We start from the raw sequence: 72,089 nt of genomic DNA, 5'->3' as shown, positions 1-72,089 counted from the left end.
CATGATTCTTAAAACGCAGGGATAGGAAAAACACCGGAATAGGATAGGAAAATCACATGGTAAACAGAGCATTTGTAAACACAGGATCTCTATCAACTTGGGTGTTTGGTTTACACGAATTGGAAGAGCAGAGGAATGCAAAGAAACATGGCCAAAATAAAGTGAAACCATATGAAAGCGTGTATAGTTAGAATATTATTCTGGCACTAATGCACTTGGTCTTGTTTTCATGCATAGGATTTTAAAAAGTAGGTCCAGTTGGATGGTTTTCTTCATTCCTTTCAACAAAATGCATGAATAATTGAATAGTAGAGTGCCATTGGAAAATTCCCTATTGCTATGTTTTTCCGTTGAACCAAAATAGCCCTAATGGATCGACATGAATGTATAGTAATAAGTGATGCAACAAGTGTACAACCTCTTTGTCGTAGCCGTGTCGACCTCAGCATCATTGGGTTGGTCGCTGAAGCAGTTGAGGTAGAGGTGGCTGTCAGAGGTGTGGAGGAAGATCTGAGGAATCTGTAGACGACGTCCAGGGCACTGCTCTATTGTGATTGATCATTCTGTCGTTGGAGCAGCTCCGGTGAGCCGTAAGACGTTAAGGTTGAAGCAGCACAAGACAGACATTGTCAATCTCAAGTGGGATTCTAATAGCATCTCCAATAGATGATGTAAGATGGATGTAAAATTAACATCACCAAAAACCACCTGACTACAACAGATGACGTAAAAACTGTTGACTCTGAACTTAACTGTCGAAACTAAATGCAATGGTAGCAGAGAGGCACTTGACATGTAGTTTAGGGAGGGCATGTAGTTCATCTTCAACCTGCACCCCCTGAGCCGCTAGCCACCACCGGCCGAACCGCCAGCCCCAACGCCGCCTCGCCGCCCCGAAACAACTCGCCACCGCCGCCCCGGCCAGCCCTCTAGGCCCCCCGCCCCCACCTGAACCCTAAGATAGATAGTGGGGTAACTCTCCGGCGAGCCCCCGTCCCCGCTGCGGGTGGTTCTTCCTTAACTCCGGCGAGCCCACCCAACCCCTGAAAATCGACTGACCCAAAAGTCAATTCAGTCGACTGAAGTGTGGCTTAATCGGAGCAGAGCAGCAGCACGAGCGAGGGGGAGAGCAGCAGCAGCAGCTGGGCAAGCGAGCGATCGAGTGAGAGACAGAGCAACAGCAGCAGCAGTGCGAGCGAGCGAGCAAGAGTCAGAGCAGAAGCAGCAGATCCGGCTGGTATGGACGCCGCCGCCGAAGGGGCCTCGCACTGGAGGAGAGCCGCCGTGGAGATGTCGCCCGCGACACCGGCTTCAAGGTAGCCGCTCCATGGGGGTGCGGGATGGAGCACCGTCGGTGCCGGGAGGTCGAGTTAAGGAGAAGGTGCGATGCGATGAGTGTACAACCTCTTTGGTGGCGCCGAGTAGGCCTCGGCTTCGTCCGAGGAGTCGGTGAGGATGATGCGGTTCTGGTGGAGCAGGTTAAGGCGGTGCTGTGGGGATGGAGCAGCCGCAATAGACGAGGCGATCGTCGGAGCAGCTCCTTGGAGGTGGAGGACGGGGCGGCTAAACCGGCGGGACGGCGAGATGGACGACCGATCCTCATCCGGGGAGGTGGACGAGGGACGTCGAGCTGTTGCGGTGGACGACGTCATCGGGGAAGAGGCTCCGGCTGGGCAGCGGTGACATGGCGGACGGAGGAGGGTGGGGTTTCGCGGTTGGAGCGGAGAGGTTATGGCGGCCTATTTCGAATGGCGAAAAGGGGGCGATGGGAGGGGTGAAGCATGACTTAGGGACGCGCTTGTCCAAAATGTAGGGTGTGTTACAAAAGTACCCCCCACCGATTTGAACTAGCGGCCCTTTCGGCCTTTCGGCTCAGGGTTAGAAGGGGGATTTCACGTGTCGGGATTTGGCAGCTGGAGGGAGTTTTCGCGCGCGTTGTAATTTCGGGATAGCAAGGCACGGGTTGTGAAGGCGCCAGTTTTGGGAGCACGATATCTAAATTTTCGGGATATAACAAGACGCGGGTTGAATTTTAGGGACAAGCCTAACGTGTAGTAATATTGTACTTGTACGTACCAAATCAATTCGCACTTCCCTCAACCAAAAAGAAAACAAAAAAATAAAACTATTCACACCACACAAAGAGAGAGCCTTGCCCTGTTTTAGTATTCAAATGCTATTCAAAGCTGCTCCCTCCTTCCATCTATATAGGGCCTAATGCGTTTTTTGATGCTAACTTTGACCAAATATTAGAGCAATGATATATGACATGCAACTTACACAAAGCACACCGTTAAATTCGTCTGTGAAAGGTTCTTTCAATGATATAATTTTTCACATTGTGCATGTCATGTACTATTAATCTTGTCAATAGTCAAAGGCGGTCTTAAAAATCTCATTACGCCCTATATAGATAGAAGGAGGGAGTATGAATCCATGTTGTGTCCGATTAAATTTTTTCGCTTGCTGTATAATGCATGTAACCTACTCATACCAACATTTTAGTGCATTCCAAATGTCTATACTGCCGCTGCAATTTGAACTAAATTTGAATTCGTTTCTCTATTTCAATAAGAATCTACAATCATGATTGTTGCCAACTTCAACCATCATTCGTGTATTACCTTAATAACACACCACATGATTACTATGGAGATAGATATGAACTATGTGTACTACATGAACTCGAATTCTATTTTTTGAATACACTTGATGTTGATTCCAAATAATAGTACATTTGATGTACTAACTATATATTCATAATCTAAACCATGTTCCATACGTACACCGTGTTTATCACACAAAGTATAGTGCCCCGCCCCCTACATTATGACAAGTATTTAGACCTGAGTTGCAAAAGCGACACATTAGCCCAAATTATAATCAATGTTATACATTATGATATCTTCTTCAAGTATCCGTATCCACTTTTTTATAATGAATTATGATCTTTGTTCGTCTTTTACACCTTCACGATCCTCTTCTATTTGTAGCTAGCTAGCGCTAACTTTCTATCGTGCATGCACACGCCCACCCCCCTCACACACCCTTAGAGTCCCCTCCATCGCGCACGTTCATTATTTCTCTTTAGGTCGTCCACCAGCGGTGTGTGTAGGCCCCCGGCTCCTTCTTTCTAGCACACACCGGTCGATATACCTCTCTAGCCAAGTGTGACTACAACAAACACATATATACTTCCCCTCTTCTCTTCTCACCGTCCATGCCCCCATATGTCCAATACGATTCCACACAGGTGCACACTCCCGCCCCTCTTTTCATTTATCACATGCTCGCACACTCCTCCCCCCTCGACTTGGTAGGCCTCCCGCACTACCTCCTAGCCACACCCTCTCCCTCTGTCTGCCTCTCCGGACCTTATTTGCTTCTAACACATGCAGGCATGTATATGAACTGATCTCCCTACATATAGCCAGGTCGACTATAATTCGTTTTCACCAAGCACCAATACACTTACCTCGCTAGTTATGTCTCTCCTTTTCTCGGACACACGACGGTTAATCTTCCTATGTAGTTATGCATGCTTACCACAACCATATCTTCTCCCCTCATCATCCTTGAATACCTCCCGACCCGTCTCTCACACGCACGTGCATAGACAGACAGACATCCCCCGCCCTCTCTTATTGATATTGCACTCATACCCTCCGTTTGTCTAGCAGGCCTCTCCCACCATTTGTGAGACGCCACTCCACCACCAACCCTCCAACGCTCTACCTTTGTCTTTTTCCCAACCTTATTCCTCTGCTACACATATCCATGGATGTCGATCGATCTCCCTCAATACATAGCTAGGTCTCTCTCCTTCCCCACACATATACTAGTCGACCGGTCTCTACCCCCCCCCCCCACACACACACACCGATAGTCGAACGTTGTAGGTAGGTATCCATGCCACGGAGAAGAACTGCACCTTTGCCCTCTCAAATTCTAGTAGGTCAGCTGCCCTGTATCTTTGACATGGGCAAACACAAATTCGATGGCACTCTTTATCGATCGCGCAGCCACACACTTCATCCCTGTTTTCAATTCTATCGATATCTCACGTCCATGACTCCGTTTCACACACATTGCATATGTTATGTTTTTCTGATTGAGATATCATCAACACATTGCCTCTATTTCGCACAAACCATCTCTCTCACACCCACCCACGTACGTACCTGTACCTAAAGAAGAAGTGCACGCAGGACGCACGTACTCACGTCTCGTTCCCGGCCACACCCGCGCAAGTACACGGTGGAGTTTGTTTCTGTATGAAAAGGCAGCCCACGTGATAATTTGACGCGTGTAGCAGTTGTTTACTCGAAGGAGGGTCGGGTACCACGCCTAGAATATAAAAAGATTGCCGTGGGGAAAATGGAAAATGGGTTTGTCTCTCGTCACACCATCTCACACAAGGCCGCCATGGCCTCTCTCTCTCGGCGTTGGTCAGTGATCCGGCCGCATCCCGTCCACCGGTGGAAAGGGAGGATGTGCATCGTCTCTCCGTTCGACGGTGTTGAGGCAGCTCATCCCGATCTGCGGTACCCACCGTTCTCTATGACCAAGCTCCGGCACGGTAGGGCCTTCGCCACTTGCTTGCTGCCGCAGTATGGGAAGATCCCGGCCGTCGGCGCCCTCCTAGTATCATCCCGACGACCCTCAGGTACAACTTCCTCTGGCCTTGCTCCACTGCCCATCTTCCCACGTTGTTGCATGTGGATCTTCTTTAGTTGTTTGCTTAAATCGTATCTCGGCCGGCGTACTTTCCATCTTGCAATCTCGTCCTCAAACCATTTTTGATAAACCATCATGTGTTATCTTTCCCTTTTTACATGGAACATGCTTCTTTTTTGTCGGTGTATGTGTCTTTAACTCGTGTTATTGGGCAGTAATTGTTTCCTTTCGACCTCCTTTTGCAAACAGGGCTATCCATTTTCACCTCATTGCTATTGCGACCTTTTGGTGAACTGCACAAATCACTTTTCTAAAGAGTGTTTTGTGCAGTTCCACCAAAATGTCACATCGGCAACGTTTTTACATTTCTGTGGGATTGCGGAAAGGAAGATTGGTTTTGCTATCCTCCTCATCCAACTCCGTGCCTAATCTTCTCCAACAAGAAGTTAGTCCTAAAGAGAGATCGTAGAGGTGATCGGCTTCTATTTATGTGTGTTATGTTTCATCATCTAGTTCCACTATTATTGTAATCACACTGATGGATATCTTTGCAAACAGGGATGATCCACTCGATTTTACTAGAGTTGCACAAAATGATCGGATTGTGGTGTCCTTCATACACCTCTTTTTTGGCTACAGAGCTGGGTGAAACTAGCTTCCAAGAAATGAACACTGTGCCAAGGAAATGGAGCCATGCCTACGAACAGCATCGATCAATTATATTTTTTTTATTTGTACACCTTCTCACAACTTTGTCTTTAGTTGTGATGTGAATATTGGCGCTAATCTGCGAACCATTGAGATGCATTAGCCATGGTAGTTTCATTTTTATTTGATGGAATGTTGTAACGAGATAATCTCGAGGCAAGACACATGAATCCTAAGTTGAAACCTTTTTTTTCCTGCGGGAACCAAAGTTGAAACCTTCATAGCATCACAGTACGATTTCATCAAAATTATGCATACATATAAACAAATCCGTAAGGATTGATAGCAATGCTAAAAACAATTCAACTTCGTTTCACCGACATGTTGGACATCCTTCATCCGGCTCCACCTGCCATGCAGCAATATGAGTGCACAACACAACTTCAGGGAAAGATTCACCCCGGTCGTTGCACCGCAGTAGTAATGACTAGTGAGCAGTCAAATCATAGAGCCCCACCTTCGCCACAGTAAGTTGCTCGGATGAAGCAACCATCATTTCTCTGTTCCTTGAATCCGCCGGTACTCCCATATTCCCACAGTAATAAGTTGCTCGGGCGAATCAACCATCACTATATCCGCTCACGTGTGATGACCACAGGAGCTATCCATTCGGATTGCATGTTAAAAAAATAAAGGTCGATAATTAATGCGGCAAACTTTCAAAAAAAATGCGACACCTCGGGCCAACGCGGCCAGATCGCATTTTGCACGAGAAATTACACACCATGTTTCGTTGACATGTGGTCCCGTCCCAACATATCAGTGAGACAACGGCGAGTAGTAGGAGTATTTCCGAACCGACGTGTAGGCCGGGGAGCCTCTTCGTGAACCGTGGCAAACTGGCAACCGTCCATCGACTCTTCGCCTTTCCCTCTTGATTTGGAACTGCTGTCGCACGCTCTTCCTCTCCCTCCTCCATTTTCCTTCAGCCCTTCACCCTTTCTTCTGCCATTGTTCGGTCGTCTTCTCCATGGAGGGAACAGGACGGAAACGACCCTGTTATTCTTGCCTCGATCTGAAAGATGACGTGGTGGAGGAACTCATTGATCGGTGCGACGTCATCACCTCGGCTAGCATGGCAGGTTCGTTCAAGCCCATTCTCGACTCAACTAATAACATCATTACAAGGAACCCAAGAGTCAAGGAGCAGTTTGATCTCCCCTATCTTCTTCGCCGTGACCCTGATGATTGGCGCCGGCATGACGGAGGCCTCGCCCTATGCAAGTTGATGCCGCTTGATAATGATATGTATGATGTTAAGATGCCATCGCTTGAGGGCAAGGCTTGGGCAGGCGCAAATGGAGATTGGGTTATTTACATTGGGTCCAACTGCGAGTGGGAACTTGTGAATGTGTACATTCGTGACCGGGTTCCACTTCCAAAAATCTCAGCAGACTGCCCAGAGGTTGAGCACACTGGTATTGTACGCACGTTCAAATACAATCATGGTGACTGTCTTCTACGGAAGATAGCAATTTTTCGAGTTCCCAACCGCTCTTGGAATTACAACAACTATGAAGTTGTTGCTATCTTCGACAAGCTTGTTGCCGTCCTTGGTGGTTTGACTCGATGGATACTGCTCAAAAATCAGTTTCTGTACATGGATGAGTGTTGTGATGCAATTCAATACGAGGGTCTTGTGTTTGCTTCCACGCTCATGGCACTGTTTTTGCATGGGATCCACGTAGTTTTGGTACGTTTTTCTTCCACTGTAATTATAATTGTTTCATCCACATGCATGCGGGTTAGCAAGTTTCCCTTTACTAATTAACCTTCTTCTTGTGTTTCCAAGGTCCTGTGAACATTCCACCACCTATACTTGAAAAAATTTATAACCAAGGGGGAGATGGCGATGGTGATGATCACGAGCATGAGGACGAGCAGAACGTATATACTTAGTGGCGCCTGGCAACTAATTCCGATGGATCACCTCTTCTTGTGTGTATATAGCCCACTGATGATGTTACTGCTGAGGGAGCACGTGTTGTCTCCCATGGTCGCACTCTCCGGACCTATTCCAACACCTGTTGCATGGTATTCGGGATGGATACTAGTGTGCTAGCGCCAACACCTTCTCCCTAGTACAAAATTGATAGTCTTGGAGAAAACTCGCTCTTCCTTGGACAAAACTATCCGATGATGGTGAAAGGTGATCCAACTGTTGTTGACACGGCGTTACTAGTACCATTTATGAGAAGCAACTGTGTCTATACCTCGGACATTAGGGTGGTTCCCTACCCTGGTACTGATATAGTAGGCCACTTCAGCCTGGATGATTAGTCCTGCGTTGGTCTCGAGATCGACAATAGATGGCCCGTCCTAGAGAATCACTTGTGGTTCAAAGCAAGCGTTTCCAACGCCGAGGAATGGTTGAGTTGAAGTTTATTTCATTGCTTGTTATTTGTTGTGTGGTGAAAACTTTAGTATTTATAATGTATCCTCGTTGTTGATGTGGGTTGATGACCTTTTGTATGTAATAAAATGATATGCCTGTGATAAACTTACTAAATTTATGAATGGCTTTCGAGTTGCTTCTGTGAGTGAGTGGTGCGACTAGGCAAAAAAAAATCTGAATACATAATTGTACGTGCATTGCAACAGGTTATCGGATGAGGCCAATCAACAGTAGTAGTACACTATTTGTACTAGCTTCACATGCTTCGCGCGTCGTGCGGGTGTTTTTACTGTAGCCATATTGTACATAACCAGCACCTCGAATCCTCGATACTATATAGTTTGATCTTTATTGGATTTGTTTTTCATCACCAGCACGTCGAGGTGAAAGATGTGCAGGTTCAGTGGGTCTTCTTGCGTTTTCACTGACATGTGGGGCCGCATGTGAGCAAACAGACGATGGGCTCCGCATGTCTGCTGGCTGGCTAAGAAGAGAGATACAGGAGGGCTGAGCACGGACTACAGGAAATTTGTTCTACATAACCAGCACCTTGATATTCGTGTGCGGTTGTTTCTAGAATAAAAAAGGAGGTACCCCTACTTATGTTACTCCCACTACGCCTAGCCTAAGTTTAGTAGGTGACCTTGCGCTTGGCTCTTCGCCTCTTCGGGAAGTCGATGGTTCTATAGTAGTGCTTCTAGCAATCTGACACCAAATGAACTGCTGCACGTCCACCGCTTGTAAGCAAAAGTTTCTCCTCGTGTTGCGAGCCACTGCGCACGCGTTGGCGAGGGAGAAGGCGTAATCAAGCTTCTCGTCGTTCTACGAGTTGACGGGACACATCAAAGTTATTTACTAGTAGTACGTACTCTCTCCAAAAAAGGGTTGACCATGTCAGTGCTACCATCCCATGCTCCGTCGTTGAGTACATGCACTATTCACGTGCCATCGAGGATAAAAAATATTGCATAGGTGTCATCAAAGTGCATGATCACTTACGAAAAAGAGTTTCCCCCCGCTTCCCCCCCCCCACACACACACACGACTCACTTACGCACTGCTTATCTGATTATCTCCATTTTCTTGCATGACACATGCACCTTGATGCTAGATGTCTCGTGTGTTGGGAAAAGGATGAACAAAGCTCACGTAAAAGAAAAGAGTTGAAGAGCATAGATTCCCGATGACCGAGGAGGAGCAAGGAACCTCGCGGTGGAGCGTCTACAAGGAGCCTTGTGCATTTTCCCCTGTTTTTTGCCGCCTACCCACCTATAAACAAATAAAAGAACATGAAATTTTCACTAACCACTAGAAACCGTACATCAGGATGCTAAGTTGAAGATGTTTTATACTCCCTTCGTTCCCAAATATAAGTCTTTTTAGATATTTCAATAAGGGACTACATACGAAACAAAATGAGTGAATCTACACTCTAAAATATGTCTACATACATCTGTATGTTGTAGTCTATTTGAAATGGCTAGAAAGACTTATATTTAGGAACGGAGGGAGTAGTTTATATTGAATTATTGATAACCACGCAACAAGCCACACATGTACAGGACGCATGCAGCCACGCATGTACACAAGCCAACGCACTAACTCCATCCGATCCAACTCATGCACAAACGTGCACAGCATGGAGCACACAACGCACGTACACAAGAGTGCGTGCACACACGCTCGGACGCAGAATGCACGTGAATAACACATGCATGCGCACACACTCGGCTGCATGGAGGCGTGCGCCATCCGCGGCGACATCCGGTTCGTCGTGCTACGGTGAAGCTCGCACGCAACGGCGCATACGCATCTCTTGTAGCACTCTTTGCCGTCGTTGCTCAACTACTAGTCGGAGACGAAGTCGACCACAGCCTCGGCCTTAGAGCTAGCACCGATGGAAAAACATGCACGCTGCACGCATACGAGCACATACGGAGTGCCCACGACGTGGTGGTGGTGCGTCCCCAGTCACCTCTACTCCTTCTGCGCATGTTGTCTATCAAGGCGGTTGCATGCTAATGATGATGTGGGTGAGATCTTCTAGGACTTAGATGATGACGAGGAAAATTATGAGACACAAGGTGACGTACACCGTCAAGGTCCACGGTCAAGGGGGTGCTAGTAAGTGCTTAGATGTGCTTAGAGCAAGTACAATAGAGCTGAGTCAGCGGGCTATAAGGAATAAACTAGTAGTATATTTCTGCTTAGTTGGAGGAAAGAGAAGAGGAGAGAGAAGGTAAGCGGACTCTTCGTGAAGAGCCAGCTCTAGCACGTGCTCCTAGGCACTTTGTGAGAATGGAAGGTGGGCCACAGAATAAAAAAGTAGTAGTACACTCTTTTGATCTAACTATTGTACATGTTGACTATTAGATGGGTTGTAGATGACATGGCACTGGCTTATACTACTAATGCTCTTTAGATGAGGTGCTAAGTGCATTAAATGGCTTAGTAACTCAAGTCTTCAATGCATTGGTGCTTAGTTTATTGGTGCCACATCATATTTTATGCCTACGTGGCAGGCTTAGCAGCTGGCTACCTCTGGGCCCTCCTGACCAAGGGCGTCGTCACCAACCAGGCACTCACCTCCGGGCTCCGGCGACACCACGCCCGCGCTTGTTGCGCAGAACGCCAACAATATCTACTTGTTCGTCGGTGCCGGACAGATACGCACCAACACACCAACTGCAGGGGCGTACGTACACTGATCAGTGCTTGTTACAGCTTCCCTTTTTTATTTAAACTACACGGTCACTCTTAACCTGTCTCATTTCGGCTAGCTTCGCAAGTGGTAAACCGAATGCAACAGAATTACTATACATCAACTGGTAAAACAAGTGCGCATGAGATGCCCGGTGAGCTCAAATCTTTTTTTTGCGAGAATCTGGTGAGCTCAAATCTGTTACGTGATACTGAAATAGTAGATTTGGTTTCACTAGTCATGTAGTCAAAAGACAAAACATATTTTAGTCACATAATATATCAGGGGTAGAATGGTATTTTCATGTTAGACTTAACACTGTTAAAAAAAAGGGCAACCTGGTGCATGTAGCTCCCGCTTGCACAGGGTCCAGGGAAGGGTCCGACCACTTTGGGTCTATAGTACGCAGCCTTTCCCTACATAGACCCAAAGTGGTCGGACCCTTCCCTGGACCCTGCGCAAGCGGGAGCTACATGCACCAGGTTGCCAAAATTGACGGAAGTGTCATGAAAGGAACAAAATAAAAATTGTGTGTCAAAAAGGGGAAATGATATTTTTTAGGGCCAAAAAGGAAGCAAAATTTAAGAAAGGGCCAAATAAGGAATTCTCTCCATGATATTTCCCCGTCCGGACCGATCCCAAGTTGCCTTCTCACCTTCTTGGCTCAACAAAAAAACCTCCCCTCCCACGCGTGCTTCTCGCCCGGCGCCAACTGAGCCCATCGCTCCACATTGGTAGCAAGTCAGGGCGACGCGACCTCTCACTGCTTCCGCCGTTGAAGCGGCGTGCCGACCAAGGGCACCGCCCGCTGCACGCCCGACATTTCAGACTACATAGTGGATAGTAACTTTAGAGCAAGTACTACAGTTAGATGACATAAGCAGGCTATAAGGATTTAAATATAGTATTTGTACTTAGTTGAAGGAGAGACAAGAGGAGAGAGAAGAGAAGCGGATTGTAAACGTGCAGCCGGTTGTACTCCAACATACTTTGTGAGACAAAAGGTGGAGCCATTATTAATGATATTGTATTTATAGTAAAGGGACTAACGAACGCCTTAATTACTCCGTTTTTTTAGACAAACCTTGGTGGGGCTATTATTGACTTTTTTGAGCTATTCTTGACTTGGACGTGGGGTTTGGGGGCCAAAGGCCTACTATTATACTCGCACGACCGACCTGACATGCTCTACCCTAGCCGCCGCTGTATCATATGGTTTCGCACCGTTCCAGATCTTAGCACCGCCACGCAATTCTTCTCCAGCCCTCCTTCCAGCGTGCACCGCGAGAAGGGGCAGCAGTCCTCCGAACCCCGCCTTTCATGATCCTGTACGGGAGAGGGGCGATCAGGTTTTTGGGGAGCACACTCCTATGACTGCTGCCAGCGACGACTTCCTCAATGACAGCCTTCTTCCCCGACCTCGGTAACCTCTTCATCAACGACATGAGTGACAACATCAACCACATCGGTTCTGCTCCCGCTGTACAGTATGTGATTCTGTCCTCCTGGTTTAGTCCGCATCATTACTTTGATGTTTGCAATTGTCGTCATGATCTATTTACTGTTGATTCAGATTAAATCTCATACTAAATTGCTCATATATTCAACAATCCAATCCAAAAACCTGATTACAGGCAATTTACTCTGAGTGGTTTTGCTGCGCTTTTGAAGCCGCCTACTTTTAAGGGGGTGCAATATAAAAGGTGGCACACAAGAGCAGTATATTGGTTTCAGATCATGTACTGCTATGATGCCACTAAGTGTAAGCCTGAGGGCGATCTTAATCCTACACAGCAGGAAGCTTTTCAGAACATGGATACCCTCTTCAAAGTCGCCCTGCTGAGTGTTCTTGACGATTCCATTGTGGATTCATATATGTCGTTTGACAGCAGCAAAGACATGTGGGTTGCGCTCGAGGCCACGTTTGGGCCCTCGGGCGCTGGCAACGAGTTGTACGTCATGGAGCAATTCTATGACTACAAGATGATTGATGAGCGCTCTGTTGTTCAGCAGACTCATGAGATACAGTCACTCTCTAAGGAACTTGAGTACTTTAACTGTGTGTTGCCGGACAAATTTGTTGCTGGGACCATCATTGCCAAGCTTCCACCTTCGTGGAACGATTTTGTTACTTCTCTGAAAAACAAGAGACATGAGTTTTCTGTTTTGGATCTCATTAGCGCTCTTGATTTTGAGGAGAAGGCGAGAGCAAAAGACACACGTGCTCGGGTCGCTGAGGGAGCTTCTAGTGCCCACATGGTACACGAGAAGAACTTCCAGCCCAACCAGCCCCAAAACAACAAGAACAAATCTCAGGGGAAAGGCAAGTTTGATGCAAAGAACAAGCCGTCACATTCTACCAACTTCAAGAAGAATTCTCATAATGGGAAGGGATACAAACCTCAATTTTGGTAGCACCACACAAAATTTATATGGCTGCACCTACCTACTGTCAGCTAACCTCGTGGTGCTCCAGGTATTCCTACATTCGTAACTAGGTACAATGACCACCGCAAGATGAAATTAGCTTATTCGTACGTTGACTTGTTGATTGCAGTGCGGAACGATCATGTCATGTGTGGAGGAGCAAACAAGCAGTGCAGCCGAAGGTGGAAATCAACCAAGGACTTATGAAATTATATGTAATCTTCCTCAGGCAGGTCAGTATCCCCTTCGTTCAGATGATCGTGTTTTTTCATGCCGAGCTATTGATATGTGCTACTGTTTTGCAACACCGTTTAAGTATAGCTACTGTTTTCCTATCTTTTCAGATTCAGGACAATGAATATGATATCAGGGGAACTGCACAATATGGACCCATGTTGAGTCATCTCTATTGCCACATGTGTTTGCTGCAAATGTGTTAGCATCAATTGCAAGATGAGGCAGCTAGCTAGCTGTGGAGTTGCCAACATGCTCAAAGTGCTCGCAACATTGAGAAGAAACAAGCATGCCCAGGAAATTAATGCGTGCGCAGGGAGGCCCTTTGCTCAGAGAAGCATTGACCGATTTTCTTTATTTCCACACCTTCTCACAGCTTTGTATATTGGTTATAGTATGGTGAATCATTGAGATGCATAGACATGCTGAACTTTTGTTCTTCTGAATGGTAGTTTAATGTGAGTGTCTGCATCCAGTACCGCATCCTCTATTTGGTGGATACACATAGAGAAAATAAATCTCCTTAATTTAATCCATAACCACCCTATTAAATAGGCCTAGTAACAAACCAGGCGCATGCAGTGGTCGGCGGGCACATGCATCCTGCATGCATGGCCAGTCAGCCAAGCCCATGCGCCAGCTACAATGCAGCAATGCAAAAGAAGAGAGCGGTTCTTGGGAAAAAATGAGTGGTTAGTGCAGCGGGCCTTATAAACACGAACAACTCACTCTCCCGCTTCTGTCTCCCCACCCAATTCCCCCCGCTCCCCAATCTTCCTCACTCGTCCAGAAAACCCCGCTCACCTTCTTCCTCACTCGTATAGAAAATGCCTGCTCCTCTTCTTCCACTCCTATAGAAATCCCCAGCCCTCCTTCTTCCCCACTCGCACTGCCACTAGGCTCGTCTCTGGCTACTCTGCTCAAACCCGTGAGCTCGGCGCGACGCCCACAAGGAAAATGGAGTCGGCTGGCCCCAGCACCAAGAAGATGAGGCTCCCGCCAGCGGCGACGCCGGTTGTAGATCCCGCACCCGGTAGCGCGAGGAGAAGCGGTGAGCCCCCCCCCCCCACCCGGATCTGAGGAACCGGTAGAATCTCCGGTGGACCGCATCAGTGATCTCCCGGGCGTCATCCTTGAGGAGATCATCTCGCTTCTCCCCACCAAGGATTGCTGCCGCACACAAGTCCTCTCAACTCGATGGCGCCCTCTATGGCGCACCGCGCCCCTCAATCTCGACTGTCATCAGATATCTGTCCTTCCTGAATTTGATCTCATTAGAGCCATCGTCTCTTCTCACCAGTAGGGCCCCGTTCAATGCCTCTGCATCCCGACAAGCTACCTGTTGTCCATACCCGGCAAGGTGGACGCTTGGCTAACATCCCCTGAATTCGGAAAACTCCAGCAGTTTGAGTTCTACCATTACCATGAAAGTTTCATACCACGAACATACCAAGAATTCGTGCCCACACCACCGTTGTCCATCTCGCGGTTTTCCTCCTCTCTCCACACTGCCACCTTCGCTCAGTGCCATCTACCAGACGATCTGGTACAAATGCTTCGACTACCACTACTAAAAGAACTTTCGCTTGTGGTGGTTTATCTGTCGGAGGCCTCACTGCACAGCATCATCCACTCCAGTTGCCCTGCCCTGGAGCGCTTGCTGATTGTTTTGGGAATAGAAATCGATATCAGTTGTCTCCAAATAAAGTCGCCTCACCTTAAAAGCATTGGAATTTGTTTTAAAGGACAGCAGCTCATCATCGAAGATGCCCCTTCACTTGAAAGGTTGCTCCTTCATAATTGTTATACACCTTTAGAAATAACTGTCATCTCTGCGCCCAAACTGAAGACCTTGGGTTTAATTCGTGACCCGTTTAATAATCACAAGGAGTTGCTGTTTGGCTCCTCACTTTTTTAGGTACCGTATATTATCATCTACACATTTGTAATCATATGCTGCATTTTTCATTTGTGCGCATAAGTTTTATATCATCTTGGAGTACACTTTGGGTACTAATATTATGTTATATGCTCAATGAAGAGTTCGTCCATTGATAGCCTATCAATGCTGCTGGATTCTGTCAAGATCATATATATCAGGATGTATAGTTTTGATCTGGACATAATTATTGGCTTGTTGCGATGCTTTCGATCTCTGGAGAATTTTTACATAGAGGTGATGATTTCATGCACATTGAAAGCCCGTATATATTGTACTAGAATTAACTGTTCAGCTGTCGTTCTTTCGACACACTCTTTTTTCAGACCTTAACTGTTTTCAATCTTCATGTCTACTTAGGCAGAACCACATGGAGAAAAACATATAACCAATCATTGGCGTAATAAGCACAAGTATTTTCTCAGTTCTCATGACATTCATTTGAGGACAATAACGATGGGACGATATGCATCCAACCAGGCAAACAGAAGCTTTGTCACATTCTTCATGTTGAATGCGAGGCTACTATTGTCCATGAGGCTTAATTTTTACAGCAAGAGATTTCTCACGGACGAACATGTTGAACAGCAAAAAAAGAAGTTTCAGGTGGACAAATGGGCTTCTAAATGTGCTCGGCTTCTATTTACAATAGGTTGTAGACATCCTGAAATAATTTTTTTGCGCAGGATGTTGATTTTATGGATCAGACCGATCCATTTGTTTGTGTCTGCAAAAAGAGTGGTTGGGTTAGATGTTACTATCATGTTCAATCTGGGTTTTGTCTAAAAATTTGATGAACAATTAATCCTTGGGCTTTTTGTACCATTTGTATGCTTGACTTGCATGTTGTTGCCCTCGTACTCGCCTCCACCTGCCACTACACTGCCGCATCTTCCATGGCTGATGTTCGTTCCCATCCGAGGCCTTGCCGTCGTTCTCCGCCTTGGTTAGCTCGCTGTTCCCGCCGCCGTCTGGCGTTGTCAACATGGTCAACAACCAAGAGGAATCAAGAGATGACTGTACGTGGAGAGGCTGACAGTAGGGACCCACCAGGGTTATTGCATTTCGCAAGCAGGTGCCTCGTTATTACAAGCCAAAAAAATACTTCCTCCTAATTGTTTGACAACTAGGTTCCACGCCATTGTCAATGTAGTCAATAAACGAGAAAATTACACAACGAGCGGATAACACCAGGGACCCAGCAGCTCGCCCAATTGTTTTTCAGTTTCAGAGACGGAGCTCAACTGCGTGTTGTGTGGGGGCTGTGGCCCGTCTAGCCCACGCTTACGCTTTTATTAAGCACATGACGAGCCCAGTTGATATATTTTTTCTTTCTGAAATTGGCTATCCCAGTTCTTTTTGTTGGAGAATACCAAAACCGAGGCCTACTTGCTTTTCTCAGCCCTGCTGGGCTGCAAATCTTTCAAGACGAGGAGGGATGTAAGTAGTAAGAAATGGGATTCCCCAGAAAACGGGCTATAAGTTGTAAGCAATGGGCTGTAAATTTTTAAACCAAAGCCAACCGGCAATTGCATTAAAATATCATTTTTTCAGGATTTCTCTACTCTCTACTCTTATAAAAACCAAAGCCAACTGGCAATTACATTAAAATATCATCTTTTCTCCCACAAGATAAACTACTCATACCAATGCATCTTCATGTTCCGTGCAACGAATGGGCATCTTGCTAGTTAAGATTCTAAATTTTCATATTTTTTTTGCGGAGGATTGTTTTTTGAATTTTATTTTGATATAATTTTTTGAAAATTATTTTTAACATGACTCGAAATTTCGTGATTAAAAGAGTTCGGACCCCACCGAAATATGCAAAATTTCGTTGAATTTTTAGCAGTGCCCGTAATATATGGTCTGTAATGCTAATAAAAAGAATATGGGCTTCAAATATCCTTAAGAATTAGCAAATGGGCTGTAAATTATTGAAAATAATAGCTAATGGGATGTATGTTGTTTTCCACATATTTGGAGGCTGACTTCTGGGCCTACTAGGTTGACGATGACGCTGTCCTAAATTTTTTTTGACGCGTACGCAAGGCTTTGTCAACTTAGTCAACACACAGCAGTGACTGTTGGATGTCCATCCAACGGCCGCCGTGCTTCTTCAATCTCTAATCTTCCTGCTCCAGCCGCCCAAACCAGCACCGGCAGGACTGCTTGCTCCCTCCTCCCATGGCTGGCTGTGCTGCCGCCAGGCCATCCCTCTAACCACCCACACATCCTGCTATTTTCCGGCGACGTCAGCCTCACCCCGCAGCTGACCAGTCAGCGCTCGTTCTCCCCTCAGCGTGGGCATCCATTGCGGTGGCTTCGCCGGCTCCGGGTGGTTCTCTTCCTGGGCCTCGCCCTCGTCCACCGCGTTTGTGCTCTTGGCGCAGCGAGGTCAACATGGTCAACAAACAAAAGCCATCGGAAGAGGCTGACAGTAGGGGCCCACACAGGAAAATGCCTCCTTATTACGCGCAAAATAATGATTCCTCCACCTGATAGGTGGGACCCACCGGAAGGGTCTCTGTATTTCGCGAAAAAAAAACGTTCCCCCCGCTGTCAGCTCGGACCCACCGGAAATGCCTCCTTATTACGCACAAAAAAATGAATACTCCCCCTGCTAGCTGGGACTCACCTTGGTGGGAGGCAGACTTGTGGGCCTACTAAGTTTACGGGGATGGAGGGCTTTGTCAACTTAGTCAATATGAACGATTCTAGCTCTAGTGACCGTACGATGTCCATCCAACGGTCGTAGTGCTTCTTCAACCTCTGGTCTTCGTGCTCCATCCGCCCAAAGCAGCGCCGGTCGTGCCGCGTGCTCTTGCCTCCCGTGGCCGGCTGTGATGCCGCAGAGGCCTCACCGCCCCCTACTACTCCCACCGCTGGCCAGGCCATCCCTCTACTCACCCACACCACATGTTATTCTGCGGCGACGGCAGCCTCACACCGCAGCCGAACCAGTGAACCCTCGTACTCCTCTTCGCGTGGGCATCCACTGATGTGTCTTCCCCGGCTCCGCGTCATCCCCTTCCTAGGCCTCGCTGTCGTCCACCGCCGTGGTGCTCTCGGCGCGGCGTGGTCAATGTGGTCAACGACTGACTTCCATCGGAAGATTACCGTGCGTGGAGAGGCTAACAGCTGGGTCCACGGCGACCGCAAGGAAGTGCCTCCTTATTATGCGCAAAATAATTATTCCTCCACCTGACAGCAGGGACCCAACGGACGGGCCACCGTATTTCACGAAAAAAACGTTTCCCCCTGACTATTGGGACCCACCAGCTACATCTTCGCACGCAAGGAAGTGCGTCCGGGCAAAAAAAACAATACGCCCCCCTGACTGCTGGGACCCACCAGCTACATCTTCGAGGCAAGGAAGTGCCTGACAGTCGGGACCCACCTGGTCGAAGCGTATGTAGCGTTGTCATTCTGGTCGCGAACGTGTACGTACATATATACTGGTCGATGTAGAGGCGTGCACGTGTCGTAGTAGAGGCGCGTACGTGTCATAGTAGAGGCGCTCACGTAGCATGTACACGTACGTACAATGGCCAGGGTGCAGGAAAGAAAATACGGCCACGTATGTGTACATATGGGTGGGGTATCGAATGCCTACTCGTGCATACGTACGGCGGGGGCTCGTGTACATTGCTGGGTTGGAACAGAGAAACAGCGTCGTCGTCGTGTTCATGGGGAGGCAACAGAATGCGTCGTGTTCATGGGGAGGCAACGGAATGCGTCGTGTTAATAGGGAGGCAACGGAATGCGTCGTGTTCATCGGGAGGCAACGGAACGCGTGAGAGCCAGCCGGCTGGGCCAGAATGAAATGCATCGTCATGTTCATTGGGAAGGCTTGGACGGAACAGGCGATGGAAACGAGGCCTGGCGTACCGCAGAACGGAGGAAACGGACCTCCTATGTTCGGAACGGGGTCCTGTTGATCGGGAGGGGTGTGGCATATCGCAAAACAGAGGAAACGGACCTCCTACAGTCGAAACGGGGGTCTTGTTGATCGGGAGGGGTGTGGCGTACGGCAAAACGGACGAAACGGACCTCCTACGGTCGAAACGCAGGTCCTGTTGATCGGAAGGGGTGTGGTGTACCACAAAATGGACGAAACGGACTTGTGTTGGAGCGCTACGGTCGAAACGGGGGTCATGTTCATCGGGAGGGGTGTGGCGTACCACAAAACGGGACTCCACGGGATACTATTCATCTCCACCATCGACCTCCTCCAGCCTCCACGGGCTACCGTCGACCTCCTCCAGCCTCCACGGGCTCCTGTTCATCTAGCCTCCACCGCGCACTACTCCACCGGCTACTGTTCAACCACCCCTCCCCCGTCTACTATTCATCCAGCCCTCCACACCACGGGGTCCTGTTCATCCAGAGGCAATGCCACCGCTCACTGTTCATCCAAACCCCCCGCAACGCTCACTGTTCATCCAATCGATCGGCTTCAGTTAGCAGCAGTAGCGAAGGAATTGCTCGATCGGGTTCAGTTAACAGCCATCGATCGATTGCTCGGGTTCAGTAATGTGCAGCCTGAGGGCAATCGCTCGGGTTCATTTAGAGCCCAACGCCTCGCTCGGGTTCAGTTAGAGCCAACGCCTCGCACACACACGCGTACGTGTACGAGATAAATGCGCATCGCTCGGCCCCCGACCTCCCACCATAACCGGGAACTCCCAGAAATTTTCCTCCCCCTTGCTTCTACCACGGTTTTTTCCATCATGGACGGCCCAAAGAATGTCATGCAGCTGCGTCTCCGGCCCGCCCAGGACGAAAAGCCCATTTTCTATCATGATTTTTTGTCATAGAAGTAGGAGCCCACCACATCTATGATGATACCGGGTTTTGTCACAATTATCGTCATAGAAGTGTCATACGTATGACAGGAAAAAAATTCGTTCGGCCCAAAATGTCACGGATGTGTCTTTTTTTGTAGTGGGGGAATCGCACCAGCCACAAGGGGCTGGTATGCCCTCCATGTGGGTCGAACCAGGAGGAGAAGGAAAGAGGGGAAGGGAGAAGGAAAGGGGGGATTCGGCCTGCCCCTTCCTTCTCTCCCCCCTTCTCTTTCCTTCCCCCTTCGGCAAATAAGGAAGGGGGCGCGCCACTTGGGAGGACCCCAAGTAGGATTTGGCCTACTTGGGGCACCCTCCTGGCCGCTCCCTCCTACCCCCTATATATACGTGGGAGGGGGCTCCTAGCACAACTGGACAATTGCCTAGCCGTGTGAGGCGCCCCCCTCCATAGTTTACACCCTGGTCATATTCTCATAGTGCTTAGGCGAAGCCTTGCGAGGATCACTTCTCCATCACCTTCACCATGCTGTCGTGCTGAAGGAACTCGTCTACTACATTTATGTCTTGCTGGATAAAGCAGGCGAGGGACGTCACCAAGTTGAACGTGTGCAGAACTCGGAGGTGTCGTACGTTCGGTACTTGATCGATCGGAGCGTGAAGAAAGTTCGACTACATCAACCGCATTGTGAAACGCTTCTGCTTACGGTCTATGAGGGTACGTAGACACACTCTTCCCCTCGTTGCTATGCATCTCCATGGATAGATCATTGCGTGTGCGTAGAATTTTTTTTGTTTTCCTTGCATTGTTTCCCAACAGTGGCAGCATGAGCCAGGTCTATGCATAGATGATATGCACGAGTAGAACACAAAGAGTTGTGGGCAGTTATAGTCATACTGCTTAATTACCACCAACGTCTTATTTTGATTCGGCGGTATTATGAGATGAAGCGGCCCAGACCAACCTTACATGTCCACGTACATGAGACCGGTTCCACCGACTGACATGCAACTAGTTTTGCATAAAGGTGGCTGGCGGGTGTCTGTTTCTCCTACTTTAGTTGAATCAAATTTGACTGCGGCCGGTCCTTGAAGAAGGTTTAAATAGCAAACTTGACAAAACACCGGTGTGGTTTTATGCGTAGGTAAGAACAGTTCTTGCTAGAAACCTGTAGCAGCCGCATAAAACTTGCAACAACAAAATAGAGGACCTCTAACTTGTTTTTGCAGGGTATGTTGTGATGTGATATGGTCAAGACATGATGTGATATACGTTATTGTATGAGATGATCATGTTTTGTAAGACATCAGGCAACCGGTAGGAGCCTTATGGTTGTCTCTTTATTGTACGAAATGCAAATGCCATTTAATTGCTTTACTTTATCACTATGCGTTAGCGATAGTTGTAGAAGCAATAGTTGGCGAGACGACCACGACACTATTTTGTACATCAAGGTGTCGAGCCGGTGATGATGGAGATCATGATGATGCTTTGGAGATGGAGATCAAAAGCACAAGATGATGATGGCCATATCATGTCACATATTTTGATGTATGTGATGTTTATCTTTTATGCATCTTATTTTGCTTAGTACGAGGTAGCATTATAAGATGATCCCTTCACTAAATTTCAAGGTAAAAGTGTTCTCCCTGAGTATGCACTGTTGCTATAGTTCGTCTTTTCGAGACACCACATGATAATCAGGTGTGATAGACTCTACGTTCACATACAACGGGTGCAAGAAAGTTTTGCACATGTGAAATACTTGGGTTAAACTTGACGATCCTAGCATGTACAGACATGGCCTCGGAACACGAGAGACCGAAAGGTCGAACATGAATCATATAGTAGATATGATCAACATAGAGATGTTCACCATTGATGACTACCCCATCTCACGTGATGATCGGACATGGGTTAGTTGATTTGGATCATGTATCACTTAGATGAATTGAGGGATGTCTATTTAAGTGGGAGTTTTTAAGTAATTTTATTAATTGAACTCAAATTATCATGAACTTAGTCTATGATCCTTATTTTTTGCAAATCTATGTTGTAGATCAATAGCTCATGATTTTGCTCCCTTATTTTTTGATATGTTCCTTGAGAAAAATAAGTTCAAAGATGATAGTAGCAATGATGCAAACTGGGTCTATGATCTGAGGATTATCCTCATTGCTGCATTGAAGAATTATGTCATTGATGCACCGCTAGGTGACAAACCTATTGCAGGAGCAGATGCATATGTTATGAACATTTTGCAAGCTCGATATGATTACTACTTGATAGTTTAGTGTGCCATGCTTTACAGCTTAGAACCGGGACTTCAAAATGTTTTTAACGCCACGGAGCTATGAGATGTTCAAAGAGCTGAAAATTGGTGTTTTAGATTCATGCCCATGTCAAGAGGTATGAGACCTCTGACAAGTACTTTGCCTAAAAGATGGAGGAGAATAGCTCAGCCAGTGAGCATGTACTCAGAATGTCTGGGTACTATAATCACTTGAATCAAGTGGGAGTTAATCTTCCAGATAAGATAGTGATTGACAGGGTTCTCCAATCACTATCACCAAGTTACTAGAACTTTGTGATGAACTATAATATGTAAGGGATGACAAAAACAATTCCCAAGCTCTTCGCAATGTTGAAATCGGCAAAGGTAGAAATCAAGAAAAAGCATCAAGTGTTGATGGTTAACAAGACCACTACTTTCAAGAAAAAGGGTGAGGGAAAGAAAGGAAACTTCAAGAAGAATGACAAGCAAGTTGCCACTCCCGTGAAGAAGCCCAAACCTGGACCCAAGCCTGAAACTAAGTGCTTCTACTGCAAAGGAAATGGTCACTGGAAGTGGAACTGCCCCAAATACTTGGAGGATAAGAAGGATGGCAAAGTGAACAAATGTATATTTGATATACATGTTATTGATGTGTATTTTACTAGTGTTCTTATTAACCCCTAGGTATTTGATACCGGTTCAGTTGCTAAGATTAATAATTCGAAACAAGAGTTGCAGAGACTAGTTAAAAGCAAGGTGACGATGAGTGTTGGAAATGATTCCAAGGTTGATATGATCACCATCGCACTCTCCCTCTACCTTCGGGATTAGTGTTGAACCTAAATAAATGTCATTTGGTATTTGCATTGAGCATGAATATGATTAGATCATGTTTATTGCAATACATTTACTCATTTAAGCCAGAGAATAATTGTTGTTCGGTTTACATGAATAAAACATTCTATGGTCCCACACCCAATGTGAATGGTTTATTGAATCTCGATCATAGTGATACACATATTCATAATATTGATGCCAAAAGATGCAAAGTTGATAATGATAGTGCAACATACTTGTGGCACTACCGTTTAGGTCATATTGGTGTAAAGCGCATGAAGAAACTCCATGCAGATGTACTTTTGGAATCACTTGATTATGAATCATTTGATACTTGCGAACCATGCCTCATGGACAAGATGAATAAAACTCCGTTCTCCAGAACAATGGAACAAGCCAATGACTTATTGGAAATAATACATACCAATGTATGCGGTCCGATAAGTGTTGAGGCACGCGACGGGTATTGTTATTTTCTGACCTTCACAAATGATTTGAGCAGATATGGGTATATCTACTTAATGAAACACAAGTCTAAAACATATAAAAAGTTCAAGGAATTTCAGAGTGAAGTGGAGAATAATCGTAACAAGAAAATAAAGTTTCTACGATCTAATCATGGAGGTGAATATTTGAGTTACGAGTTTGGCCTTCATTTAAAACAATGTGGAATAGTTTCACAACTCACGCCACCTGGAACACCACAGCGTAATGGTGTGTCCGAATGTCGTAACCGTACTTATTAGATATGGTGCGATCTATGATGTCTCTTATCGATGTATCACTATCGTTTTGGGGTTATGCATTAGAGACAGCTGCATTCACGTTAAATAGGGCACCGTCTAAATCCGTCGAGACGATACCTCATGAACTGTGTTTTGGCAAGAAACCTAAGCTGTTGTTTCTTAAAGTTTGGGGATGCGACACTTATGTCAAAAGGCTTCAGCCTGATAAGCTCAAACCCAAATCAGAGAAGTACATCTTCATAGGATACCCTTAGGAAACAATTGAGTACACCTTCTACCATAGATCCAAAGGCAAGATCTTTGTTGCCAAGAATGGAACATTTCTAGAGGAGTTTCTCTTGAAAGAAGTGAATGGGAGGAAAGTAGAACTTGATGCGGTAATTGTACTTTCTCTCGAATTGGAAAGTATCACATCAGAGAAATCCGTTCCCATGGTGCCTACACCAACTAGAGAGGAAGCTAATGATGATGATCATGAAACTTCATATCAAGTTACTACTAGACCTCGTAGGTCGGACAGAGCATGTTCCGCACCAGAGTGGTACCGTAATCCTGTTCTGGAAGTTATGTTACTAGACCATGGCGAACCTACAAACTATGAAGAAGCTATGATGAGCCCAGATTCCGATAAATGGCTTGAGGCCATGAAATCTGAGATAGGATCCATATATGAGAACAAAGTGTGGACTTTGGTGGACTTGCCCGATGATCGGCGAGCCATAGAGAATAAATGGATCTTTAAGAAGAAGACTGACATTGATGGTAATGTTACTGTCTACAAAGCTCTACTTGTCGCGGAAGGTTTTCGACAAGTTCAAGGAGTTGACTACAATGAGACTTTCTCACCCGTAGTGATGGTTAAGTCTATCTGAATCATGTTAGCAATTGCTGCATTTTATGATTATGAAATCTGGCAAATAGACATCAAAACATCATTCCGTAATGGATTTCTTAAAGAAGAGTTGTATATGATGTAACCAGAAGGTTTTGTCGATCCTAAGGGTGCTAACAAAGAGTGCAAGCTCCAACGATCCATCTATGGACTGGTGCAAGCATCTCAGAGTTGGAATATATGCTTTGACGAGGTGATCAAAGCATATGGTTTTATACAGACTTATGGTGAAGCATGTATTTACAAGAAAGTGAATATGAGCTCTCTAGCATTTTTGATATTATATGTGGATGATATATTGTTGATTGGAAATGATATAGAATTTCTAGATAGCATAAAAGGATATTTGAATAAGAATTTTTCAATGCAACACCTGGTGAAGCTGCTTACATATTGGGCATCAAGATCTATAGAGATAGATCAAGACGCTTGATAAGATTTTCAATGAGTACATACCTTGACAAGATTTTGGAGGAGTTCAAAATGGATAAGTCAAAGAAGGAGTTCTTGCCTGTATTGTAAGGTCTGAAGTTGAGTAAGACTCAAAACATGACCATGACAGAAGATAGAGAGAGAATGAAAGTCATTCCTTATGCCTCAGACATAGGTTCTATAAAGTATGCCATGCTGTGTACCAGACTGGTGGTGTGCCTTGCCAATGAGTTTGGCAAGGGGGTATGATAGTGATCTAGGAGTGGATCACTAGACAACAGTCAAAATTATCCTTAGAGGGCAAAGGAAATATTTCTCGGTTATGGAGGCGATAAATAGTCCGTCATAAAGAGTTACGTCGATGAAATCTTTTACACCGATCCAGATGACTCTGAGTCTCAATCTGGATATGTATTGAAAGTGGGAGCAATTAGCTAGAGTAGCTCCATGCAGAGCATTGTATACATAGAAATTTGTGAAATACATACGGATCTGAATGTGGCAGACCCATTGACTAAACCTCTCTCACAAGCTAAACATGATCACACCTTAGTACTCTTTGGGTGTTGATCACATAGCGATGTGAACTAGATTATTGACTCTAGTAAAATCTTTGGGTATTGGTCACGTGGTGATGTGAACTATGGATATTAATCACATGATGATGTGAACTAGATTATTGACTCTAGTGCAAGTGGGAGACTGAAGGAAATATGCCCTAGAGGCAATAATAAAGTTGTTATTTTATATTTCCTTATTCATGATAAAGGTTTATTGTTCATGCTAGAATTGTATTGATCGGAAACCTTAATACATGTGTGAATACATAAACAAACATGGTGTCCCTAGTGAGCCTCTACTAGACTAGCTTGTTGATCAAAGATGGTTAAGGTTTCCTAACCATGGACATGTGTTGTCATTTGATAATGGGATCACATCATTAGGAGAATGATGTGATGGGCAAGACCCACCTGTTAGCTTAGCATAATGATCGTTCAGTTTATTGCTATTGCTTTCTTCATGTCAAATACTTATTCCTTCGACTATGAGGCTATGCAACTCCCGGATACCAAAGGAATACCTTGTGTGCTATGAAATGTCACAACGTAACTAGGTGGTCATAAATATGCTCTACAGGTATCTCTGAAGGTGTTTGTTGAGTTGGCATAGATTGAGATTAGGATTTGTCACTCTGAGTATCGGAGAGGTATCTCTGGGCCCTCTCGATAATACACATCATAAGCTTGCAAGCAAACAACTAAGGATTTAGTCATGAGGTGATGTATTAAGGAACGAGTAAAGAGACTTGCCGCTAACGAGATTGAACTAGGTATGAAGATACCGACAATCGAATCTCGGGCAAGTAACATACCGATAGACAAAGGGAATACGTATGTTGTCATAACGGTTCAACTGATAAAGATATTCCTATAATATGCAGGAGCCAATATGAGCATCCAGGCCCCGCTATTGGTTATTGACCGGAGAGGTGTCTCAGTCATGTCTACATAGTTCTCGAACCCGTAGGGTCCACACGCTTAACGTTCAATGACGATATAGTATTATATGAGTTATGTGATTTGGTGACCGAATGTTGTTTGGAGTCCCGGATGAGATCACGGACATGACGAGGAGTCTCAAAATGGTCGAGAGATAAAGATTGATATATAGGAAGATGGTATTCGGACACCGGAAGTGTTCCGAAGGGTACCAGGTACACATCCGGTACCGGAAGGGGTTCCGGGCACCCTCGGCAAAAGATATGGGCCTTATGGGCCAAGAGGGGAAACACACCAACCACAAGGGGCTGGTGCGCCCCGCATATGGGCCGAACCAGGAGGAGAGGGAAAGAGGGGAAGGGAGAAGGAAAGGGGGGATTCGGCCTCCCCCTTCCTTCTCTCCCCCCTTCTCTTTCCTTCCCCCTCCGGCAAATAAGGAAGGGGGGCGCGCCACTTGCGAGGACCTGATGCGGAGCATCCTACGATCATCCCCATGTCCACTTCGACCACTCCCCATGACCCAAGGATACATAAGATGAGACCTCGACTATATGCCATTTGACACAAGGTGAACTCGCTCCTCTCTGAACCTTCTCTTTCCACATATGAGACATGGCTACTACCTCAAATATATGTGCTATGCATGACCAGGAACAAAGAGGAAGACCATGGAAAAGACGACGAGGACACCGAGTAAGAAGGAGAAGAAGAAGAGCTACCGAAGAAGCTCCTGCCAGCGGATGCCCGCCCAGGACCGGACGGCCGGCGCATGATGCTCCAGCCAGCGAACGTCCGACCAGGACGGACGTCTGATGCCTGAAGGCCCAACCGACCCAAGTCCCAGCTAACGAGAGCTACAGCGAGTGGACGACCGCCATGGACCGGACATCCGATGACACATCCCAGCGAGCGGACGTCCGACCCCCACCGGACGACCGAAAGTTCCACTACAGAACGAAAATAGCGGAAGTCCGAGCCATACCGGACGTCCGGACCTCCGCGAGCGACCGGACGGCCGATAGAGACCGGATGTCTGCTGCATGTGTGTGTGCACAGTTACGGGCCGAGGCCCATGTATCTCCCACTTACCCCTTCGTGGCCCTAGACTATATATACTCCTCCCCCTCCTTCTAGTTAGGGTTAGCGTTGTGATAGCTCATGTGAGATATAGCCTCGCTCATCCATCCGGATATGCTCCTCCGAGAGAGATTGTGCCTCTATGGAGAAGATCCACTTGGATTCAAGACCCCTAACAGGAAGAACTCAAGACCTCCTCATGGAGAAGAACGGGTTACCCTGTGTATCGTCCTTTGTTGGATTCGGATCGTGTATCTCTTTGTGTTTCGAGGATCTAGCACTTGTGTGATTGATCTTGTTGGTTGAGTGATTTCTCTTGTGTTTCCTCTTGTTTTCCCCTTGTTTTCCCCTCGTGTTCTTTGTGTTCTTGGTAGGATTTCCCTCCAAACGTGAAAGATCGGGCGTCTAGGGTTCTACCCCACATCATCTTGGATCACAGCAAGGTTGATCACATATTTGGAGCCCCTACCCCTTGTTTTCTAGCTTGATTTTGTTGTGTTCTTCCCCAATTTCAAAAATCCCCACCAAAAATAGCCCCATTTTTTGTGATTTGCTGATTCGATGAGGTTTTGTTTATTTTGATCTTTGGATTTGCTTGGTTTCAAGTGGATCTAGCATCTCCCCGGTTTCCCCATCTTCCATCCGTCAAATTCCGCAAATTTTGACCCCGAAATCCACTTTTTCCGCCCAAAATCGCGTCCCCGATCTCGATACCGAGTTACCCCAGACTCACCGGAAGTCCGGACATTTATGGACGTCCAGAGCCTGTCGAAGCACCGGACTTCCGGACATTACCGGACATCCGGCATCCCATTATAGAACAGAATTTATGGATTTCCGAGCCCACCGGACGTCTGGCCACCGGACATCCGTCCATTTCCAGACGTCCGCAACCTGTAGATATCAACTTCGGCTGATTTTTGTTTTGTCCATAACTAATTCATCCGAACTCCGATTTTGACGTTCTCTAGCTCGTTCTGAAGCTGTTGGCATCCCCCATCCCACAAAAATACTACCAATATCATTTGACTCCATCAGTTTTGGAACTTTAGCATCTTTGCCTAGGGCCTTCACCACATCATCCGCATAGCCACCACCAACTTCCACAACCTAAACAATTTTGTTCCCCATAGCATTAGTGGTTGTTGAGTAGCAATTCAAGTTCTCCTAAGGTGTTTAGGCTACTTAGGGACGATTGCTTCTTCATCAACCACCACCACCACCACTTCCACATAACCTTGCCTACCATACACTTCCACCACCCCAACCTAACCCAATTTTGTTTGAGCTTCTTTGGGTTGTGGCTTGTGTCTCCTAAGGTGTTTCGGCTACTTAGGGACGGCAACTTCAACTCCGACACGTGTATAGCCATCATTCCACTTCCGCATTGCCAAGTGCAAAACCACCACCACTTTCCGCTACCACCATTTAACATTTGCCTTTGGAGATTTTGAGTTTGCGGTTTTTCCGTTTCCTAGGGTGTTTCCGCTAACTAGGAACGGGTCGACATCGGCAACACCACCTCTCATCATCGACAAGGACGGTAACCTCGACGACACCATTGTATATTACCCTTGCCATTGCATTGTTAACCCCTAGCCCATTTTGCATCACTTGCCTATCGTGACTAGCCTTTGAGTATTGCTGGCAACGTTACTTGTGCACATTAGTGATCTACACCTCCCATTGCATACATACCATATCATCTTGGTATCATAATATCATCACTTGTGTCACAAGATTGTTCCCGCATATACACAATTGCTATCTTGGTTCGTGCAAAGTGGCCATACAAAAAAAGAATAAGCTTTTAAGCAAAGACAGAGTGAGCAAAGAAGCTTGTAAGCAAGTGCCATAGCATCATACCACATTGCATATAAGATTTTCATATCCGATCATCTTGGATCATCTTGTTAACCACCGGGAACATCATACATACATAGCATACTTGGGATAGAAAGTTTATCCATTTTGCATCTTATAGGTTGTGCACAAGTGTCGTATCCGCCTGTTGAGCAATCGTGCTAGCATCTCTCTTGAGTTGTGCAACACAAGCGTTTTACGTGGATTCCACATTTTGTGCTCATTCCTTGGTTACGCGACCCCATTTATCTATCTGTGTGTGTGTTTTCGTGTGCCATTTATTACTATTGGTCTACTTGTTTCGCTTGCGAATTTGTGAATCTCTTTCAACATTATTGACTCTTTCTAACATTTCACATCCAATTTTTGTGCCACCATCCTCACCGAGCTCCACCGTAAGCCTTACTTGTGTAGGTGTGAGAAATTGACGAGATCGGTACCAATTGTGCTATTTCGTTGTTACATCATTGAGTGATCATTGATCCATTTTTCAGCATCGGTCAAGGTACATTTGGTATAGTTCTCTCCTTTATTCCACTCATATTTTCTCGAGTCTTGTGATGGATAGGAAAGGCATTTCATCTCCGGTCATCGACAACAATGACGGCGCGAACAAATAAATCACCAAAGCGTCCATCTTCGGTCTACAACAACAAATGCACGCACAATCAAGATTGCGAGAGCGCATCGAGAACCTTTCCATCAACATTTGTCACTCCGAAGCAAGAAAAAGGGACTACATCAACAAGAAGCTTTCCGCACAAAAAGAGGAGCGAGATGCAAGGATGGAGGAGATTCGGGCCTTGATCAAGTCTTCTTCCCCTTCGTCATCTTCAAGGTGGTGACATTCAAGCCACAAGTCTTCGGAGCACGAAAACGATGCAAGCGCAATTCGTCCTCGTCCACATCTCCATGGCGACCACCATCAAGTTCGTGATCAACATCATCATGAAGGGCAAGTCACCTCCAAGCATCATGTGCATGACGACAACGAACGCCATCAAGCTCAAGCACGACAATGACACCATCATCATGAAGATGCTCACCAAGCGCAAATGTACAACTCCTAACAAGCCCTACTTCACGCCAAGTCCAAGCTTCATGAGAAAAAGAGAAGATAGCGAGACGAGCACCACCAAGACGGAGCTACGGCTACCACCACCACTTCGGCATCTTCGCCAAGTGCTATCAAGGCATCTTCGCATTTGGATGTACGACATCTTCACCTACTTCCCATGAGTTCACCTACATCGACATCTTCAACAACAAGGCGACCACCTACAAGCGAGGGCGACACTTCCATCTTCGGAAGCCCCTTAAGGAAGATGACCGAGCATGGGAAATTCCCTTCGGTCATGGAGATGAGCTATGAGGTTCCACATCATATGGGCCTCCCACACCAAGACGGTGACAAGAAGGTCGAGCAAGGGCCATCCCCTTCGACCATGGCGATAGGAGTTGAGCATGGAGACATTTGCACCTACATCTCTCCGGCACCCACATATGTTGAGATGCCCCATTTGTCATGTGAGGAGAGCCACCACCCATGAGTGAGATGACTGACTCCACCATATATGACATTGAGAGCATTTCATATGAGAGGATGAGTGTCACCACCACTAGCCCCACACATGAGAGCATGCCACACATCCTATGTGAGTTTGAGCACCATTTGAGTGACTCCACCAACCATATGAGTGAGAGCATCCTTGAGGGAGTGAGTGAGCCACAACACTTAGAGAGTGAGGTAGTTGAGAGGGCACGTGAGGCCACTATGATTTCTAACGACTTAACCTCTACTTCGAGGGTGTTTTCTTTGGTTCTAGGTCTCCTACATGACGACATGCCTATCCTCGACGAATCCATCCCTCCACAGGAGACGACGATGGCCATGGTGGACGATGATGCACCCCCCACATGGTTCCATCAAGATGAAGATGACAACGAGTGGATCTTCAACACCTCACCTACAACACATGAGCGATGCTCCAAACGTAACATAGTGATGGTGCTTCTCTTGTCCTAGTAGCGGACTATCTTCCCAATGATTGCTTGCATGATGTTGACCCACCTATTCCCATGCTTCATGTTAGTGCGACTTCCTCATGTCATGACTTACCTATTTATGATGAGCATGTTGAGTTGCGTAGTTTGATGCTATGCTCCATAGGATATCATGTAAAAATTCTTTTGGTCACATCATGTTCGGCAACCCTTTAAGCTTGTCATATGCTATGAGTGAGATCTCCCATATTGCATCATTTCAATCTCAACATAGTAACTATGCATGCCCCATTAAAATAAATCCCATTTGCACTTATGGTATAGATGACGAGATGATGGTCATTGGCTTTTGTTTTTCATGTGATGATATTGCCATGCTTCCTTTACATGATTTGAGCAATTCATCTACTATGCCATGCCATGATCACATTGTTCCAAATATGCATTGTTTTGGATGTTGTCAATATTCTCCATGTGATGTTTCTACTAATGCTCATGAGGAGACCCCCATAGTTTCCTCATACATATTAGGAGATTCTGATGCATTCCATACTTTGCATGATTCCCATAATTGTGTGCACCGTATGCATTCCATGAATAACAATGCTCTACATATATATCATGATGCATTACATCCTTTGAGTCTCCATTATGCCATGCATAACAACAAACCTATCATGATGGATGACATGTTTCTATATCACGCATCTAGTTTATTTGAGCATTGGATATTTTGTGCTAACCAACACAAGCACGTGCGCATCATGATGTATGATGTGTAGATATACCACGCACACACAATTTTCCCTTTGTATTCATTTTGTGTATGTACTCACATATACTCCTCAACCTCTCAATCCCAAGAGTTGACGAAACGAGCTCTCGAGAGCAACGATGACTTGGGATCCCGTGGACTATCCTTACCACCGTCCCCTTCACGCAAGGACTATGCGCATCTCTTCTACTTGGCTCTCACACGGCTATGGGCTATTTACCACTTGTCACATTATGCCTATACTATCGTGTTCACTTTGCATGTTATGCCTCTTTACATGATTTTGCCATGCAATTGTGACCCTTGTTTGCATCTACCCATGATTCACCATTATGCTGCTTCTATGTGTATTTGCATGCTTGGTAGAGATACTTGTTGCTATTGCCATGTTTACCATGCACCAAATGCTATTATTGATTCTTGTGTTGGGAGAGTCATGATGTTCCATTGCTATTTACCTAGGACTTCTTGCCAACACAACGATGATACTCTCCTCATATCTTGCTTTCATGCTTGTGTTATGTCATGTGAATTATTCATGCCCACTTTTTGCACACGTGACATGATTGACATGTTTACCTCTAGTACGTTGCATCTTTGCACTACTAGCTTGCTTGACTTGATCACTATCATTACTTGCTTGGTTGCATCACCCATGTTCCATTCTTACTCACTTTCTTGGGTTGATGACATATATGTTGATGCATCTCACTTGATTTATCTTGCTTATTGTCACTTGTCTCCATTAGTTGGACATCTCATATGCCATTTTAGTGAGTGCACCCATGCTATGTTTATTGATCTTGGAGACTTGGACATATTACTTGTGATGCATGCTTGCTTGATTAAGCCTATTGTATTTGGTTGTTCTCGCATCATATGCCTTCATACTATGAAATGCTCCCTTGTACTTTCTTATGATGAGCATGATGCATACACTTGTTGAGTATCTTACCACACGAATGATAGGTTTTGCACTTCCGCTAACCTCATTTGTTTTTCCGAGTGTTTGTCATGTTCTTTCATTTTGGGAGATTCACAAGGCGGTGCCGTTACGCGACAACTTGGCCATGCAAAGGCATACACGATGTGCAACACCAACATTTGCAAGAATATCCTAAAGGTGAACTCCTTCTCTTTGAGCCATCCTCAAGTACGCATATTGGATGGGTCACTCTTTCATTGTTGTTTCCTTCTTGTTGTCTACATGATACATCTCGTGAACGGAGGAGCGACATTGGAGATTGGTTCTATTGACCTTCACATTGAGGAGCGCTTGCACTTATTGGATGCACCTTCGGAACTCCACTCATGCCACAACATCGAGCATTGGTACATCCACACTCCTTTGACACATTGCACCAACACCTCCATATTTGTTGATTGTGCTCCCACATGTCATGCTCGATGGACATATCATACTCACCACAAGTTTGCACCCTATGCATGGATTGACTTGCATTATGATTGCCTTGTTGCATCTTGTATTCCCATGTCATCCATGATATATGAGCTTGTGCACTTCCTTAGCAAATTTGTTGTGATCTTTCTTGATGGCATATACATACATCATGATCATATTGTCCAACATCAATTGCATGATAACATACACATATTGAGCATCCATTGCCATATTCATGCTTTTACTACACCATCCCATTATGACATCATTTTGCACAATGGTAGAATTTATCGCTTTGTGCACCATGTTTTTGTTCCCATGAATGCTTTGCATGTCATTCTATATCATCTTGATAAGCTTCATGCGCTTTGTCACACACTATCTCTTCGCATGGACTCACGCTTAATTGATGGACATTTTGTGTGCGCTAACCATTGTATTTCCGAGTGTCGCTTGTGTTTGCTCATTTTGCATGTACCACATACCAGACACTGTGAGGTACTTGGATTGCGCCATGCCTTCAACTCTGTCCAACTACAAGTCCGTCCACGACAACCGTTTCCATGGTGATGAGAATCATGATCTGAGGTCGGATCTTTCCCGGGGGGAGATGATGCAGAGCATCCTACGATCATCCCCATGTCCACTTCGACCACTCCCCATGACCCAAGGATACATAAGATGAGACCTCAACTATATGCCATTGGACACAACATGAACTTGCTCCTCTCCAAACCTTCTCCTTCCACATGTGAGACATGGCTACTACCTCAAGTATATGTGCTATGCATGACCAGGAACAAAGAGGAAGACCATGGACAAGACGGTGAGGACACCGAGTACGAAGGACAAGAAGAAGAGCTACCGAAGAAGATCCTGCCAACGAACGTCTGCCCAGGACCGGACGTCCGACCCATGACGCTCCAGCCAGCGGACGTCCGACCAGGACCGGACGCCCGGCGCCTGAAGCCCAGCCGACCCAAGTCCCAGCCAACGAGAGCTACAACGAGCGGACGACCGCCATGGACTAGACGTACAGCGACACGTCCCAGCGAGCGGACATCCGACCCCCACCAGACGATCGAAAGTTCCACTACAGAACAAAAATAGCGGAAGTCCGAGCCCTACCGGACGTCCGGACCTCCGCGAGCGACAGGACGACCGGTAGAGACCGGATGTCCACTGCCTGTGTGTGTGCATAGTTACGGGCCGAGGCCCATGTATCCCCCACTTACCCCTTCGTGGCCTTAGACTATATATACTCCTTCCCTCCTCCTAGTTAGGGTTAGCGTTGTGATAGCTCATGTGATATAGAGCCTCGCTCATCCATCCGGACCATCCGGACTGCTCCTCCGAGAGAGACCGTGCCTCTATGGAGAAGATCCACTTGGATTCAAGACCCCTAACGGGAAGAACTCAAGACCTCCTCACGGAGAAGAACTGGTTACCCTATGTATCGTCCCTTGTTGGATTCGGATCATGTATCTCTTTGTGTTTCGAGGATCTAGCACTTGTGTGATTGATCTTGTTGGTTGAGTGATTTCTCTTGTGTTTCCCCTTGTTTTCCCCTCGTTTCCCCCTCGTGTTCTTCGTGTTCTTGGTAGGATTTCCCTCCAAACGTGAAAGATTGGGTCTAGGGTTCTACCCTGCATCAGGACCCCAAGTAGGATTCGGCCTACTTAGGGTGCCCTCCTGGCTGCTCCCTCCTCCCCCACCTATATATATGTGGGAGGGGGCCGCCTAGCACAACCAGACAATTGCCTAGCCGTGTGCAGCGCCGCCCTCCACAGTTTACACCCCGGTCATATTCTCACGGTGCTTAGGCGAAGCCCTGCGAGGATCACTTCACCATCACCATGTTGTCGTGCTGACGGAACTCATCTACTAACTCGACGTCTTGCTGGATCGAGAAGGTGAGGGACATCACCGAGCTGAACATGTGCAGAACTCGGAGGTCCCGTACATTCGGTACTTGATAGGTCAGAGCACGAAGAAAGTTCGACTACATCAACCGCGTTGTGAAATGCTTCCTCTTATGGTCTATGAGGGTATGTAGGGACACTCTTCCCCTCGTTGCTATGCATCTCCATGGATTGATCATTGCGTGTGCGTAGAATTTTTTATTTTCCTTGCAACATTTTCCAACAATTATACGTGTCCCTCATGTTCTGATGATGTCTAGATATACATAGAAGAGCAGCAACAACAACACACATTAGTTGTAATTGTACATCACTATCTAACATCAAAGGAGAGCAGCACAACAACAATACTACTTATACATTCTTGGCATAGGAGAGTAGTTTTTGGCTAAAATATGTTGCCTAGTTAGTCGGCCCAACTGATAATTCGGCTTGACAACCGATAAATCTGCTTGTCAGGTCGATTAACTGGGCCTCCCAATTAATGGGCCGAATAGGCCTTTCTCATATCGGAGGGGGCCGAATAGCAGTTAACTATAGTTAATTGGACGATATTTGTAACAATGTATATACTCCTTCCGCCTCATAATATAAGATGTTAATTCATCCAATATGTGAGTATATTGGATGTAATAAGATATTATATAATGGGACGGAGGGAGTGTTATACTACATCATTGTGTAATTGCAATTTAGCTTCTAATATTAACTTGGTGCTTACGGGTACATATGTCATTGGTAAAGGTCCGCACTTTGATCCTTTTTGCGTATGGGGCAATGAGATATTTATGAACCAACATCATGTGAGGAAACTGATAAAGACTGTTAGTAAAATTGGTCAAAATATGACAATTAAACTATTTGTTTACATTTTATCCAAGACAACAGTGAACTACAGGATGATAAGTAAGAACACCGTAGCCTTATTTTTACTGCCCATAATGAGTATTAGATGACAATGTCTGAATTTTTTCCTTTGCAATGGTTCACAAAGCAGTTTACTCAAGATTACCTCTCAAACTACATGGTTGGTGGACATGCAAAGGTTAAAGTATTTCTACCGGACTACAATGACTATCTAGAAGTTCTCATTAAGACAATGAAGGATGGGCGGTCGTCCATCACAAGGGGTTGGACTAGAGTCGTGCGTGCATTTGACATGGAGAATGTCTTTCGCCTCTTTCTTTACCGCCTTTAATACAAATATACAACCCTGGTTCATCATTCTTTATTTGGTGCTTATGTAATTCTTGAACATGTGTACTTGTGAATCAAATAGTGCATTGGTTGTTGAACGTAATGGATATGAATAAAGTTATTGCCTACTTTCAAATTCAAATTTTGTACAATTTTAAAATGCAGCGATTAAATTAGGGAGAAATTACGCTCTGCATGTCATTAGGGCGCACACGGTTTGTAAAGCACAAGTGTGTGATATACCTCATAATTAGACACGTTTCACAGAGAGAAAACATGAGCGACCATGCACACAGTTGCCATTTGCATAATCGTGTGTGATGTCAAACAATATCATAAATGGTGTGACCAAACTAAATGTTTGTGATAGTTACCTTATCGTACCCACTTTATAATCATGAATTGAATGTGGTGTCATACGCATCGTAAACATCACACCACAGAATAGCGTATGCGATAATTGTCTCATCCGACACTGGTACGATAGTCGGACGTTTCATAAATTCATCTGACACTCGTACGGTAATTAACTTATCTTCTCAATTATATATCGCATACGATTCGGGAAAACTGAATGTGTGTGATAGTCTCCTTATACACACTTTAGAATCGGGAACTGTTTGTGATGTGGCACACATGATAAATGTTGCACCACAGAATACCACATGCGATTGCCAGGATGCACGAGTAGCAAGGATGGAGCGTTTGGGATATTCGATATATCCCAAGCAGTTGTGTGAGGACTCGTGTTTGGGATATATGCGGGCATCGCATACGCTTACTTTTGCAAAATGTATGCATTCCTACACTCTATTGCCGATGGTTTCTGGGTCGTGTGGTAAGGTCCCCCCTATCGCACACATAGGCAAGGCGACGGTTTAAAACTCCATCGCGGAAAGGGGGTAAAAACCGTCTGTATAGCAGGTGCTGCACCAGTGATCTATACCCCTCTTAATAGTATGATGGTCCTATTACTCGATAAGAGAAAGAAGAACAACGAAACAAATGCTACTTCTTCGCTTTGCCTTCAAACTTCTCGGCTATAGTCATTCTTCTTCAGACACACCGAATGGAAATTGCTTTGCATCAACAATAATTTTAAGGGGTCAATTCCTTCACACAATCTTCTCGGTATCATCTCTTCTCGAAATGTATCTCTTCCTTCTCTGCAACATAGATGACCTTCGGTGAAGTTCTTGGAACTTCAAGATAGAGCATAACATTCTTCTCGGATCTCCATGGACTATTTCTCTTTGTATGCACTAGCAAACAAATCAGTCCATGACTGTTTCTAGAGACAATCTCGATACACAAGGGGCAAGATATTGCACCAACATATCTTGAGCCAAGCGTTTGTGTAAGATGGTAATAGGGACACGAGGTTTACCCATGCTCAGACTTTCCAAAGAGACAATACCCTACGTCATGTTTGTGTTTATTGCGTTGGAGTAAGTACAAAGTACAAATGTCTAACCTAAGATTGTAATGTTGTCCTCTACGACGAGACGGACCACGATTTACATAAGATACCGAAGGTCTAGGATTACATGAGTCCTGGTCAACTACGTCGGTGGAGAGGAGTCCTTGTCTGGTATGCCAAGACTTCTTGTAAATCGCCATGGGCAGTCCAAAGTGACCCGAGATGGAACCGACTTAGGGATCCACAGCCGGACCCACCAGGCCGGGAGTCGACATGGTGAGAGGCCCCCTAGCCGGGACACCGTCAGCTACTACTTTCGCCCGGAATTACTTGACGTTGAAGTGGATGTATCTAGAAGGAGGGAGTAGTAAACTTAATATATTATAATGTTGTTTTAATCAATTTCTATATACAAGTTTGTTATATGCGGCAACACATGAGCATTCAACTATGTGATACATTTTCTTTCTAAGACGAAATATGAGTTTTCTCACATGATTGCACACTTACTAGTGGTATAAGTACTAAAAGAAGGAATGCATTTGCTAGTTGATTAGTGTGTTCTACGTGGATCCGTGGGTTTTCTAGAAAAATTGCAACACTGAGGGCATGTACAATGGTGCTATCTTAGATGTGCCATGTAGGATAAATGATGAGGTGGAGGAGAGAGAAGTCATAGGAAAAGGCTTGTCTTGTCTTATTTAAGAGAAGACAAGATATGATCTCTTAGCACAACATGTCTCACCATATTTTTAGGAATTCCTAGTTATTGAAGATAAGGCTAAGAGATGACCCATTGTAGATATTTTCTGATAGGGGCAAAGGTGTCCCGTCTTTCGATGAGATGATGGATTTCGCTTTGGTGGAAGTCGACTTTGACGATCCGACTACGAACGTGCGAGGACGTCGCGCCTTAGCAATCACTAAACCAACTCCGAGAGGTTATTGACCACGTCGGAGCACGATCAACCTGACCACGAGGGTCTGTTTCCTGCGAGCAAATGAAGAACAAGCAAGAAACTGATATTGCAATCTAGATATTGCGAATATAAGATGAAAGCTTTATTGATCAAGGTGGGGTTCTGCGACGCCTTTGTCTGGTCGTTGAACACAAACGAAGTACGCGAAGTTGCAGCTATGGCGAACTTTAATCTAAACAAAACCTAAAGTCTAAACGGTGCCCTAAGGGCTGTATATATGGAGGAAGAGAGGGGGAATTTCGTGGCCCTTGGTGGAGGGGTCCGAAATCAACCCTATCTCTTGTTTCCCCACACATACGGACTCTAAAAATAGCCTATACTAATGTATTTCGAAATTACATGGGCCTGGCCCAATAAAAAGGTGACGCAACACCTATAATAGCCTCTGGACGAAATTTATGAAGTGGCATCTTGTATATTTCGTCCAAGGCTTCATGCACTCGTTATGGTGGCTTCAAAGACCTGAAATCATCACTTGTAACTTTGTTCTTGTTCCCCTTGCGCATGCCATCATCTCCATGCTTGTTCTTGCTCCAATGTTCATCCTTCTCCAAGCTAGACCCTTCATTTGTAAGCAAAACAAATGTATCCAATTTAGGCAGCATCATATTCTCATGAACATTAGAATCATTACCAAGAAACGAAAGTACCTGGTAATTTAGTTGGCGTGCGCGAGCTCTAGTAATTGGTCTAGTATGTATAGCAGCAGGGGCTGTGGGTGTAACAATGGTATTGATGTCCTCATCATCCTCCCCTTCTTGAAATGAAGTCGTCCTCGACGGAAGCTCATCTTCCTCACCCAAATAACGCTTCAAATCTGCAATGTTAAAAGTGGGACTAACCCGAAATCTGCAGGCAGCTCAAGTTTATATGCATTATCATTTATTTTCTCTAACACCTTAAAGGGACCATCAGCACGTGGCATGAGCTTTGATTTGCGCAAATCAGGAAATCTATCCTTACGCAAATGTAACCAAACAAGATCTCCAGGTGCAAACACAACATGTTTTCTACCCTTATCTCCAGCAAGTTTATATTTAGCATTCATACGCTCAATGTTTTCCTTAGTTAACTCATGCATTTTTAAAATCAATTCAGCATGTTGTTTAGCATCAAAATTAACCTTCTCCGAAGATGGAAGAGGCAACAAATCAATAGGTGCACGAGGTAGGAAACCATACACAACTTCAAAAGGGCACATCTTAGTAGTAGAATGCAATGAACGATTATAAGCAAATTCAATATGAGGCAAGCATTCCTCCCACATTTTCTTATTATTCTTCAAAACAGCCCTAAGCATAGTAGACAATGTTTTATTGACTACTTCAATTTGTCCATCAGTTTTGGGGTGACAAGTAGTACTAAAAAGCAGTTTAGTCCCCAACTTAGCCCATAAACATCTCCAAAAGTGGCTAAGAAATTTAGTATCACGATCTGAAACAATATTATTTGGCACACCATGCAAGCGAATAATTTCACGAAAGAACAAATCAGCAACATTAACAACATCATCGCTTTTATGACATGGTATAAAGTGTGCATTTTCGAGAATCTATCCACGACAACAAATATGCTATCCCTCCCCTTCTTTGTTCGAGGTAAACCTAAAACAAAGTCCATAGATATATCCTCCCAAGGAACACTAGGTACAGGCAAAGGCATATATAAACCATGAGGATTGAGTCGTGGCTTAGCTTTTTGACATGTAGTGCAACGAGCAATAAAACGCTCAACATCCCGTCTCATCTTTGGCCAAAAGAAATGTGTAGCAAGTACGTCCTCCGTCTTCTTCACGCCAAAGTGTCCCATTAATCCTCCTCCATGCGCCTCCTGCAACAACAAAAGACGAACGGAGCTAGCTGGAATGCATAGCTTGTTAGCACGAAACACAAATCCATCGTTAATGACAAACTTGTTCCACATTCTGTCTTCTTTACAATTTTGCATTACATCTTTAAAATCAGCATCATGCACATATTGATCTTTGATGGTCTCCAAACCAAATATTTTGAAGTCAAGTTGTGAAAGCATAGTATAGCGATATGCATCAGCAATAACATTTTCTTTTCCCTTCTTGTGTTTAATGACATAAGGGAAAGTCTCAATGAATTCAACCCATTTAGCATGTCTACGATTCAGTTTAGCTTGACTTTTAATATGTTTCAAAGATTCATGATCAGAATGTATAACAAATTCTTTGGGCCATAAATAATGTTGCCATGTTTCTAAAGTCCGAACAAGAGCATATAATTCTTTATCATAAGTAGAATAATTCAGACTAGGCCCACTCAATTTTTTAGAAAAGTATGCAACAGGTTTGCCATCTTGTAATAACACACCTCCTAATCCAATTCCACTAGCATCACATTCAAGCTCAGAAGTCTTATTAAAATCAGGAAGTTGGAGTAAAGGAGCATGTGTCAACTTATCTTTCAATACCGTGAAGGCTTCTTCCTGTGCGGTACCCCAAACAAAAGGCACATCCTTCTTTGTAAGCTCGTTGAGAGGTGCAGCAATGGTGCTGAAATCTCTCACAAAACGCCTATAGAATCCAGCGAGGCCAAGAAAACTCCTCACTTGTGTGACTGTTTTGGGCTGCGGCCAACTCTCAATAGCTTCAATCTTGGCTTTGCCAACTTCAATTCCCTGTGGAGTAACAACATAGCCAAGAAAAGATACTCGGTCGGTGCAAAAGGTGCACTTCCGAAGGTTACCAAATAAACGTGCATCACATAGAGCAATAAAAACAGCACGTAAATGTTCCAAATGTTCTTCCAAAGATCTACTATAAATCAGTATATCATCAAAATAGACTACCACAAATCGTCCAATGAAAGCACGTAAAACTTCGTTCATTAGTCTCATGAAAGTACTAGGCGCATTAGTTAACCCAAAAGGCATCACTAACCACTCATATAATCCAAACTTAGTTTTAAATGTTGTTTTCCATTCATCCCCCAATTTCATACGAATTTGATGGTATCCACTACGCAAATCAACTTTGGAGAATATTGTAGAGCCACTCAATTCATCAAGCATATCATCTAGCCTAGGAATAGGATGACGATAACGAATAGTAATATTATTAATGCCTCTACAATCAACACACATACGCGATGTACCATCCTTTTTCGGCACTAGAATAATAGGAACAGCACAAGGACTAAGGGATTCGCGTATATAACCTTTGTCGAGAAGCTCTTGTACTTGATGCATAATCTCCTTCGTCTCCTCTGGATTGGTACGGTATGGCGCACGGTTTGGCAGTGAAGCACCGGGAATTAAGTCAATCTGATGCTCAATCCCTCGAATAGGCGGTAATCCCGGTGGCACGTCTTGTGGAAAGACGTCAGCGAACTCCTGCAAAATGTTAGTGACAGCAGGAGGCAAAGAGGAAGGCACGTCCTCGAATGAAAATAATGCCTCTTTGCACACAAAAGCATAGCAAACAGATTTGCTGAAATCTAGCTCATCAATATCAGATTTGATGGCAAATAAACATGCACTTTTCAATTTAATTTCAGAAGCAATACTAGATGGTTTATTATTAGGCTTCATTTGTTGCTCAAATTCTTTTGCCACAATATGATTTTCACTCTTATTCTTCTCCTGTTTTGCTTTATTAGCTCTATTAATATCATCTTTCAAAATGGAATCAGGAGTCATAGAAAGCAAAGTAATATTTTTATCCTTATGAACAAGGGTATACTGATTGTTTCTACCATGGTGTACAGAATTTTTATCAAATTGCCATGGTCTACCAAGTAATAAGGAACATGCTTGCATAGGTACCACATCACAATCAACATAATCAGCATATGTAGAGATACTAAAATGCACACGAAAAGTACGTGTTACCTTAACCTTGCCGCTGTTGTTGAACCATTGGATGTAATAAGGATGTGGATGTGGTCTTGTGGTGAGAAAAAGCTTCTCCACCATCTCGATGCTAGCCAAGTTGTTGCAGCTCCCTCCGTCTATGATGACGCGCACAGAACGTTCCTTCACAACTCCCTTGGTATGGAACAAATTGTGCCTCTGATTTTGCTCAGCTTGTGTGACCTGCACACTCAAAACACGTTGAGCAACTAAACATTCATACCTGTCAGCGTCTTCAGGAGCCATGCATTGCGTCTCATGATCAGAATCATCTCCACCATGTTCTTCACGTGTAATAAGAGCCAAAGTCTCCTCATCATAGTCACTAGCGGACTCATACCCACCATCCTCAGTAGCAATCATCACACGCTGAGATTTGCATTCTCGCGCATAATGACCTCTTCCTTTACAACGACGACAAATAATATCACTTGTGTGCCCTATTGATGCCATGGAAGAAGAAGAGCTCTGTGTAGGTCCGATAGGTGCGCTCTTGGCAGATAGTGGTGGTTGTGCCTGCTTTCTTATATCACGGCTGGAGGTGGCACCTGATGGAGGTGCTGGTGTAGTGGAAGTAGAAGATGCACGTGGTGTCCATGAGGAAGGTCGACCTGCAGAAAAGTTAGTGCGCACCATTGCTTGTCGATCCTGCACTTCACGTTCAACTTTACAAGCAAGATGGAATAAACGAGTGATATTAGTATACTCCTTATAGTCTAGAATGGTCTGAATCTCTCTATTTAATCCACCCGTAAAACGTGCAAGCATAGCTTCATTCTCCTCAACAATACCACATCTAATCATGCCAGTTTGTAATTCCTGATAATATTCTTCTACAGAATTTTTTCCTTGTCTTAAACGCTGCAATTTTTGAAGCAATTCACGTTGATAATATGGTGGAACCCAACGAGTACGCATAGCAGTTTTCAAAGCAGCCCAAGTAGCGGGAATATGATATAATCTACAATGTTCAGACCACCATACACATGCAAAACTAGTGAAAGCACAAACAGCAGCAGTAACCCGTCTCTCCTCAGGATATTGTAAACATGTAAATCGTTGTTCAGTTTCTAACTCCCAAGTAAGATATATATCAGGAACATATCTACCCTTAAACGGTGGAATATTCAATTTCAGTTTAGTAATATGGACATCATCTCGTACCTGAGGTGGTGGTGCGGGCCTACCATTGCGAATATATACCTGAGGTCGACCTGCTGGTGGTGGTGCTGGTGGCTGCACGTAGTTCTGATTTTGATCAACCTCATCCTCATACTCGCCCGCATATTCATCATCCTCCGCATCAGCAGCAGGAGCCACAGAAGTATCAACAGCCGCACCAACAGTTTGGCCAGGCCGAAGAAGTACACGGCTCACTCGGCGGAGGGCTGTTTTGCGACCTGGAGGTAATTGTTGTTGTTGTTGTTGCAGAGGTGCGGCAGGTGCAGCCGGTGGTGGAAGACGCGCAAGCAGTTCATTAAATCTGTTATCGAGCTTTGTTTCGAACGTATTCTCAAGGCCAGTGATCTTCTCCATGACCTCTTCAAAATTGTTCAGCACATCTTGCACCTGTTCATTCATCATTTGCTGAAACTTATCATGAAGCTCCTTGTTCGATAAGTTCTCCCAGTCAATCTCGTCGGCTTATGATCCTGACATGGTTAGCAACAATAGAAAGACATAAGAATATGGTTAGTAGCAAAAAACTTATCATGAATGTTTGACGCAAAACTAGTCAATGTGTACGTGCAATACATGTTAATTTAGAAGTATATTAAGTGCATGCGAATATTAAGTAGGATATTATTTAAGTGTTATTATATGATTAGCACTATTTGGCATAAAATTAACTGCATGCTAAACGTGTTGAGCGCTCGACATTGAAACATTGTAGATCGTTGGATTGACATGATTTGATGACTGAGATTAATTATATCTGCCCTTTTGGGTCTTTTTATATTGATATAAATATAGATATAGATGCGTCAAATAGGTTTTTCTCTGTTTTTCTCCTAGATAGAAGGGTGAGTGGCGTTCCTTTGTTTGGGCCTACTATAAGAAGGTTTTTTTAATACGACCTACGGCCCAGTCCCAGAGGCCCAACGACAACAACCACAGTGCACCTTTCCCCAAGGCCCCGACTATGCAAGTCAAAGAAAATAATAAATCTCTACTCCTAATGGAGCAGTTGGTAGTCTCGCTTCCAGGTTTTTTTTCGTCCCACCACTTTCGTCCGGTTTTTTTCCGTAGGTTAACCGTCGTAGATTTTTTTCGATGATGGTTTCTTATTCACCGGTTTATTTACCCCTCAGCTCTTTCCTTGCAAATCAGGACTTTCCAAACGTGCACGCAATCACGGATCTAAATTTACTAACTTATCCAAATCAATCGATACCTTCCATTATTGCAAATTTCTTTAGGAAACAAATAATAGATTTTAAAGAAACAAATAAAAGATTTTAAAGACACATCATACTTTACTAATAATCACTAAAAATCAAATCTAAATTAATTAACCTTACCTTAAATCACTCAATCACTTTAATTAGAAAACATTTTCTTTCCTAACTGCACCTCGCTTAGTGTGCACATAACAATCCGAAGTAATTAGAGTCACATGATTGAATCCATTTATTTAGAGCGACATGATTGCGTTCCGGGATGGAGGCCATGATTTCGTCGAGGTCGTTGCTGCCTCCTACACTCAGGGTGTGTCGCCGAGATCGAGGCGAGCATGAGGAGCTGTGGCCACCGTCATGGTCACCTCATCGCAGGGGATGGAGCACGCCGTCGGCCTACAGCTTGTGGAGATCAGCACTTTCCAAACGTGCACGCAATCACGGATTTAAATTTATTAACTTATCCAAATCAACCGATATCTTTCATTATTGCAAATTTCTTTAGGAAACAAATAATATATTTTAAGGAAACAAATAAAAGATTTTAAAGACGCATCGTACTTTACTAACAATCACTAAAAATCAAATCTAAATTAATTAACCTTACCTTAAATCACTCAATCACTTTAATTAGAGAACATTTTCTTTCCTAACTGCACCCCGCTTAGTGTGCACATAACAATCCGAAGTAATTAGAGTCACATGATTGAATCCATTTATTTAGAGCGACATGATTGCGTTCCAGGATGGAGGCCATGATTTCGTCGAGGTCGTTGCTGCCTCCTACACTCAGGGTGTGTCGCCAAGATCGAGGTGAGCATGAGGAGTTGTGGCCACCGCCATGGTCACCCCATCGCAGGGGATGGAGCACGCCGTCGGCCTACAGCTTGTGGAGATCACTGTTGCTCTTCAGGTCGCGTGGTGACCGGATCTTGCCGATGTGTCCCTTCCCGACGACCTCCTCTTCGCCCGGTTGGCCGGCATGGATCTCGCCACTACTGCCCTCAACTTCTCTGCCTCGAGCTCGACGGTCAGCCACCATGGATCCCCCAGCTGGAGGGTCACGTGAACCAGCCGTCCTCCCATGCTGCAGCGGCGAGAAGGTGACATGGCTCTCCGTACATGAAGAGTGGAGTGTGGAGTTCGGTCAAGTACTTATATACTTGGCCTCTACTGCTGATCCATGTACATGGAGAAGAACAGACAACCGCTCATTCATGCTTCGTTCCACTCCTTTGCGCTACATTACTGGAGGTGACATTTTCCTATCTCTCTATGTTGTAACAAGCCTGTTGCCTACATAGTTAATGGATTTTTTATTTAAATTTATCGCTGCTTAGTGCTTTGTTGCAATTGTTCATGCAAGATTCTTATATATAATCTGAGCGTATGTAGACATACTTAGATTTGCTATTCCATTTTTTTGGTGCATAGAAATAAGAGTATTGTTCAGGTTAGGTATTCAATTGAGTATGGTATTTGGATTTCTATCAGAATGTCTTTTCTATGCATGTGATTTCTCACATCTGGTTATAATATTTGTGAAGACATGCATTGCACGTGCACTTGGAAGCGGGCCCGTGGCCCGCGCTGGACGGCGCCGACGCCGACCCGAGCCACCTCGTCCGCGTATTCTTGGAGCTGTGGCTGGTCGATTTACATGAAATTAATTCCCTCAGTTCTGGTGGCAAATATAATACACATAATCCATATTGTTATGCACTAGCGTGTATGTGTGAAATAGATGGATTATGGTCCCGTACCCAATAAGATGGATATGTGTGTGTGTTAGAGAGAGAGGGAGAGGGGGATAGAGAGTGAGGAAGACGGAGGGAGAGTGTGTGTCTGTGTGTGTGAGGATTTGATGGTAAAAAAGGTCGTCAATGTCGTAATATTGAACTCTTAAAATTAATGTGGCCCCGTTGCAACGCACGGGCGTTCTTCTAGTAAACTAAAAAGAAAACACTTATATTAGTCCAGTCCCAGAGGCCCCAACGACAACAACCACAGCGCACCTTTCCCCTCGCCCAAACCCTAAGGCTCCGTTCGGTATACAGGATTTTCGGAGGAACTTTTGCAGGTTTGGTTTCCGCAGGAATTTCAACCAACAGTGTGTTCGTTTTGGAGGATTCTCAGTCGCCCGTTCCATCGGAAAGACATGCCAACCTGTACTTTTCACGGGAAAACTAAAATCCACCAGAACCTCATGTTCTCGGGAGGCCCAAGGCTAACCTCTGGCTCTAGGGCTGTCCAGCTGAATAAACAATCTAGCTGCATGGGGGTTCACGAGTGGTCATCACTTCTCAAGACAATAAAGAAATCTAGTCAACACTGTGAACGGCCTTCCCTGCATCATGCTCTAGGTCCTATATTCCTACAAACCGAACAGGCCAAAAGGCTCCCTAGGTTTGCTCTGTACAATCAAGTCTATTCCTGTGTAGTTATTTATTCCTTCGTTTTCTCTGCCCACAAACCGAACGGAGCCTAAAAGGGAAAAAAAACCTTTCCCCTCGGCCTAAAGGAAATCTCCAAACCCTAGCACGTCCTCCGCCGCCCCCCCGCCGCCCATGGCGCAGCTTGTCCGACCTCGCGACCGCTACAACCAACCAAAGCACCCCTCTCCCCTCTCCTCCCCTCCTCCGACGCTCGGAGGCGACCAGCAACCCACGTCCCTATTTCGTCGTCCCGACCTAATTCTTCTTCCCGACGGTCGACGAATCTCTATCTACGAAGATAGGCATGGAGTTCTCGTCACCGATGCCCTCCGCTGGTCGACACGACCCGTCGAAGATGTCTACATGGAAGTCCTCTACGATCTCCAGACGAGTCCGCGCGATCTTCCACCCCCCATCGCGGAGCCCGTCCGACGCCGCCACCGCGGCAGAGATGCCCATCAACCCCCTATCCGATGTATTCTTCCTGACAAGCGAATAATCCATGCCTACAATGATAGGCACGGGGTTCTCGTCACCGACGACATGGACGGGTCGACACGACGTGTCGAAGATCTCTTCAGGGAAGTCATCTCCGACCTGCCCCGCTATCGTCCACCGCCCCACATGGCGAAGCCCGCCCGACGCCACCACCTCGGCCGACGCCACCACCTCGGTGGCGATCCCCACAAACCCCTTCTTATCCTATGTCTTCTTCCTGATAACCGCATAATTATGCCTACAATGATATGTATGGGTTTCTCGTCACCAAAGACATGAACGGGTTGACACGGCCCGTCCAAGATGTCTTCAGGGAAGTCCTCTAAGACCTCTGGACGAGGCCCCGCGATTCTCCACCGCCGTATGCGACTGTTTTTATTTTATTTTGTTTTTGCAGTGGTTATCATGTCTTGTCGTGTTTATTGAATCCTGAAACTTGCTTGATTAGGGTTGTTGATGCCACCGAGGAAGATCAGACTGCAGCCGAACAAACGGCCACTCCAAGCCCTGATCCCTCCGGATCGCAATTCATCGATGATCTGCTGAACAGAGCTTCTGTTGCCCAAAAGCTGAAGCTGGCTCAAAGGTATGCGCTTCATCCGACCCATTTTTGGTAAATTAGCTGCAAGTAACCCATAATTAGGCGCCAACGTATAAGAACTTACATTCTTGAGAAGATACCTGACTATAAAACTGTGCATTGATGGACACTCATGGGTTTCTAATAACAGTTTTGCTGGCTAGCTACCATCAATCAATCATCAACGCATTCAAATCTTAGTCATTTTGTCCATTGACATTTTGAGCCTGAGCCTATACTGCTGTGCGACCACACCATTGGCACACCACTGCACCTTGCACTGACCAAGGACAGAGAAACAAATTCAATTTGTTATTATGTGTCTGCACACCCTAATTACAACTTAGATACTACTCCCTCCGTCCCAAAGTATGGAGTGCCTTACTTTGCACGGTCTTTAATGCATGACTTTGACCACTAGTATGTACCACATTATTTGGATTTATAATTTATAATGTATATAAATTGTATTGCTGTATTTTTCTTGCAAAATTCTTTCATTTCATACATCTACATACTCCCTCCGTTCCTAAATATTTGTCTTTCTAGAGATTTCAACAAGTGACTACATACGGAGCAAAATGAGTGAATATATACTCTAAAATATGTCTATGTACATCCTTTTGTAGTAGTCCATTTGAAATCTCTAAAAAGACAAATATTTAGGAACGGAGGGAGTGATAATTTGTGGTCATATAATGAATTACAAATCACAGTCAAAGTTTTAAGTCAGTGACCAGCGAAAATAAAGCGCGCCTTGTATTTTTGGAGGGAGGGAGTACTAAATAGACTCAATGCCCAATTTGAACAAGTTAGCCCAACTTCCTTTACTCTATTGCTTGTGCCAGTTTTGAAACACTGATCAACAGAGTGGTATATAGACGAAGGGATCTAAGTTTGTCGTTTCATCTTTCTTTCTCTTGAAACCAGATTGTTTTTATTGCATTACAATCTGCCTCTTTTTTTTTCAGGCGTGAGGACAGAGAACCAACTGTCTTGGCCTCGAAGGAGCTTCTTGGCACTACAACACTGGAGGAGTCATCAATTACTAATGCTTCGTCTCTGCTGCAGCCTACACTGTATCTCTCTCTCTCTCTCTCTCTCTCTCTCGTCCGTGGGGAGAGGTGGTTGGTAGTATGTATTGTCCGTTTGTTCTAGTCGAGATGAAATTTCTTAAGGGTGTTTTGGTTCAGGAACCAACTGTCATGCTATGGAATGGTTCCTAATGGAACGGGTTGGTTCTGTTCCTGTATTTGGTATGAGCAAAAAAGTAAAATGGAATGGTTCCGTTCCTGTGTTTGGGTTGCAAGCACGGAATGAAAAATGAATTAACAAAAAATCGAAGTTTTGGTAGCTCTCTTTGTTTGTATTTTTTTTCAAGAAAAACAACATAACTGTATATTGACAAGCATGATACATGTATGACATCACATAGAACACAATTTTCAACAACATCATAAGGCAGCAATAAGGTAACAAGTTCATTTGCCACATCCAAAAGCAATCAGCCATACATGTCTTAATTCACATGCCAAACACCCAAAAGCAACCAAAGTGTGCTACAGCCATACACGTCAAGTTAGCATACTTGAGAGCCATACAACCATATTGAATTTAGAAGTTCTTCTTGACATACCTACTCACCCAAACAGACTTGTTGGTTTGGGAAAGTTTCATGAAGGTTCTTGTTGTCTTGGGATTGTCAACAGGATGAGCATAGTAGTGGGCAAGGTGCTCTTCATCAAAATCGGGCAATTGGGAGACTACATCCCAAAGGTCATCGGCTATAGCTTCATCATCTCCATTAGACTTACATGATCTTCAGCCACAAGTTTGAACCCATCCTTCAGAGTGATAACTAGGTCATCATCATCAACTTCCTTTACCTTAGCCTTCTTTTTTGATGGTCCTTTGGGGTTAGAATTCTCACCAATATATGGTGACGTGTTCAGCTCACCATTTTCCTCATCGTGGACATCAATAGAAAGGAGATCATTCCTGGACCTAAGCATTCATCCCCGTAGCCGTGGTTGTTCCAAAAATGGTTGCCATGGCATTCAAGAAGGGGCCATTAGATTTGTGGTTCTACAAAAAAGTGCAAGTGATTAGCATAATTTAGACATGAAATGGCATGATATTGCTCATAGCATTAGAAGCATACCATACAATGCCTTGCATAGTGTTCATCGCTGAGCCTAGCTGTGCAAGTATCTTCATCCCATAGAGCTCTACTTTAGATTCTTCAAATTGACTACCCTCCCCCAAATCTTCCTCCACTTCTTGAGATGGTTTCTGACTTGATCTCCGGTGACAACTAGCTTAAATTGCTTGTTCAAAACAGCAGCCCATTGTTTTATAAAGAGATCCAAGTTTGTTGTTGTTTCTTCTTTCTTTACTCTCTTGAAACCAGATTGATTTTCTGCATTACAATCTCCCTCTTTTTTTATTCAGGCGTGAGGACAAAGAACCAAATGTCTTGGCCTCAAAGGAGTTACTTGGCACTACAACACTGGAGTCAATCACTAACGCTTCCTCTCTGCTGCAGCCTACACCGTATGGATCTAATGTCCAATTTGAACCAGTTAGCCCAACTTTCATCACTCTCTTGCCAGTGTCAGTTTCGAAACACACTGGTCAGCAGAGCGGTATTTAGATGAAGATATAAGTTGCTTGTCGTTTCTCCTTGGGGAGAGGTGGTTGGTAGTATGTATTGTCTATTTGATCTTAATGGTATATTTCCTTCATGCCTATGTTGTAGTCGAAATCAAATTTCTTAAATGAATTCAATGCCCAATTTGAACTAGTTAGCCCAACTTTCATCACTCTCTTGCCAGTGCCAGTTTCGAAACACACTGGTCAACAGAGCGGTATTTAGATCAAGATAGCTAAGTTGCTTGTCGCTTCCTTCTTTCTTTACTCTTGAAACCAGATTGTTTTTTCTGCATTACAATCTCCCTCTTTCTTTTTCATTTAAGGCATGAGGACAGAGAACCAAATGTCCTGGCCTCGAAGGAGCTGCTTGACACTACAACACTGGAGTCAATCACTAACGCTTCCTGTCCGCTGCAGCCTACACCGTATGGCTCTCTCTCTCTCTCTCTCTCTCTCTCTCCTTGGGGAGAGATGGTTGGTAGTATGTATTATCCATTTGTTCTTATCTGTATATTTCCTTTATGCTTATGTTCTAGTCGAAATCAAATTTCTTAAATGAATTCAATGCCCAATTTGAACCAGTTAGCCCAACTTTCATTACTCTCTTGCTCGTGCCAGTTTGAAAACACACTGATCAACAGGGTGGTATTTAGATGAAGAGATCTAAGTTGATTGTCGTTTCTTCTTTCTTTACTCTTGTGAAACCAGATTGCAGCCAGATATGTTGTCATCCAAGGACGCTTCCTTCACATGGGCAGAGGAGGTGACTCCCTCGCTGACGCCACCCATTTTGGCCCGGAAACCTGCCGGATGGAATCATCAATTTTTCATCAGAGTAGATCTTGGGGGATTTTTCCACACGTATCCTGAGCTGGGTGGGCCGTTCCGGAGCTTGGAGGAAGCTAAGAAGGCTATACTCTGCCACCTTGATAAACTACGTGATTGAAAAATGTAAAGCTTCTTCTTAGCTCCCCCTAGTCTTTTCGAAAATAAGAAGCAATTACTAATAGACAGCTCTCTAATTAATCAAAACAGAAGCCAGCAGCAGGTGTATTCCTCCTCTGACTTGTCCAAGGTTTCTCACTCTTGCTCTCTTACAGGGTTAAAGTTCATTAATTAGCTTCCATTCATTGTTTCTCAGGTGCACAAACGATGGGCTTTCCAGTTCGGAGATTGCTATACGAGATGCTCTTCACTGGCCAGATGGCACGAGGAAGTATTCTTCGAGATCCAATCCGGATGAAGATCATATGGGGCTATTGGTTCAAGCTTTGTTGGACAAGTACAATGAGGAGAATAATCTTTTGGGGGTTTGCTCACTCTCCCTCACTCCTGGGACTCACTTGCATCAGTTGCTAATTTACCTTTGTAGCTACTTTGTCGAATGCGCTCATGCCGCCTTGATTGTCTTGTACTGTACCAATTAATTGTTGATGCAATCTGATTTCAGGATGATGCATATAATGTTGAAGATGTCGTGAGCTTCCAAGAAGTTTATGAGGGCAAAGGTGGCTGGTACTACCGTCTGAATTGTACTAGAAAGACTAAAGGTGGCGTCGACAATCTCTTCTTTGCTGAAGTCTTGAGAATGAATAGAGGACTACAATTCAAGCTCACCTGTCTCCATATGGTTAAACCTGCTGTTGATAACGGTACTAGTCTTGACTTTAGATTTCGGCAAGTTTTGTCCATACAGCTGTTTGGCTTATTCCCTTGCTTGAGGCTCACTGCATATACTCCTTCTGTAAAGTATTTCTTTACAGAGGGAGTACATTTTAATATCTCTAAGAGCTAGTTAAATGAAATATGAAGGTACATGCTATGGTTGTAAAAAAACCAATGTTAGTATGAAGCACCCCATTGACGCTGGTAAATACAAAGGTGGCCACGATCCCTCGTGGCCACCACGGCTTTGCATGGTTCTTCCACCGGATTTGCCTGAGGGTTTTGATGCTAAGATGAAAGCTATGGAGGAAAGGATTAGATATCAATTCCAGGTATGTATTTTATCTCGTGCGTCGTTTGTTAGTTATGTCACTACTTGAGTGGTCTATGTGTTTAGGACTCTGATGTGTTGATATCGGATGCTGGAAGAACTGCTGCTGCTGATGGTTTGGACAAGAGCCAGCTGGGAAGAAGGGGCTTCCCAGCTGCTGATGCTAGAATGAACAAGGAAAGGACTGGATATGTATACGGGGTATGTTTTTATCTCGTGCACTTGGTACTGTGTTTGTATAACGTCACTCAAGTGGTTTATTTGTTTAGGACCGTGATGTGGCAAAATCGGATGCTGGAAGGCCTGCTGCTGGTTTGGAGGGAAAGTGGGGCACGTACGTTATACCGCCGATGCGTCTGAAGGTTTGAGAAGATGGACGGTATATCAGTTTGGAATTACTGTCCGATGGTCAAACAAAAAAGTGGTTATGGGACAGTTAAAAGTTTTATTTTGCATGTCTTTGAATCACATGGCTAGATCGTCGTTTTCTAGCATGTGTGGTACATCCAACATCCACATATGCAGGCGGGACGAATTGCAAGTTTTATTTTGCAAGACTAGCCTGACGTAAATCAAAGTTGTCACGTACAACTCCCAAACCATTCTTGTATAAGAAAGAAACCCTTAAATAAACGGCGACGCACATGCACCGAATAATCTGTACTTGCCACAGCTAGGCATCTCGCGGTGCCTGTGGTTTTATAAATTTGACAAATGTAAGTAGGCCGACCAGGTATTTTGATAATTAATTAATTAGGAAATGCTTGTGTCGATCTAAGCTCCGTCCCTTCTTAGAGCAGTACAATAGAGCTGAGTCAGCGGGCTATAAGAAATAAATTAGTATATTTCTGCTTAATTGGAGGAGAGAGAAGGTAAGCGGGCTCTTTGTGAAGAGCCACATGCTCCTAGGTATTTTGTGAGAATGAAAAGTGAGCCGCATAATAAAAAAGTAGTACACTATTTTGCTGTACTATTATACATGTTGACTATAAGATAGGCTGTAGATGACATAGCATTGGCTTATAGCCATCAGCTGGCTATACTATTAACCATGCTCTTAGAGTAACTCCAACGTGCTGAAACGGCCGAGTGCTTCGTCCTTTGGCTCGGTTAGGCGGACTTCGTCCTTTGGCTCGGTTAGGCGGACGTGCGTGACTTTCGATATGGGTTGGCAGGCATGCCCATCGTGAGGAATACCCCTTTTTGACTCGAATGGCCGAAATAAAATTAGAAAAATATAATTAAACATAAGTGGTTGGTGAATGCCGGTCAAAATTCATAAAGAAAATATCGTCCACCTTGCCGTTGTCGTCGCCGCATGTGAGGTCGATGAAGACGGAAGGCGGCCCAGCCTAGCTGAACATGGCTTGATAGGCCGTTAGGGGCTGCCTTCTCTGATGTCTGCTGCGGCGGCGACATTATGGCGAGGCGGGAAATACGATCGAATGATTGATTCTGGTGTGTTGAAAGATATCGTGGCGAGGCGGGAAATACGATCGAATGATTGATTCTGGTGTGTTGAAAGATATCGTGAGCACATAGTTAGAAATCATGTTTGTAGTTTTTTTTACGGGGGATAATGTTTGTAGTTGCTCAAGGCAAAATAAAGGTTGCGCATAAAATGTATGCAGATACATAGGAAGTGGTTTGTATATTATAGACAGATTAGATGGCATGGTTATAATATACATCAGCACGGTGAGTAGAGCCTCCGAAGAATGCAGCAAGCCAAATGAATCACAACAAAACAATGGACAAGGGAGCATACATATGTAATACACAGACATAGATCACAGGCTCCATTTACCATATCGACATAGAGGGCCCAAGAGTGCATTAGATGATAGACCACTGTTAGCGTCGTTCTAATATCGAGGGTACCCATACTTGCCTGTCTACGACCCAACGCGTGGCCCCGTCGACGGCCCGGTACGGCCCAGCTACAAGACCCCAAGGGCAAGACCCTCGCGAGGGACCCGGCCACGCGAGGCAAACGATACCAAGACCTCCCGAGGGGCAGCTTCCCGAGTCTGTCTCCTGAGGAGCGGAGATCTCTATGCAAGCCTCGCATCTCAAGAGGCGCACGATGACGTGAGCCGTGATGACCAAGACCAGGTGGGCGCCAGCTGGCACAGAGGATGACAGTTTCCTCTTTGGTGCTAAGGAGGCAAGAACGTACGAGGATTTTCAAGGAGTCCCTCAAAGGTTTCCATTCCAGTGCAACGCAACCAAGACCACGAGCTGGCCGGACGGATGTCATCGCCGAGCCCACCACTACGTCATGGCCAGAAGCTTTGCAGGCGAAAACCACCTTTCGTCAGGATAAGATGTACTCTTGTCCCCTTTCAAATTGGTCGATATGGAACCCCTTCCCGCCTAAGCTATGAGGGAAGAGGACCAAGGCCACTATAAATATAGGCTAGTCTCCACCGTGGAGAGGGTCGATTCATACTCACCCTCTGAGCCCTGACGAGCAGCTCACCTACTATACTAGTTCATCCTCATCCTCCTCGCGAGGCAATCCACCACAAAACAGGAGTAGGTTTTACACCGCAAGGTGGGCCGAACCTAGGTAAACTGCCGTATCCCCTCTTTTCCCCGCTCGCACGAACTCGACGAGGCCAAGCCATGAGGCGATGAGCTTGAGGCTGCAGCTAGGTTAGATCTTCGCACACGCCCGAGAGTTTGAACCTAGTTTGGGTCCGCGGAGCCCCGATTCCGACGTTTGGCGCGCCAAGTAGGGGCGTGTGGAAGCTCTTCCTTCCGCTTCATTTCGTCTTCACTTCGTCGCTCCCATGGTTGACGCCCGTCGAGTTCGCGCTGAGCGCCGGGCTGCTCGCGTCGCCCAGACGGCGCCCGTGGGCCGCGGTGTTCCACGCCGTTCTGCTTCTCCCGCTGCCATCGTCCTCGCTGCTCGTGAGCAGCATGACTCTTCGATGTTACCTTCTGTGCAGTGTGATGGCCACACCGCCACTCCTTCCCTCACTCCTGCCACGGCGTCGTCCTCCCACGCTCGTTGCGGGCTTGCAAACGCGCAGGCTGCGCTGCTCATGGCGCATGAGCTGCTGTGCTACCACCCCACCAACGAGGGCTACGACACATGGATGGGCCGCATCACCGAGCTCTTCAACGCCGCCAGCGAGGCCCCGGCGCCATCCCACTTGCTCCGCCTCCCCGCCCTCCCGTGAGGGCGACGTGGCTCATGGCGCACCTCCTCCTCCTCCTCTACGCAGTGCAGACGCCGAGCCCAGGTGCGACGCGGGTCCGCGTGACCCACTGCGCAGGGCGCCAACGCCGGCGCGGGATGAGGCCAGCTGCCAGGTGGTGCAGTAGCCGCAATACGACGCGCGTGCGCTCCCCGCACCGCCACGCCATCACCAAGACCGGGCAGCTCTGGGGCTGCAGCGCATGGGCGTCAGGGTCATGCTCCCCTCGCGCGGGCCGCACCTATGAGTGCGGCGGGCTGCCGCGCTTTCACTCATGAGCTGCGCCCCGTCGTTTGGCCCGACAAGTTCAAGCCAGACCTGCTCCCGTGCTATGATGGCTCTGGAGATGTTCAATCTGGCGGACAGGTGCACCAGGGCCGAGGAGGGCCGCCTTTCCCTCCTTAAGCGCCCCGATGTCGATCTCGAAAACAAGAACGTCAAGGCTAAGGAAGCGAAGCGCAAGGGCCCCATCGTGCTGGCAGCAGAGCCTGAGTTGAAGCGCGGCCGTGACCGCGACGACCCAACAAAGGATAACCGCCCATTCTGCGTCTTCCACAATGTTCACACCCACAACACCAACGACTGCCAGGAGCTCAGGGCACACCGGGACTAGCGCCTAGGCCGCCGCCACGAGCACGGCGACCGTGGCTTCGGCCGTGGAGGAGGCCGCGACAGAGGCCACCGGGACAACCACAACTCTCGTCAGGACTGGCGCGACCTGTTGGGAAATGTAGCATGCAATTTCAAAAAAAATTCCTACGCTCATGCAAGATATATCTAGGAGATGCATAGCAACGAGAGGGGGAGAGTGTGTCCACGTACCCTCATAGACCAAAAGCAGAAGCATTTGACAACGCGGTTGATGTAGTCGAACTTCTCGTTCCGACCAATCAAGTACCGAAGGTACGACACCTCCGAGTTCTGCACACATTCAGATCGATGACGTCCCTCAAACTCTTGATCCAACAAAGTGTCGATGGAGAGTTCCGTTAGCACAACGGCATGGTGACGGTGATGGTGAAGTGATCTGCGGAGGGCTTCGCCTAAGCACTACGAAGATATGACCGAAGGCGTAAACTGTGGAGAGGGGCGCCGCACACGACTAATAATTGTTGGTGTTGTGCTAGGGGCGCCCCCTCATATATATAGGTGGGAGGGGGAGGGGAGGCAGCCTGGCGCACCACATAGGTGGCCGGTCGGCCCTAGGGCTCCTGCCGTGCCGCCCCCTGCCATGTTTGGACAAGAGGGAAAGGAAGGAGGGGGGAGGGGAAGGGAGTAGGAGTCCTACTTCACACTTTCCTTCTCCTCCTCTACTTTCCTTTCCTCCCCATATGGCTGGCCCTATAGGTGGTGCACCAGCCCCTTGTGGGCTAGTGTGTTCCCTCACTTGGACCATTAAGCCCATATCTTTGCCGGGGGTGCCCGGAACCCCTTCCGTTGACCTGATATGCACCCGATACTCTTCGAAACACTTCCGGTGTCCGAATACCATCGTCCTATATATCAATCTTTACCTCTCGACCATTTCAAGACTCCTCATCATGTCCGTGGTATCATCCGGGACTCCGAACAACATTCGGTCACCAAACCACATAACTCATATAATACTAAATCGTCATCAAACGTTACGCGTGCGAACCCTATGGGTTCGAGAACTATGTAGACATGACCGAGACACCTCTCCGGTCAATCACCAATAGCGGAACCTGGATGCTCATATTGGCTCCTACATATTTTACGAAGATCTTTATCGATCGAGCCATAATGACAACATACGTTATTCCCTTTGTCATCGGTATGTTACTTGCCCGAGATTCGATCGTCGGTATCTTCATACCTAGTTCAATCTCGTTACCGGCAAGTCTCTTTACTCGTTCTGTAATACATCATCCTGCAACTAACTCATTAGTCATATTGCTGGCAAGGCTTCTTATGGTGTGCATTACCGAGAGGGCCCAAAGATACCTCTCTGATATTCGGAGTGAAAAATCCTAATCTCGATCTATGCCAACCCAACAAACACCTTCAGAGATACCTATAGAGCATCTTTATAGTTGCCCAGTTATGTTGTGACGTTTGATAGCACATAAGGCATTCCTCTGGTATCCAGGAGTTGCATAATCTCATAGTCGAAGGAATATTTATTTGACATGAAGAAAGCAATATTAATAAAACTAAACGATCAATATGCTATGCTAACGGATGGGTCTTGTCCATCACATCATTCTCCTAATGATGTGATCCCGTTCATGAAATGACAACACATGTCTATGGTTAGGAAACTTAACCATCTTTGATTAACGAGCTAGTCTAGTAGAGGCTTACAAGGGACACGGTGTTTTGTCTATGTATCCACACATGTATCAAGTTTCCGATTAATACAATTCTAGCATGAATAATAAACATTTATCATGATATAAGGAAATATAAAATAACTACTGTATTATTGCCTCTAGGGCCTATTTCCTTCAGTCTCCCACTTGCACTACAGACAATAATCTAGTTCACATGGCCATGTGATTTAACACCAATAGTTCACATCTTTATGTGATTAACACCCATAGTTCACATCGCCATGTGACCAATACCCAAAGAGTTTACTATAGTAAATAATCTAGTTCACATCGCTATGTGATTAACACCCAAGAGTACTAAGGTGTGATCATGTTTTGCTTGTGAGAGAGGTTTAGTCAACGGGTCTGCCACATTCAGATCCATATGTATTTTGCAAATTTCTATGTCTACAATGCTCTGCATGGAGATACTCTAGCTAATTGCTCCCACTTTCAATATGTATCTAGATTGAGACTCAGAGTCATCCGGATCAGTGTCAAAGCTTGCATCGACGTAACCCTTTATGACAAACTCTTTGTCACCTCCATAATCGAGAAACATTTCCTTAGTCCTCTAAGGATATTTGACCTTTGTCCAGTGATCTACTCCTGGATCACTATTGTATCCCCTTGCCAAACTCATAGCAAGGCACATAGCAGGTCTGGTACACAGCATGGCATACTTTATAGAACCTATGGATGAGGCATAGGGAATGACTTTCATTCTCTTTCTATCTTCTACCATGGTCGGGCTTTGAGTCTTACTCAACTTCACACTTTACAATACATGCTAGAACTCCTTCTTTGACTGATCCATTTTGAACTCCTTCTAAATCTTGTCAAGGTGTGTGCTTCGTGAAAGTCCTATTAAGCGTCTCGATCTATCTCTATAGATCTTGATGCCCAATACATAAGTAGCTTCACCGAGGTCTTTTGTTGAAAAAATTCTTATTCAAATATCCTTTTATGCTATCCATAAATTCTACATCATCATTTCCAATCAACAATATGTCATCCACATATAATATCATAAATGCTACAGAGCTCCCACTCACTTTGTAAATATAGGCTTCACTATAAATCTGTATAAAACCATATGATTTGATCACCTTATCAAAGCGTATATTCCAACTCCGAGATGCTTGCACCAGTCCATAGATGGATCGCTGGAGTTTGCACACTTTGTTAGCACCTTTAGGATCGACAAAACCTTTTGGTTGCATCATATACAACTCTTCTTTAAGATATCTATTAAGGAATGCAGTTTTGACATCCATTTGCCAGATTTCATAAAATGCGGCAATTGCTAACATGATTCGGACAGACTTAAGCATCGCTACGAGTGAGAAAATCTCATTGTAGTCAACACCTTGAACTTGTGGAAAACCTTTTACGACAAGTCGAGATTTGTAGATAGTAACACTACCATCAACGCCCGTCTTCCTCTTGAAGATCCATTTATTCTCAATGGCTTGCCGATCATCAGGCAAGTCTACCAAAGTCCATACTTTGTTCTCATACATGGATCCTATCTTAGATTTCATGGCCTCAAGCCATCTGTCGAAATCTGGGCTCATCATAGCTTCTTCATAGTTCGTAGGTTTGCCATGGTCTAATAACATGACTTCTAGGACAGGATTACCGTACCACTCTGGTATGGAACGTGCTCTGTTCGACCTACGAGGTCCAGTAGTAACTTGATCCGAAGTTTCATGATCATCATCATTAGCTTCCTCTCTAGTTGGTGTAGGCATCATGGGAACGGATTTCACTGATGTGCAACTTTCCAATTCGAGAGAAGGTACAATTACCTCGTCAAGTTCTACTTTCCTCCCACTCACTTCTTTCGAGAGAAACTCCTTCTGTAGAAAGGTTCCATTCTCGGCAACAAAGATCTTGCCTTCGGATATGTGGTAGAAGGTGTACCCAATTGTTTCCTTAGGGTATCCTATGAAGATGCATTTCTCCGATTTGGGTTCGAGCTTATCAGGCTGAAGCCTTTTGACATAAGTGTCGCAACCCCAAACTTTAAGAAATGACAACTTAGGTTTCTTGCCAAACCACAGTTCATACGGCGTCGTCTCAACAGATTTAGACGGTGCCCTATTTAACGTGAATACAGCTGTCTCTAATGCATAACCCCAAAACGATAGTGGTAAATCGGTAAGAGACATCATAGATCACACCATATCTAATAAAGTACGGTTACGATGTTCGGACACACCATTACGCTGTGGTGTTCCACGTGGCATGAGTTGTGAAACTATTCCACATTGTTTTAAATGAAGGCCAAACTCTTAACTCAAATATTCACCTCCGTGATCAGATCGTAGAAACTTTATTTTCTTGTTACAATTATTCTCCACTTCACTCTGAAATTCCTTGAACTTTTCAAATGTTTCAGACTTGTGTTTCATTAAGTAGATATACCCATATCTGCTCAAATCATCCCTGAAGGTCAGAAAATAACGATACCCGCTAAGGGAGTCCTGGACTATGGGGTCCTCGGGGAGCCGACCTATGTGACATGGGCCGGACTGATGGGCCGTGAAGATACGAGATAGACGGCCTCCTCCCGTGTCCGGATGGGAGTCTCCTTTGCGTGGATGGCAAGCTTGGCATCCGTATGTATAGTTTACTTCCTCTGTAAATCAACTTTGTACAACCCGAGGCCCCTCCGGTGTCTATATAAACCAGAGGGTTTTTCCGTAGAGGCAATCATAATCATACAAGCTAGACATCTAGGGTTTAGCCATTACGATCTCGAGGTAGATCAACTATTGTAACCCCTATACTCATCAAAGTCAATCAAGCAGGAAGTAGGGTATTACCTCCATCAAGAGGGACCGAACCTGGGTAAACATCGTGTCCCCTGCCTCCTGTTACCTTTGATCCTTAGACGCACAGTCCGGGACCCCCTACCCGAGATCTGCCGGTTTTGACACCAACACCCGCCGTGTGCCTCAACACTCACTGGACCGCATACATCGGTATGTATCATTTCCAGTAAGTCATTGGCTCGCTCCATTGTTCCGGAGAACAGAGTTTTAGTCATCTTGCCCATGAGGCATGGTTTGCAAGTATCAAATGATGCATAATTAAGTGATTCCAAAAATCCATCCGTATGGAGTTTCTTCATGCGCTTTACACCAATATGACCTAAACGGCAGTGCCACAAATATGTTGCACTATCATTATCAACTTTGCATCTTTTGGCATCAATATTATGAATATGTGTATCACTACGATCGAGATTCAATAAACCATTTACATTGGGTGTATGACCATAGAAGGTTTTATTCATGTAAATAGAACAACAATTATTCTCTGACTTAAATGAATAACAATATCGCAATGAACATGATCCAATCATATTCATGCTCAATGCAAACACCAAATAACATTTATTTAGGTCCAACACTAATCCTGAGGGTAGAGGGAGTGTGCGATGGTGATCTTATCAACCTTGGAATCACTTCCAACACACATCGTCACCTAGCCCTTAACTAGTCTCTGTTCATTTTACAACTCCTGTTTTGAGTTACTAATCTTAGCAACTGAACCGGTATTAAATACCTAGGGGTTACTATGAACACTAGTAAAGTACACATCAATAACATGTATATCAAATATACCTTTGTTCACCTTGCCATTCTTCTTATCTTCCAAGTATTTGGGGGTAGTTCCGCTTCAAGTGACCATTCCCTTTGCAGTAGAAGCACTCAGTTTCAGGCTTAGATCTAGCTTTCGGCTTCTTCACGGGAGTGACAACTTGCTTGTCATTCTTCTTGAAGTTCCCTTTCTTTTCCTTTGCCCTTTTTTCTTGAAACTAGTGGTCTTATTAACCATCAACACTTGATGCTCTTTCTTGATTTCTACCTTCTCCGATTTCAGCATCGCGAAGAGCTTGGGAATCTTTTTCGTTATCCCTTGCACATTATAGTTCATCATGAAGTTCTAGTAGCTTGGTGATAGTGACTAGAGAACTCTGTCAATCACTATTTTATCTGGAAGATTAACTCCCACTTGATTCAAGCGATTGTAGTGCCCAGACATTCCGAGCACATGCTCACTGGCTGAGCTATTCTCCTCCATCTTGTAGGCAAAGTACTTGTCAGAGGTCTCATACCTCTCGACACGGGCATGAGTCTGAAATACCAATTTCATCTCTTGGAACATTTCATATGCTCCGTGGCGTTCAAAACATTTTTGAAGTCCCAGTTCTAAGCCGTAAAACATGGCGCACTAAACTATTAAGTAGTCATCATACCAAGCTTTGTCAAACGTTCATAACGTCTGCATCTTCTCCTGCAATAGGTCTGTCACCTAGCGGTGCATCAAGGATATAATTCTTCTGTGCAGCAATGAGGATAATCCTCAGATCATGGACCTAGTCTGCATCATTGCTACTATCACCTTTCAACTTATTTTTCTCTAGGAACATATCAAAAATAAGGGAGCTACACCGTGAGCTATTGATCTAGAACATAATTTGCAAATACTATCAGGACTAAGTTCATGATAAATTAAAGTTAAATTAATCAAATTACTTAAGAACTCCCACTTAGATAGACATCCCTCAAGTCATCTAAATGATACATGATCCAAATCAACTAAACCATGTCCGATCATCATGTGAGATGGAGTAGTCATCAATGGTGAACATCTCTATGTTGATCATATCTACTATAGGATTCACGTCCAAATAGCAGGCTAATTATCCTATTAATAATCCATTTATTGATCTAATTGACATTTCATATTAAGAACACAATATATTTCATTTTGATAATTGAAATACATCAGAGTACATCATCATATAGCTTCAGCACTCAGCTACCCCATTACACAACTGCACCAGCACCAAGTTTCACATGCAACATCTATAACCTTTCAAAATTAGCATCATAGATGGTACATAGACAGATGTATCTCATCTAGAAAACTACTGAAGCAGAAGGCGAATATTGAGCCTTCATTGATGTTGAAGGTCTTTGCAATTTTAGGCCAGTGCCTGTGGATGATTGACCGTCCATCCTTCGTCCTCTTCAGGAACACTTCAATATTGAACCGTGGGTGTTGTATGAATACCTTCCTCACCTCCTGACCATACAAGTGGTTTGAGAGGTAATCATCAGTGAACTGCTTTGGAAAGGCCCAAGGATGCGCATAAATATCTTCTCTATATTGGAAATGGGGCAAAGGAGACAAGGTATAATAGTTAGTACCATCCTGTAGTGAACTGATGTCTTCTTCATTGTGCAGACAAAGATCTTGTTGTTTTTTTGTCGCTAATGTCTTTATCCTAACAATCTTTCTGAGTTTCTTGACTTGACTGATATTCATGGACAACTCATTTCCTCATATGCAAAAAGGGTCGAACAGTGGGTCAAAACCTCTGACAGCAGGACCTACATGTGCAAGACCAAATTGTTTAAAACCTAAGTATTAGAATGGTTCCTGCAATTGCACAATAATGTGCTATTAGACAAAGGACCATGCATGTGCAAACCTCGATTGTAAACGTCAGTGCTTCCCATTGTTTCCCTGCAACACATATAAGGTAGTTAGTGATCAGGTTAAGTGAGGGTTCGCATGCTATTAGTAAAATATGTTGATGAAAAATAAGCACATTGCAGATTCATCAGATTAATTCAAGCCACATGGAAAACCATTTATCCAAACCAAGCATGATTAAGAACTAGGAACTATAGCAATTGTATATGTTTCCCATGTATTAAGTGCAACCAAATTCGATTATTCCTCACATGCACAACAATACAAAATTCTACCCACGACAATTGGACATTGCATTGCAGAATTGAACCAAGCAATTAACTAAACACCACAACAAATGAACCAAACATTAACTGAGCATCACATTGCACAATATAGCATACTCCTAATAGAAGATCAGACAGTTAACCAAACCAAGCATGCTTAACAACTTGGAAATATAGCAATTGTATTTGTTTCTCATGTATTTAGTACAGCCAAATTCGATTTATTTCTCACATGGTATACAATAACAGAATGCACCCACAACAATTGAACATCGCATTGCAGAATGGAACCAAACAGTTAACTAAACACCACAACAAATGAACCAAACTTTAATTGAGCACCACATTGCACAATGTATAACATACTAGAAGATCAAATAGTTAACCAAACCAAGCATGCTTGACAACTTGGAAATATAGCAATTGTATTTGTTTCTTATGTATTTTGTAAAGAAAAATTCGATTTATTTCTCACATGGAAGAAAATACAAAATTGCACCCTGAAGAATTGAATATCACATTTGCAGAATTGAACCAAACAGTTAACTGAACACGACAACTAATTAACCAAATAGTTAATAAGTGAGCACCACATTGCACGACATATAGAACATATACACAAGAGCAACAGATTGCATGGTAAAAGTAGATAGCACAATTCACTAGAATTTGTTAAGGAAAGGCTGTAGCTAGCAAACTGAATATGGATCCTTATAGTGAGCTAATAAGACAAGTTACTCCTCATTGTTGGAGATATCAATGGCGATTGGCTCCTTGACATGGAAGAGGGCGAGACCTTTGCATCGTGGGTGCCCTCGTCGTAGTGGTGAGTTGCCTGAGACGCTCTGGGCACCAACCTTTTGGCTCTCGAGTTGAGGTAAGCACGCTGACAAAACACCTCGTAGTCTTCGTCGAAGGCACCGAGGGTGGCCTTGAGAAAACGCCACGAACTGTCGTTTAAAGTAGCCAACCGCATCGCGGCGTCGACGCACAAGGCGTCGACGGTGGCCTCGATGGCGAGGTGCTCCTCCAAGATCTGGGGGTCAACATGAATGGCAGCCATCGCGACCTCATCCGCGTGTGCGGCCGCGATTTGCTTCTCTGCTGCCAAATGCTCCTTGAGCTCCTGGCTATACTGCGTGCACCATGGCTTAGGGCGATGCTTATTTGGTGGAGGGGTCGGTGATTTGGGTGGAAGGTGTCGCGTCGGCAGTCGGGGCATGTGGGATGTGGAAGGAGGAGGATGGGGGTCTGGTGTGGATTACCTGCCTGGATAGACGTGGCTGGGCAGCATGAAGGAGGGTCGTCGGCGAGGGGGTGACGCTGCAAGCAAGGAGTGAAGGTTTCAACTTGGAAAGGAAGACAGAAACAGGGGAAATGTGGCTTTTGGTAAGGGGAGGGGGCGGGGAGGTAGATATTTTTGCGGAAGCCGAAAATTTTGAATTGGTTCAGCAAAAAAACTGGCGCGCAAAGTGTCATTAGACACGGTCCCTTATCCAGAACTGTGTATGATATGTGAACATCACAAACGATTCAGATAGCTTAACCCGTGTGTGATGAGTTTGAACGTCAAAAGTTTTGGTTCCAATTTCCCTGGTTACAGTGCTCATCCACGTCATTGCATAATTTGGATACACAAAGGGGACTACATCACACCCACACTGTAGCCGACGCACCTTCTCGCGTAAGCCGTATGCGTACTATACATCGACGGTGCTCTAAGATATTTTGTACTGCATCTCACATGGTTGGTGATAATAAACTGTGTGCGATCTACTTGATTTTTCGTCTTGATTTGAATTACATAATGGGGTCGCAACTGCAAAGGATGGTGTTTGAATTGCTAGAACTTCTATCTGCAGTGAACATGCAACTGTAGGTGTGTCGTCAAAAAATTTGGAATTATTCAGGGTTCGTTTGGACATTTTTATATAGTAACTTGGTTTTCTAGGCATTTCAGGTGCACAATTCAAAATTAAACTACATGCACATGCTCCATTGCACCAAAATGGGTTGTAAAATGATATATGTGTCCATGGGTTGATTCTTACGTCCCATTCAAGAAATGGGGATGAATTTCAAACACCACAACACCGTGGCTCTCTGGCAAATGTTGAGGTGCCTGCTTTTGCAATTCTGTAAATACAAAACTCGTCTTAAATTCATGAACCTTGGCATGCTATCATGGAACGGCATCAAGATGCTGGGTAAAAAAATATTGTCCCATTTGGGGCAGGTTATGGTATAAGCTTCTCGCAAACCAAAGCTTCTCTCACAACAAGCATGATGGTTTCAGTAGGGAACGTGCCACCTTTGCGGACGAAACGATATCTGTTGCCACTTCTTACTTTCAATTTTTTCTCGTGGCAACATAGAACAACAGGAGTGTTGTGATTTTTTTTGGGATTTTCCGGGGTCCGCGTGGACATTTTTATACATTAACTGAGTTTTCTATGCATTCATGTGCATAATTCAAATTTGAACTACATGCACATGCTCCACTGCATATAAACGGGTTGAAAAATCAAATGTGTGTCCTTGGTTGCAACTTTAGGTCCCACGCAAGAAATGAGAATGAATGTAACACCTTTGCCACCGTCGCCTCGGCCGCTAACATTGAGATACATGGTTTTAAAATTCTAGTAAATCGGAAACTCGTGTAAAATTCATGAAACTTGACATGCTATCATGGAACGGCAGCAACATGCAGTGGTAAAATTATTGTCCCATTTGGGGCAGGTTGGGGTATAAGCTTCTCACAAACCAGAGCTTCTCACAACAAGCCTCATGGTTACGGTAGGGAACGTTTCACCTTTCTGGACGAAACGATATCCGTTGCCTCTTCTTGATTTCAATTTTTTCTCTAGTGTCAACATAGAACAACAGGAGTGTTGTGTTAAATTTTGGAATTTTTCGGGGTTCGTTTGGACATTTTTATGCATTAATTGAGTTTTCAATGCATTTATGTGCATAATTCAAGTTTGAACTACATGCACATGCTCTAATGCATATAAATTGGTTGAAAATTCAAATCTCTCTCCTTGGTTGCATTCTTAGGTCCCATGCAAGAAATGGGAATGAATGTCAAACACCCTACCACCGTCACTCGGCCACAAACATTGAGATACCTGGTTGTTAAATTCTAGTAAATCCAAAACTCGTCTGAAATTAATGAAACATGTCATGCTATCATGGAGCAGCATCAACATGCCGTGGTAAATTTTTTGTCCCATTTGGGGCAGGTTTGGGTATACGCTTCTCACAACAAGCCTGATGGTTTCGGCAGGGAATGTTTCACCTTTTTGGACAAAATGATAGCCGTTGCCTCTTCTTGATTTCAATTTTTTCTCTAGTGTTAACATAGAACAACAAGAGTGTTGTGTTAATTTTTGGAATTTTTCGGGGTTTGTTTGGACATTTTTATACATTAACTCGGTTTTCTAGGCATTTTATGTGCATAATTCAAATTTGAACTACATGCTAGTCCTGGCCATCTCAGGCCCGGCCCTGTCGGCCCACCCAGGCCTGGCCCTAAAATCCAGGGCCTAGGCCCGATGGGCTTACCCATGGGCCGGGCTTGGGCCTAAGTTTTGAGCCCACCAGTAGGGCTTGGACGGGCTTGGGCTTGGCATATTGGCATTTTAAGGAAGAGGCCCGACCCATGGCCCTAAGCCCTAAGGGATTTTTAGGGCTCTTTACCAGATGGTCCGGGCTTGGGCTTGAAAAGTAGGCCCAGTGATAGGGCCTGGGAGGGCCTGGGCCTCAGTTTTCTACCATGGGCTTTTTTAGGCCCGACCCAAGCCCGGCCCGTCTCGGCCCATGGCCAGATATACTACATGCACATGCTCCAGTGCATATAAATTGGTTGAAAAATCAAATTTGTGTCCTTGGGTGCATGCTTAGGTCCCATGCAAGAAATGGGAATGAATTTCAAACACCAGGGCACTATTGATTTCCGGCAAAACGTTGACATACTTTGTTTTTAAATTCTAGTAAATCCAAAACTCGTCTGAAATTCATGAAACTTGGCATGCTATCATCGAATGACACCCGACATGCTGTGATAATTTCGTGTCTATTTTGAGAGAAGGCGCACTCGAATAACAGTCAACAAAGGCATTTTGAAACAAATAGCTGCCACTCTAACATCGCAAATGTTTTAGATAGAACACCCGTATGTACACTAACAGCTTCCCTAGTAAGCCAAGGGAAAATGTGCCGAGAAGGATTTGTGCAGCTCTTCATTGCAAACGTTTTAGATAGAACACATTTATGCAAAGTGAGAGCTATGGTCTTCTGCAGTAAGCCAAGGGAAAATTCGCCGCGCAGGATTTGTGCATCTCTTCAACGCAAACGGTTCAGATTGAATAAGGTATGCAAAGCGAGACTTCGACGCTAGGCCAAGAGAAAATTTGGCAAGCAGGATTTGTACCTCCCTTCAACGCAAATGGTTTTTTCGGATGACCCGTGTGCAACCACGTACAAACAATTTGGTAAGATTTGCATCTGTCATATTGGGTATATTGCCATTTGTCAAACTGAAAAGATTGACATTTGTTGATCTAGTAACATTGCCATTTGTCAATCCTTGTAACACCGCGATTTGTCAAAATATGCAGCTAAAAATCACTAGCACTATCTAATTTTTGCAACTAAAATTTAGTAAGTAAGCATAGATTTCATTCATAGATTAAGCATTCGTGCTTAATTTATACAAACAGTTCAACTCGATAGCTGAACCGACCAAACTTTTCCCCAATTGTTGCCAACCACATACTGAAATAGCTAGTTCAACTATATATGCTAGCTAATTTTATGTATGTTGTACAGTTCCACCACATTTATAGTCAGATGAACTGAACAAAATAGCCCATAAATACTGCTACTACTTCTACGGAGGGGTTTTGTACTACTTCCGGCAGCCTCTCCTCTGCCGAGCGTGCTCAGTAAGAGGAAGAGGAGGAGGAGCCTACCGACGAGCTGGACAACTGCAATACGGTGCCTGCCGCTGCTGCACCTTCAGCGGCGCTCACCTCGAACGCCCTCTGCCACTCCAGACGACCCCTCTCGAAGCGGCCAGATTGCTCGTAGATCTCCTGATTCCTCACCTCTGCGTGAGCGTGTGCCGCGGCCACGGCGGCGGTAAGGCTCTTTGCATGCTCGACGAGGCACTCCTCCTCCTCCCACAGGAACTCGATGTAGCGCGCAAGGTCGCTGCCGCACATGTTGGCCTCCGCCTCCGCCTCCCTTCTTCGGGCGGCGATGGCGGAGCAGGTGATGATCCTGACGGTCGACGGTGGGCTGGCGGCCATGGCGGCCGACGATGGGGTGGCGGCCACGACCACCACCTCCCGCCTTCGGGCCGCGGTGGCAGAGCGGGTGATGGCCGACAGTGGAGGTGGTGGCCACGACAGCCACCTCCCGCCTTCGGGACATGGTGGCGGAGCGGGCGATGGCCCTGACTTTCGACGGAGCTGTGGCAGCAACGGCAGCCAGCAACAGCTGCCGACAGTCACTGGCGGCTGAGCGTGTGGTGGGTGTTCCGCGCACACCCAATAGGGACGCCACGTGCACTACACTATGCTAGGGACTGCACTGCCGCCACGGTGTAGCCTCCCAGCTGGAGCTGTGCTCTGATGATGGCGGAGTGACTGAGCGACGATGATGGACCGGTGCTATTGCCGATTGTGGGAGAAGCAGACGAGATAAGCTACAGGGAGGGAGGGGAAAATGCGATGCAGGACTCGCCGGCCATGAGGGTTTATATAGTAGGCTGGTAAGCATTGGGATTTTGGAGGATTTCACCGAGTCGGGCGGGAAGCTTGCGCGGGAACCTGCACGGTTGCACGGGAACGGGCTCACCACCGTTTGGCCAAAAGAACACCCCCGCGCGCTGATCAAGCTTGCGCTCGATCCGTCTGCGACAGCGGGGTGACAAGACGTGCGAGAGGAGGATGAAAGGACACGTACACATATGTTTAATAAAAAACATTTGCGATTTAATTACCTACTATAACCCCATCCTGGTTTATGAGTAGGATTTAATTAATAAAAAACGAATGCATGTCGCTAAAGATTATATCATTGGATTCATATTTGAACATAGTTTCTAGTTATATAATTTTTGTAACATGTATTAACATTTTGTTGGTTAAATTTGAGGTTATATACCAGCAAGCGTTTGCCCACAACACACACGGCTTATTCCATCACAAACTGCTAGGATGGATCAACTGTATGCCACGTATCACACACGCAACTCTAATCTGATTCGTGCTTGATGTCTCTGACATCGCTTGCATAGTTTGTCTTATTTGCCACGTATCACTGTGCTGGCCTCTGCTTGCGTCCCTCGGCAAGCTCTGCCCGCAGCGTGCTGTGCTTGCCGTTAGGCGCCGCGGCATGCTCTGCTCGCTTCCATCAGCGTGCTGGGGTTATGGATAGCTTTTCCTTGCGTGTTCAACTGCTGTATGAATATATATGGTTGCTCGCCGTTGAGGCGACCGCGGAGCGCTCTGCTCGCGTCCCTCCGCACGCGCTCTACTAGTGGTTGGGCCTGTGCACGATCACGTCGGGGTCCCCATATGCATGCGGTTGTGCCGCGCGCGTCGCCACACGATTCAGTTACGTGTGGCACGATGGAGTTATGCGCTGCATATTAGAACGGCCATTAGGACGTGCCGATCGATATTCCAGGCCGTTCGGCTTCCCCTTTAATTCCTGCAGCCATTATAACCTTAGTCTCTTCATTCTTTCAATCGCGCCCCCAACACAACAAGCACATCGACGACGACACATAGAGGGGGGATGTCTAGCGGCGCTCCAATGGAGTTTGGCGAGCATAAAGTGGAGACCCACGAGAGGGAGCCGGATCTCTTGGTGGTGTACACCATCAACCCGGCTGTGGTGGAAGACTACATCAACACCGTTGAGCAGTTGCTTGCTAGAGACAAGCACAAGGTGGTCGACATCGACCTCTAGTACACCGCCGGTCTTCCCGGCAAAGATCAGAAGTTTGCCGTCTCCTAGTTGTGCGTGCGCCATCATGTCCTCATCTACCACTACCACATGGCCATAGAGCCTTGCATCCGTTTCGCCAGGTTTTACAACAGCACCGACT

The 72,089-nt window shown here is 45.2% G+C and overlaps 1 protein-coding gene across 8 annotated transcripts; it reads left to right on the top strand.

The window, feature by feature from the left end:
- The first annotated feature begins 47,945 nt into the window (after nucleotides 1-47,945).
- LOC123137305 (uncharacterized) lies at nucleotides 47,946-54,296 on the top strand. Of its 8 annotated transcripts, none has more exons than XM_044557004.1 (11): nucleotides 47,955-48,780; nucleotides 48,868-49,005; nucleotides 49,971-50,078; nucleotides 51,451-51,552; nucleotides 51,975-52,076; nucleotides 52,360-52,602; nucleotides 52,793-52,961; nucleotides 53,102-53,303; nucleotides 53,464-53,648; nucleotides 53,714-53,848; nucleotides 53,917-54,296. In XM_044557004.1, coding segments are annotated over exons 6-11 (792 nt in total). In that variant the 5' UTR covers nucleotides 47,955-48,780; nucleotides 48,868-49,005; nucleotides 49,971-50,078; nucleotides 51,451-51,552; nucleotides 51,975-52,076; nucleotides 52,360-52,600; the 3' UTR covers nucleotides 54,016-54,296. The 8 variants fall into 8 exon arrangements, 6 of the variants coding, with proteins under 6 accessions (XP_044412939.1, XP_044412944.1, XP_044412940.1 ...); XM_044557005.1 differs by having other exon boundaries at nucleotides 47,960-48,780; nucleotides 49,971-50,861; XR_006468058.1 differs by having other exon boundaries at nucleotides 47,946-48,780; nucleotides 49,971-51,552; nucleotides 53,447-53,648.
- Nucleotides 54,297-72,089: the final 17,793 nt, after the last annotated feature.

The sequence above is a fragment of the Triticum aestivum genome, chromosome 6B (assembly GCF_018294505.1).
Source record: "Triticum aestivum cultivar Chinese Spring chromosome 6B, IWGSC CS RefSeq v2.1, whole genome shotgun sequence".
Lineage (NCBI taxonomy): Eukaryota > Viridiplantae > Streptophyta > Magnoliopsida > Poales > Poaceae > Triticum > Triticum aestivum.
Note: the sequence above shows the minus strand (reverse complement) of the source record. Positions and strands in the feature narration are given on the sequence as shown.

Bases quoted from the DNA above. Each gene is read 5' to 3' on its own strand.
- LOC123137305 (XM_044557009.1), top strand. The intron at 53,304-53,463 runs GTACTAGTCTTG...TGAAATATGAAG, and splicing joins TAAACCTGCTGTTGATAACG to GTACATGCTATGGTTGTAAA. The intron at 53,849-53,916 runs GTATGTTTTTAT...TTATTTGTTTAG, and splicing joins GGACTGGATATGTATACGGG to GACCGTGATGTGGCAAAATC.